General features: G+C 42.5%; 2 protein-coding genes and 3 non-coding genes across 5 annotated transcripts; 1 reads left to right on the top strand and 4 right to left on the bottom strand.

Moving 5' to 3' along the window:
* The first annotated feature begins 14,560 nt into the window (after positions 1–14,560).
* Positions 14,561–36,410, top strand: CTR9 (CTR9 homolog, Paf1/RNA polymerase II complex component). The gene is made up of 25 exons (XM_070425296.1): positions 14,561–14,780; positions 15,921–16,019; positions 17,979–18,218; positions 18,764–18,881; positions 19,352–19,441; positions 20,390–20,538; positions 22,044–22,151; positions 23,452–23,559; positions 23,668–23,904; positions 24,342–24,431; positions 24,545–24,673; positions 24,784–24,967; positions 26,122–26,210; positions 26,719–26,904; positions 26,993–27,080; positions 27,256–27,404; positions 28,296–28,412; positions 28,539–28,684; positions 29,614–29,685; positions 30,186–30,321; positions 30,471–30,617; positions 31,020–31,174; positions 32,261–32,357; positions 32,561–32,673; positions 35,362–36,410. Exons 1-25 carry the CDS (start codon positions 14,736–14,738, stop codon positions 35,774–35,776), a joined length of 3,507 nt encoding a protein of 1,168 aa, XP_070281397.1. The 5' UTR covers positions 14,561–14,735; the 3' UTR covers positions 35,777–36,410.
* Positions 36,411–40,191: 3,781 nt separating this feature from the next.
* On the bottom strand, positions 40,192–40,350 carry LOC139019184 (U1 spliceosomal RNA). The gene has a single exon (XR_011473063.1). It is a non-coding gene; the product is annotated as a U1 spliceosomal RNA (small nuclear RNA).
* A 1,170-nt stretch (positions 40,351–41,520) lies between these two features.
* LOC139019090 (U6 spliceosomal RNA) lies at positions 41,521–41,622 on the bottom strand. Its single transcript, XR_011472991.1, has one exon. It is a non-coding gene; the product is annotated as a U6 spliceosomal RNA (small nuclear RNA).
* A 13,885-nt stretch (positions 41,623–55,507) lies between these two features.
* On the bottom strand, positions 55,508–70,314 carry EIF4G2 (eukaryotic translation initiation factor 4 gamma 2). The gene is made up of 23 exons (XM_070426993.1): positions 70,306–70,314; positions 66,449–66,580; positions 65,058–65,122; positions 64,661–64,726; positions 64,032–64,172; positions 63,476–63,578; positions 62,522–62,653; positions 62,366–62,432; positions 62,124–62,275; positions 61,712–61,822; positions 61,434–61,517; positions 61,243–61,341; positions 60,886–61,027; positions 60,633–60,793; positions 60,154–60,267; positions 59,468–59,593; positions 59,234–59,338; positions 58,913–59,128; positions 58,570–58,828; positions 58,094–58,298; positions 57,771–57,982; positions 57,563–57,684; positions 55,508–56,335 (listed from the first exon to the last, which is right to left on the bottom strand). Exons 1-23 carry the CDS (start codon positions 70,312–70,314, stop codon positions 56,270–56,272), a joined length of 2,889 nt encoding a protein of 962 aa, XP_070283094.1. The 3' UTR covers positions 55,508–56,269.
* Positions 59,964–60,104, bottom strand: LOC139019172 (small nucleolar RNA SNORD97). The gene has a single exon (XR_011473057.1). It is a non-coding gene; the product is annotated as a small nucleolar RNA SNORD97 (small nucleolar RNA).
* Positions 70,315–70,977: the final 663 nt, after the last annotated feature.

Raw genomic sequence — 70,977 nt, 5'->3', positions numbered from 1 at the left:
TTGAAGGCTGGCTGTGGTCCCATCTGGTGAGCCTGTAAGCTCATATTTGAGATCCAAGACCCTTGGGGAAGTAATGGTGGCCGGCTGATAGCGGCTGAGAGACACTCAGGAAGTGTCTGGGCACATCTGCTAGGTCCATTGAGGTGCTATCTGGTAGGAAGTCGGGATCTGGAGTCAGAAGAGAAATGAGGAAGGCCTGTTCTGCCTAGAGCTGTTAAAGGCCTCTCATGACCTTCAACGGCATGGGTCTAAAGTAAGTTAGTGATGCATTTCAAGTGTTCAACATGAGGGCAGGGACACCCAAGTCAACAACAGCTGGCATTTCAGGCAGCTAACCCAGAGCCAGGAGTTCTGTTACGAATCCTGACTGTTGTGCAGTTTTGACTGGACAGTTTCTCCATTCTGCTCCATGCTCGGGCCTGTTGGTCAAATCAAGTCAAGTTCTGAGCTGGCTTATTTTCCACATGTGCCCTTATTCAGGTGCTAGAGTCCAAGAACTGTGAACTCCATCTTCCAGCCTAGCTCCTGTAGCGAGTTTCTTTCCCAACACCTCCCATATTTTCCAAGACCCAGGCTTCAGTTGCAAGAGATATTTGAAAGTACCAACAGGTTCTGTGCTCTCTGGGGTCTTTGGTTATCTCTAGAAATGCTTCTTGGGTCTCTTCTAACAATTCTGTTGTTCTTCCCATGAAATAGCAGGAATGGGAATGGTGAGCAGATTGGGACAAACTCAGCAGACCCCTTGTTATATCCCAGATACAAGGTATAGGCTGATGGTTCACTTCCAGTTGACCAGGCCAGAGCAAGTGGACAATGACCAACCTCCTTCTCCCAGAGCCAGTGGCGGTTGGGCCCTTAGCTAAAGTATGTACAAAAATCCTCTTTCCCTTAAGCACGTATGATAGGTTGGAAATTTTAAAAGCAACCTGACTGGCAAAAGGAGAACAGAAATTATACCAATGCAGAGTGTAAGAAACATACAAATGTATGTTTGGCAATCTACGTCGCTGAGCCAATCATAACCTCCTATTTTCCCCAAAATGCTATCTTGCCTTTGGGCCTCCTGCCCAGCTCCTGCCTGGCTTTAACTGACCAACACCACCTTATTCCCTGTTTTGCAGAATAGTCTCCAAGAGACTTGTCCCTTGTCGCCGTTTCGCCTCGGCCTTCCCTTCTCCCCATCACTGTTCCGGGAGATTCTTTTAGCCCTTTCCAACAAGAGACTCACAGTAAAACGGATTCATTATACTCTGTGTGATAAGAATCAGTACAATCTAAACACGAACAGAAAGGCGACCTCACGCCTTCCATCAACGCATTTCAGACTCCTACAAAGGACTAGACAGAAGGTCGCCTTCTCCCCAAACTTTAATCTAGTGCTGGTTCTAGCTGCCAGGCCTGCTTGCTGCCCAGCCCCTCCCATCATCTCCCTCCTCTGCCACCACACACGCCCAATCTGTCCTGTGCAGCCCTTTGCTGCCCTCTGCTGGGGCCTTCCTTAAACAGCCCTGGAGTTCACCAGCAACTAGGGAAGGGAGGTGGAGTGTGCTCTCTTCCCTAAGTCTTGCAGAGTTCCCCTTCAGACTGGCCGCTGGAACAATATTTTAACCCATTACTCCGGCACTTCAACATAAAATAAAAAAATTTTAAATGTGGGTGAAGGAATTTAAAACTCACTTCAAGGTGAAGATTAAAAGGGCTTATTCATTCATGAATCAAATGTTTATTGCATGCCTACTGTTTGCTAGACACCTGTACAAAAAGGAATGTTAAAAAACCATCCCATATAAGAATAATAAGATGCTGGGACAGACTATAACAAAGGAAGCTACTTGGATGAGGAGGAAGTAAAACTTGAGCAGAACAGGAGTCCCACTGAGAATGGGATAAGGAATCTGGGTCTGAGTCTTCCAAGCAGAGAGGCAAAAAGACCATTATGAAGGCCCAAAAGATGGAGGTTGGGAGTAGCTAGGGCTAATGGGGTTGGAGGGGGGCAGTAAACACTGGCCAGAATACTAGCCAGAATGGGCAGAGCCTCAGACAAGGTAAAAGACTTCACTCTCAGTGCAGTGGAACCACAGAAAGGTTAGGAGGTGGGTTTCTGATATCTCGCCCTCCCCCTTCTTCCTGCATACACTGCCTGCTCCCTAATCTCTTGCTGGCCATTTCACCGCCCATCTCTAAAAGCTGGTGTTCCTTGCAACTCAGTCCTGGGCTCTCTTTTCTTCTCTTCCCCCTCCATCATATCATCCAGTCCCATGACTCTAAGTAGCATGCATATGTGGGTGTGTGTCTCCACCTGCAGCTCTCCTTCTAGCCCCAGATGCATGTTTGTATCAAGCTGCCCACTTGCTACCTACTTTTGGACTTTGCCAACGTCTCAAACTTAACATCTCAGCCCTGCACTCCTACACTCTTGATATAATCCCAGCCCACTCCCCTTCACTTCTAAACCTATTTCTCCTCTAAGTCTTCCCCATCTCAGCAAATGGAACCACTTGCTGAGACTATGTTGTAAATATGACAGAATATATTTTTAACATTTCTTAACTGTCCCCCAACCATTGCCACTTTTTCATTTAAAAATATGTACATTCATAAGATGAGTAAATTTAAATGGCCCAGGAAGGTACAAAATGAAAAGAAGGTCCCTGGGATTCAGCCATGAATCCTTTCTATTACTCACCTTACATCCAAGCTATCAACAAATCTTATCAATTCTATTTCCAGAATGTGTCTCAAATTTGTCCATTTCTCCCCAACCATACTGCCCATGTTATAGCCTGTCCACGACCACCTCTGGCCTGGAACACTGCAGCAACCTACTAGCTAGCTTCTTCTTGGAAACCTTTGCTCTCTGCCCACCATTCTGCACAAAACAGCCAGAGTGATGGATGACGCTATAGTCCAGGAAATTGGAGCTGTCACCTCTCTACTGTTTTCCTTTGAGCTTAACATGAAACCAAGCTCTTCCAGCAAAATCTGGCCTATTGTTCCAACTCCATCTCACTTCCATCTCTCCCGTGTTTTCTTAGTTCCTTCAAATAACATCAAGCTGTCTTCTGCCTCCCAACCTTTGGATATATAGCTCTCTCTACCTGGGATGTTCCTGCCTCCATCTCAATGAAGTAGGTTACTTCTCATTCTTCAAATGACAGCTTAAATGTCACCTGTCAACAAGCTTTCTGTCTACCCAACCCACAGCATGTCCACTTCTACATTTATCTGATATCAAAGCATATTTGGAACCTTCAGTCAATAAAGCAGTTTGATATAAAAGAAGAAATTAATGGAACCAAAGAAAAATCAGAAATCAGACTCTAATGCACAAGGGAATTTAGTATATTGTAAAAGTGCAAAGGTGAGATTTCAAATCACTGGAGGAAAGAGAGATTAGTAAATAAATAGTGATGGCACAACTAGTCAGTGCCTACGGAGATAAGAACAAAACTGGGGTTCCATCTCACTCCTTAAACCAAATCAATCCCAGTTAGATCAAAAGTTTAATGTAAAAATAAATCATAAAGTATCTAAAAATGTGAGTTAGTTTCATACTAATACAAGAAAGATAAGGCTATTATATCTCTACTAGAGGCCCGGTGCATGAATTCATGCACAGGTGGGGTCCCTCGGCCTGGCCGGCAATCGGAGCTGATCAGGGCTGGCCTGCTCAGGGGAGGGACTGTAGGAGGTTGGCTGTGGGAGCACACTGACCACCAGAGGGCAGCTCCTACATTGAGCATCTGCCCCCTGGTGGTCAGTGTGCATCATCGCTACCATCCAGTCATCTGGTCGTTTGGTCATAATGGTCACTTAGGCTTTTACATATATATATATATTTCTGAAAAACTATAAAGTCCAGAAGCCATAAAGGGAAAAGTTAATCAATTCATCTAAGTAGTAATGTAACTTTGATATGACAAAAGAAAGGGAAAAAACACAACTAAAACTTAAATCAAAAGACTAAGTTTCAGCCCAGCCAGCATGGCTCAGTGGTTGAGCGTCGGCCTATGAACCAGGATGTCACTGGTTCAATTCCCGGTCAGGGTACATACCTGGGTTGTGGGCTCTATACCCAGTGTGGGGCATACAGGAGGCAGCCTATCAGTGATTATCTCTCATCATTGATGTTTCTATCTCTCTCTCCCTCTTCCTTCCTCTCTCAAATCAATAAAAAAAATTTTTTTTAAAAGACTAAGTTCCAATCAAAGAAAACATATTTAAAACATTTGTCAAAGAATTCTCTTCCTTAACTTAAATCAGTGATTCTCAACCTTCTGGCCCTTTAAATACAGTTCCTCATGTTGTGACCCAACCATAAAATTATTTTCGTTGCTACTTCATAACTGTAATGTTGCTACTGTTATGAATCGTAATGTAAATATCTGATATGCAGGATGGTCTTAGGTGACCCCTGTGAAAGGGTTGTTCGACGGCCAAAGGGGCCTCGAACCACAGATTGAGAACCACTGCATTAGAGGAAGTAAGGATCAATACAAAAGATTAAGTAACTTGCCCAGGATATCACACACTTAAGGATAGTTCTTATGCTAATATCTTGCCTTGGGAATTCCCAGAACAAGTGGGTAATGTCAAGCACTAACCTTACCTGAGATACAGCTCCTGGTTGCAGTTGCTCAAGAAAGACATTTGCCTTGCCTGGGGGAAGACAGTTGGTCGAAGTCTGCCTTCATCACCACTACCACCCCCCTCCGCAGCTTTTATAAACAGAGGCCAGACAGTAATATGTATTGGTGGATTTTTTCTTTAGTCCCACTCACTTTTTCTTAGAATGTAGTCTTTTCAGGCTTCCAGGGTGGGTCCAAAGCCAATAATTCTGTCTCTGCATGAGCTTTAAAATTCAAGTCCCTGAAGTAGTGGAAAACAACGTTCTGCTTGGACCCAGCACTATCTGGGTAGTCTTAGCATAGGCTTAAATTGCTGTCCAGACTATTAGATCTCTCAGCTATGCATTTACAAGGACATTTACTATGTTGCTCTTGTGGTTTTTAACCTAGCGTATCTAGGTGTTTATAGCAGGAGAATTTTTTGATTACTCTAATTTGCCAGAACAAAGATTCCAATCACAATTTTTTAAAAAATATTTTTTATTGATTTTTTACAGAGAGGAAAGGAGAGGGACAGAGAGCCAGAAACATCAATGAGAGAGAAACATTGATCAGCTGCCTCCTGCACGCCCCCCACTGGGGATGTGCTCGCAACCAAGGCACATGCCCTTGACCGGAATCAAACCCGGGACCCTTGAGTCCACAGGCCAACGCTCTATCCACTGAGCCAAACCGGTTCTGGCAATCACAATTTTTTTATTGACAATCAAATTAGACCTTTTAACCTCTACCTTCTCAGTTCTTACCTTAGGGAGCATTTTATGCAGTTTTAAATTCCTGAAAATAGGCTCATGTTTTTGAGATGAGTTTTTATTGAAAACCTAGAACAAACTATGGCATAAATTCTAAAACAGCTGCCCAGACAACTGTAACACCAAATTATAAGCCTAAAATGTTTTACTAATGATCATATGTCCTAATTTCAGAAACAAGCCTTATTTTAATAATTGACAGAGAAAGCACAATTTTAAAAAAACAGCTGCAAAAACTTATTGTATTGATAGACACTGTTAGGGCTGAATTATGTCCTCCCAAAATGTATATGTTGTAGTCCTAACCCCCCAGTACCTCTGAATGAAACTGTATTTGGAGATAGAGTCTTAAAGAACCAATTAAGTTAAAATGAGATCATTAGGGTGGGGCCTACCCAAATATGAATGGTATCCTTATAAGAAAAAGAAATTAGGACATAGACACACAAGGGAAGACCATGTGAAGATGGCCATGTAAAAGCCAAGGAGAGAGGTGTCAGAAGAAATCAACTTTCTGCACACCTTGATCTCAAACTCCCAGCCTCCATAAATGTGAGAAAACGAATTTCTGCTGTTTGAACCTCCCAGTCTGTGTTACTTTATATGGCAGCCCTAGAAAATGAATACAGCTTCCTATTATTTCTTTTTTTTAAAATATATTTTATTGAATTTCCACAGAGAGGAAGGGAGAGAGACAGAGAGCCAGGAACATCGATGAGAGAGAAACATCGATCAGCTGCCTCCTGCACACTCCCCACTGGGGATGTGCCCGAAACAAAGATACATGCCCTTGACTGGAATCGAACCCGGGACCCTTGAGTTCACAGGCCGATGCTCTATCCACTGAGCCAAACCAGTCAGGGCCCTATTATTTCTTAATAATGTATACAAACTATTTAAAACACTTCCCATTGTGTCCTGCTATTTGAAAGTTATCTAATTTAAGATCTCAAATATTCTTTGTTAAGATTAAATATTCCTTATACATTTTAATAATTATCATATTTAACAACATATAAAATAGCTCAGCCTTTGAACTGGCTAAATGTTATTTATCAATAACACAGTATCAACAACAGAAAAATAAAGAATCTTAGCTATTTTATTTTTTATTTTTGTGGGTTTTTGTTAATCCTCACCAGAGGATATTTTTCCCATTGCTTTTCAGAGATTGGAGGGGGGGGGGGGGGGGTGCGGAGTCGGGGGCAAGAGGAGAAAGAGAAACATCAATGTGAAAGGGTTAGTCAACGGGTTGCCATCCACATGTGCCAGGACCAGGGTGGGGCATGAACCCAAAGCCCAGGTACATGGCACCCTTGACCTGGAATCAAACCCCATGACCCTTCGTGGGGATGGGGAAAAGTGACACATCACCCAAGGGCTTAGCTATTTTGAATACTACTCAACTAAACCCACACTGACTAAATACACTAATTGCTTTACCTTGATCTGGTGCACTCAGGCCCATCATAGAGCTTAGCAGTTTATGAACAGGCATTGTCCAACCATAGCAGCTGAAATAAAATCTTTGTACTCATTCCAAACTGTGATCTACAGCTTAAAAATGTCTAATTTAATCAGTCTTTGCTAAAGTTAGGGAAAAACAAAAAGCTGACCTCTGGGCCCTGGGCAGCATCTGGGCCCTGCCCCCCCGCCCCCCGCCGCCGCGCCCCCCCCCCCCCCCCCGGGCCCCCATTTGCCTGAGTCACCGTGCCCGAGTCCCCATGCAGAGATGCGGTGAGTGTGGCCCAGATGCTGTGGGCTGGGGCACAGCATGGGTCTCTGGGCCACCCAGCAGCACCTCCCAGAAGCCGGGCGGGCAGCGTGCTCTCTCCCCGGCCTTGCAGACCTGCTCCTGCAAGTCCTGAGGTCCGGTCCTGGCAGCTGTGGCCCAGCTCACCCAGAAGTGGCTATGCGGGGTGGGCTCCTTTCAGGTGCCTGGCACCTGAGGGGGGGAGGGGGGCGCTTCCCCAGCACGTGAGCCCTGACGTCGTCCCTGGGGGAGGGTACCAGGGGGAGTGGGAGCAAGCTGGGTGGACACCCTGCATTCTCACCCCACCTCCATCCCCATCACCCCCACCCCCAGGTAGCTGGTGAGAGATCACAGTGTGCCACCCCCTGGTGGTCAGTGCATGTCATAGTGAGCGGTCAAACTCCCAGTCTCCTGGTTGAACTCTCGGTCAAACGACTACCCAAGGGGACAATTTGCATATTAGGCTTTTATTATATAGGATATATATATATATGTATTTAACAAAGTTTCCACTTAAAGGCTTTGAGGGAGAAGGGAGGAAAAACAAACATCAAACTGGTATTTTTTAAAGATAAGTGTTTAACATGATGAAGCTGGACTGGAGTTTGAGGGCAGGGTGGATGAAGTATTGGTAAAACAGGCTATTGCAGTAATACAGGTAGGAAAGCAAGGATAATCCTTTGGGCTAGAATGGAGGTGGTGATGAAGAGAAGATACATCTGAAAGACACTTTGGGAGGTAAAAGTGTACTGTTTATAAATTTATTTAATCATATTCTTCTCTGGGAAGTAAGGCTGGAGATTAAAAATGGTGGCAGAGTAAATGGATGCTGCACAGACATGCTCCCAAGAACAAACTGGAATTACAACTAAAATACAGAAAGATTTCCTGAATAATCAACAGAAGACTTGCAGGAGAGAACCCTGATACCTGAGGACCAAAAGTGGAGACCACATAGAGGCTGGTAGGGGGGTAGAGGCAAGAAAGGGCTGGCCAGACACCTACAGACAGCAACTGAAGTTCCTGAGAGATATCTCAGCTGTGGGCGGTTGCCACTGATAACTCTGGGATCTAATCCCCAAGCTGGGCCTCCAGCAGAGAGCACCAGAACTGAGAAGGGTACCCACATAACATCTGGCTGTGAAAAGCAGCAGGGTTGCTGTCTGTCAGGGAGAGACAGCTGGAAATTCAGGCATCCTCTTAAAGGGCCAATGCACAAAATTCCCTGTGGAGTCACCCACCTTGTGCTCTGGTAGAGGGAGGGCAGAGTGGACTAGAGCTGTGTGAGCAGAAGCCAGGACTGGGGACTCGAGGGATAGAGCTCAGAAGGCAGACACCCCCAGTTTCCTGTGCTGAGTCATTCCCTCATGCAGAGGTGGACATCTTTCCCACATAGACATTTGCCTTACCTGGGGGAAGACAGTTGACCCACCCTATTGGGAAACACCTTGCCCTGAGGCCACCTAAGAGAATAAAAATAGCAATTAGCCTCCAGACAAAAGAAAACTGCTCCATCCTGTTGAAAAAAATCTTTCACCACACCTGAGGATGATTGCCTGGGGCCATTCAAGTGGGAATCCTATCAGTCTGTAGGCAGAGGCAGTTTCTGGAAGCTTTGAGTCTTTGCCTGATCTGATTAGTCAGAAACAGTGTTTGACACTGTCCTGCACTAGAGATTGAGAGGCACAGAGGATCGACCTAATACATAGTCACAAACCCAAACAGACAGCCAAACTGAGGAGACAAAGAAATAACCCCCAAGATTCTTCCCTGCTTTAATCAAAACATTGAGTACTAACTAATGTAATTATATCTGTAATTTATTTTTTAAAATTTTTAAATATATATATATTTCTTTATTGACTTCAGAGAGGAAGGGAGAGATAGAGAGATAGAAACATCAATGAAGAGAGAGAATCATTGATCAGATGTCTCCTGCATGCCCCACACTGGGGATCGAGCCCACAACCCGGGCCTGTGCCCTTGGCCAGAATCAAACCTGAGAGCCTTCAGTCTGCAGGCCGACGCTCTTATATCTGTAATTTAATTAAAACGGAAATCAAAACATATTTGATCAAATTTATAAGTTAGTCAAAACTTTGATTACAGCTTTAATCAAATTCTTCAACAATTTTATCAAAGTCACAAATCTATTCTCACTAGTAGCCTGGTGCACGAAATTCATGCACATTAAAAGGGAATTAATTGCCCTAACCGGTTTGGCTCAGTGGATAGAGCATTGGCCTGCAGACTCAAGGGTCCCAGGTTCGATTCCAGTCAAGGGCATGTACCTTGGTTGCGGGCACATCCCCAGTGGGGAGTGTGCAGGAGGCAGCTGATCGATGTTTCTCTCTCATCAATGTTTCTAACTCTCTATCCCTCTCCCTTCCTCTCTGTAAAAAAATCAATAAAATATATTTTTAAAAAGGGAATTAATTGGCAGAGATATTTTAATATTACTATTTGCCTTTTCTCTATAATAGAAGTGTGAGATGAAAGGAAATTAGTAAAATGTATATGAAAATAATATATAAATTTATTAGTAAATAAACAGTAACAAAAGGATATAACAACAGAGGCATGATATAAAAACGACAAAAACATGATATGAAAAAAAGAGAAACATGATATAAAAACAACAGTGATGCAAACAATGGCTAATAAAGTGATTAAACTTATTCTAATATCTCCCTGTACACCACATTAAGAGTGAAAACACTTTCAGAGTGCTTGACTAATTTCCCTTATGATGAAGTACTCAGAAATTTAGCCCTAACATCACATGCTCTTCAAACTCGAGAAAGCAACATATAACTGACCATGTGCAAAAACGGGTTCAGGTAGGAATATGCCTACTCTGTCTAGAGTTTGTCCTTGTGATTTATTTTTTTTAATTAAATCTTTATTGTTCAGATTATTACAGTTGTTCCTCTTTTTTCCCCCCATAGCTCCCCTCCACCTGGTTCCCACCCCACCCTCTGCCCTTACCCCCCCACCACCACTGTCCTCATCCATAGGTGTATGATTTTAGTCCAGTATCTTCTCACCCGCCCCCATACCCCTTCCCCACTGAGAATTGTCAGTCCACTCCCTTTCTATGCCCCTGATTCTATTATATTCACCAGTTTATTCTGTTCATCAGATTATTTATTCACTTGATTTTTAGATTCACTTGTTGATAGATATGTATTTGTTGTTCATAATTTTTATCTTTACCTTTTTCTTCTTCTTCCTCTTCTCAAAGAATACCTTTCAGCATTCCATATAATACTGGTTTGGTGGTGATGAAGTCCTTTAGCTTTTTTTTATCTGTGAAGCTCTTTATCTGACCTTCAATTCTGAATGATAGCTTTGCTGGATAAAGTAATCTTGGTTGTAGGTTCTTGCTATTCATCACTTTGAATATTTCTTGCCACTCTCTTCTGGCCTGCATAGTTTCTATTGAGAAATCAGCTGACAGTAGTATGGGTACTCCCTTGTAGGTAACTAACTGTTTTTCTCTTGCTGCTTTTAAGATTCTCTCTTTGTCTTTTGCTCTTGGCATTTTAATTATGATGTGTCTTGGATTCCTTTTGTGGTCCTCTTTGGATTCCTTTTGTTTGGGTTTCTCTGGGCCTCCTGAACTTGTCAGTCTATTACTTTCACCAGGTAGGGGAAGTTTCCTGTCATTATTTCTTCAAATAGGTTTTCAATATCTTGCTCTCTCTCTTCTTCTGGCCCCCCTATAATCTGGATGTTGGTACACTTGAAGTTGTCCCAGAGGCTCATTACACTATCTTCATATTTTTGGATTCTTTTTTCTTTTTGTTTTTCCGGTTGGGCGTTTTCTGCTTCTTCGTATTTCAAATCTTTGACTTGATTCTTGGGATCCTCTAGTCTTCTGTTGGATCTCTGTATAATATTTTTCATTTCAGTCAGTGTATGCTTAATTTCTAGTTGGTCCTTTTTCATATCCTCGAGGGTCTCACTAGATTTATTTAGGATCTCACTAAATTTATCAGCGGTTTCTAGAAAATTCTTGAAAAACCTTAAAAGTGGTTTTGAACTCTATATCTAGTAGTTTGCTTTCCTCCATTTCTGTCATTTGTGACCTGTTTCTTTTTTTAAAAATATATTTTATTGTTGTTTTTTTTTACAGAGAGGAAGGGAGAGGGATAGAGAGTTAGAAACATTAACGAGAGAGAAACACCGATCAGCTGCCTCCTGCACACCCCCTACCGGGGATGTGCCCACAACCAAGGTACATGCCCTTGACCGGAATCGAACCCAGGGCCCTTGAGTCCGCAGGCCGCTGCTCTATCTACAGAGCCAAATTGGTTAGGGCATGACCTGTTTCTTTGTCTCCGAATTTTGGCTGCTTCCCTGTGTTGGTAGAGTGGCTTTGTGTGCCATGTGTCCTATAGGGCCCAGTGGCTCAACCTCCCCAATTACCTGAGGTAGACACTCTTGGTACACCCCTTTGTGGTCTGTGTGCACAGTCTTGTTGTAGTTAAGCCTTGATTGTTGTAGGTATCACTGGGAGGAATTGACCTCCAGGTCAGTTGGCTGTGAGAATCAGCTGTGTCTACAGTGGGAGAACTTCTGTGCTAGAGACACCCTTCTGGGGCAAGACTTGCTTCAGTGGGGCTTTAGTGTTCACTGAGTCTGCCCCCTGAGTGTGTCCCTTATGGATCTGAGGAGTTGTAATCTGGATGGCCCACTCTGACCACTGGGTACACCGGCTCTTGGATCTCTAAGGAGGTGCTAACTTAGCCTCTGCCTGAGGCTACCCAGCAGGAGCTATGGAGAGATCTGCAGATTTCTCTTCTTTGTTTGGAGTTTGGAGGTGCCCAGATGAGGCCCAGCTGTGAAGCAATGCAAGCTGCTGTGGGGCCTTGGGCCTTCTTTTGGATGTTCTGGGTCTCTCTGACCCAGCTGCAGTTAGTTAGGTAATTTTAGATTGCAAAGGGCCAGGGCATTCATATGCAAAAGCCTCTGCACACAGCGTGTGTGGGGCGGGGTCTCAGGGAGTCAACAGGGCAGAGCAAACAGCTATGGCTGATCCTCAGCCCTGCTCTAAGAGGCCCTGGGTCTCAGTGTCCCATGGCAATCGCTGCAAGCACCTCTGAGAGAAAGCCGCCCTCAAGTTCTGCCCGATGCCAGACAGTCCAGTTTCTCCCCATATGAGTTTGGGTTCCCAGAGACTCACCCAGAACTGGAGTTCAGAGCAGTCAGGAGCTTGTGTCTCCCTCCTGATTGAAAAAGACAGCCTCGTCCTCAGTTGCCAGCTTTTTCCAAGTGTACCTCCGTACCTCTGCAATTTACTTCCACACCTCCTCTGAGTCTCAGTGTACTTTTCTTTTTCCTTCTAGTTGTAGAATTTCCACTCGGCCAGCCTTCCTGTGCTTCTGGATGATGTCTGTTTTATTTTTCAGTTGTATTTTTGAAGTGGTTGTGCGAGGCAGCAATTTTCGGTGTTTACTTATGCCGCCATCTTCGTTTCTCTGTCCTTGTGATTTATTAATAGTCATCACAAATGCTGGCATCACGGGAAACCGTCATTGAATCAATTTAAATGGGAGGCCAGTGTCAGATGGGGACAAATTAATTCTTGGAATTAGAACAGCCTCTCTCTCTGCAGATCCTGTTAATACTTCAGCTTTGATAATGTTAGGTCATAATCTTTTGATAATAAATCTGGTACCATTACAAAGACCCCATTTACTATTGAGATTTCTCAATAGCATGATGATTGCACCCACTTTCAATTTTAATTTATGACACGGCATTCCCGAAGGAGTAATACTATTAAGAAATTCAATGGAAAAATTTTCCTTTTCAGCATCATCTGTGGAATCAATAGAATCATCACTCAAATATGTGTGAAAATCTCCATCAAGTATACCCAAATTTTCTTCATTTAATTTTGTACATGCTCATTTTTTTAGACAAAGAATTTCACCTTTAGATATATGTTTAATATTATCTATTGCAGTGGTTCTCAACCTTGGTTGCACATTAGAATCACCTAGGAATCTTTTTAAAATCCTGATTCCTGGGTCTCATCCTCTGAAAATTGTTTCTTTGTTATGGGGTGGGGCCACAACATTAGTAACAAAGAAACAGAATTAAAACTTTATTGTGGGGAGCCGCTACAAGTGTTTTGGACAGGTTCAAGCCTTGGACTGATGAGAGGGCACAGTCCTCTCATTGCCACATGCAAGTCCCAGCTTGGAGGGCAGGGCCCTCCCAGCACAATTATAGCCAACAGCTGTAGTTGTAAGCTTGAACCTATGGTCCAAACACGTGGCCCCACGTGCCTGAGTGATGTGGGCTTGATAGAGTTCAGGTGCATGTAGTTGAGTAGGATTGAAACCCAGGAGAATGTTGTAAACATCTTGGTCACACCCTTACTTTGCCTGTAGCATCTGCTATAAAATAAAGGCATGGCTGTCGGCGTGGGCTCTGTCTCTCAGAGAAGCAGCGTCCCACTGAGACCCGGCTTTCATTCTCTTGTTTGTCTTTTCTAAGCCTTTCAGCCACCCCCACTCAGGTTCACCGCATGCTGGCGCGGCACACTTTAGAAAGATCTGCCTCTTCTATCCGAGGCTGGGTTCCTGCCTCAAACCCCACCCTTACAGGCAACAGCTCTGGAAAACAGCTTGGGGGAGGGTGCAGTGGTTGCCAAGACAATGCCTGCAGGACTGACTTCCTTCCGCTTGGTCGCGGAGGTTCTTCTGGACGTGATGAATACCACCCATAGTTTTTTTTTGTTTTTTGTTTTTTTATATTTTTTTGATTTTTTACAGAGAAGAAGGGAGAGGGATAGAGAGTTAGACACATCGATGAGAGAAACATTGATCAGCTTCCTCCTGCACACCCCCTACCAGGGATGTGCCCGCAACCAAGGTACATGCCCTTGACCGGAATCCAACCTGGGACCCTTCAGTCCGCAGGCTGAAGCTCTATCCCCTGAGCCAAACCAGTCGGGGCCATAGTTTTTATATAAGTAGAAGATATGCTTCAAAGAACAAAAAAAAAATAATAATCACAAAAAAATACATGAACTATCACAATGATTACAGAATCCATGTAACGTCTATATTAAAATGATCACAAGGTGACTTGTTCATTATAGCTGAGGAAAATAAGATTGGCCACGCCCACTCCACAAAGGCCAGTGCCTGGGGTCATACGTCAGTCAGGGGCAGGCCCCGAACCGGCGCCTCATTGGTCGCTCCGCTGGGCGGGGCGGGGCGGGCGGCACGGCCCTCGGCGTGTATACTCTGGCCCGCGCCCGTGGGTCAATCGGATTCAGAAGCTGCTGGCCAGTGTGAGGGCGCACCGGTGTAGCTTTGGGACCTGTAGTCCAATCCAATAGGCCCGCCTGCCGAGAGTGCTTCCGGGGCAGGGGGCGGGGCTGCCGGAAGTGGCCGGACGCCGTCTGCTGCTCGTTGTTGAAGCGGCTGACGGGAAGGAGAAACCGGAGCTCCGGCGGCGCCGCGGCGCGGCGGTGGGGACGACCAGACCCCGGACGACTGTCAACCTCCGGACGCGGCAGACGCCAGGCGCAGCGGCTGCGGAGCGGCGGGGCCGGGCGCCCGCTCGCCCTTCGGTCTCATCATGTCGCGGGGCTCCATCGAGATTCCCCTCCGGGACACTGACGAGGTGAGTGTCGAGTATGGGGAGGGTTGGGACGGTGAACTCGCCCGTTCCCCTCTTCCCCCGCTCTCTCCGCTTCGTTCCCAAAGCGAGAGCACCCACTCCCTAACCCGGGACCCCGGGTCGGAAACCCCGGCCGCAGCTCGGCGCGCCCCCGTCCCCAGCGCCGGCGCCGTCCCAGCTGGGGGCAGTGCGGTCCTGCAGCCGGGGCCACCGGAGAAGGAGCTCTTGAAAGTTCCCCTCCGGCCGGCTCCTTGGACAGTACTCTGCTATTTTCCTAATCCACGGGCGCAGGGGGCGGGAGTGCTCCCAGATCACAGAGGTGGGTGATGTCACCGTGGTCTCGGCGGCTCAGACCAAGCGTCTTTCCCCGGGAACAGGTGGAGTGTCGTCCTTTCTCCCCTAGAAACTCGAGTCTGTCCCGGTGCACGAAATAGAGACCCCGACATATGGCGGGTGCTGTGTTCCGATAGAATTCACCCCTTCCCTTCCCTTCCCGACGCCTCCGTCACGGGGCCTGCGGCCGGTCCGAGTGTAGCTTTCAGCATTGACGTTCTCTTACTGGGTACCTCATACTCTTACTTTGTTGGTTGGTTGAAATATAACCCACTTACCGTAAAATCCAGTGTTTTTTAGTAGTATTCACAACGCTGTGTAGCCACCACCACTCTCTAACTCCTGGATGTTTTCCTGCTACAGTGGTGGTGCCCACATTCAGGTGTGCCTGTGGCACAGGTGTGTCCAGTGGCAGTCAGCCTGGCATTGCCCCTGGGATGGTCAGACCTGTGGCATCAGAGTCTCTGGGATGCTGATCTGCACTTTGCCTGCAGTTCTATGTGAAGCAGGGTGTTTTGTTTTGTAGTTTTTGAGTAAACAAAGCTTTTGTAGTATTTTATAGTTGTCGTGACTGGAAGACAACTCACAGGACTTGTTCGCTTCTCTGCATTTTCTTTAATGTTACCGTAGAACCAACCCACCTGTATGCTCCTTAAACATTTCCTGATATGTGCTAGTACACTTGCTCAGCCCTTCGGACAGTGAGCAGAAACTCGACATATATCCGTATTGATGTATATTCAAGGAAAGCGGCAAAGAAATGTGAATGTAAAAAGAAGAAAGGTTAAAAACCTGCATTTTGTGTTTTAGGTCATTGAACTTGACTTCGATCAGTTACCGGAGGGAGATGAAGTTATCAGTATTTTGAAGCAGGAGCACACACAACTGCACATATGGATTGCTTTGGCGGTCAGTATTCATGAAACAAATATTTTTTATATGTTGGCTGGGAAAACTGTTTTCAGATACAGTAATAGCCAGCCTGGGTGCATAAATAGCTTAATTGTACCATGTGTATAGAAATTAACTGTATTGCCATTTATGGAACAAAAAAGTATATATTGGTAAAGGCAAAATTCATTTAAGTTAAATAGTACTCTATATTAAGTATTTGATTATTCAGTGATTGCTCAGTGAAGACTGGCTTAATGTTTAAGGATAAGCTGAGAAAAGACAAGGTGTCAGGATGTAAACGTTGCTACTTACCATTATTTCCCATAAAATAAAACATTTCCCATAAAATACTCTAGAAGGTGATTAGTTTCCATACTAACTCATAAAAACCCTTATGGATGAAGATTATCTTGGGCTTAAGGTTTTTATCCTGTTTGGTCATCAGTACTACTGGAAATTCTCAGGAAAATCACCTCAGAGATCCTAAAATTCTACCACCCTCCACCCCGCCAGCACCAGCTGCATAATGATGTTTCCTTTTTTGTGGGAACGTTATAGTAAATGATTATCGTAATAGAGTAAACACTGTAATCATTATTCCTGAGCAAGTGTGCCACAGGCCACTTTTATGGAAAGATACATAGTCTCCTAATACTGTTGTTTTGAAGGGTCAGAGAAGTAGGTCTGGAATTGGACTTGTGCCCAGTGCTCAAGCCTCACTCTTAGAGTTTCTTACGTATGGATGTACTGAGAAGTGCTTTCGGTGACAAGCAGTGCTTGACATGCTAAGTTTTCTAGTCTATGCAGAACAAAGCATTAATGCTTGCCACACATTTTTTGAAACCAGAAAGTAATTTCAATTTTTTTTAGTACAAATGTTTCCTTTAACAGCACTTATACAAAAATTGGAGTATTGAAGAGTTAGCATGGCAGCTGTGGTAAAATAAATTGGTGAAACATTGTGGGCTATAACTTGTTACTTAGAAAAGAGTGTGGGCTTTGGGATTTTAGAGTCCTATGTTCAAATTCCAACATGGCTGCTAACTAGCTGTGATCCTAGACAAGTAATCTACCTCTGAGCCTGTTTCCTCATCTAAAATATGGGGATGTTAGTATTCACTTTAAGGGTGGAGAATATACATTATATCTAATCGTATATGAAGCTGCTGGCATAGTATGTGGCCTGTAGTAGGTAGTTAATGAATGATTGATATTCCTTTTATTATAAATTAACCAAACATGCCTAGGGAAGTTATTCAACAAGCCCCAAGTCATAGATAATTTTTGATAGATCTGTAGAGCCAGAACCCAAGTTTTCTGTTTGGAGTTCTATATATCTCTCATTATTGCTTTCTCTCTCGGGCTCTGATTTAGTTTGAAATCAACTATTGGTAGGTAAGAAGTAAATTGGAAACATTTGTAGTAAGTTATAATTTTGATAGCTGTAGTAGATATAATTCACCTGTAATAAACTGCATATATTTCTTGGGTACCATTTGAGAAGTTTTATCATATATAAACACTTGTGAAATCATCACCACAATGGAGGTAATGAATATATATCCATCGCCCCACACCCCCTAAAACTTTCCTCCTAATTCTCCCCTGCCCCCTACAGTGCCCAAGTAATACCTGATCTGCTTTTTGTTGCTAAAGATTAGTTTGCATTTTCTAGAGTTTTATATAAATGGAATCATATAATATGTATTCCTTTTTGTCTGGTTTCTTTCACTCAAAATAATTATTTTTAGATTTATTTACGTTATAGTATGTATCAACAATTCTTCCTTTTTACTGCGGAACAGGAGCCATTGTGCATATGAACCACAGCTTGTTTCTCCTTCACCTGTTGATCAACAACTGGGTTGTTTTCAGTTTTTGACTATTACAAATAAAACTGCTATAAAGATTTATGTGCAGCTTTTTGTATGGACACATGCATTAGTAATTCTGATTTGATTCTTTACCTCATAGCTGGAATACTACAAGCAAGGAAAAACAGAAGAGTTTGTAAAGTTGTTGGAAGCAGCACGTATAGATGGCAATTTGGACTATAGAGACCATGAAAAAGACCAGATGACTTGCTTGGATACATTGGCAGCCTACTATGTACAACAGGCTCGGAAGGAAAAGAATAAGGACAATAAGAAAGATCTTATTACACAGGCAACCCTGTTGTATACAATGGCTGATAAAATTATTATGTATGATCAGGTAAAATAAGTCATATTTCTTTGAATTTGTGAAAGGAAAAAATATTACATGAAAAAATGTGTATGATAGGCAATAGATTTTTTTGAGAGAATTTTTCTTAAAATATCATGGTTAATATAAACAGTCAAAATGAAGAGGGGTTCCTTGATTTTTGTTTTTTATTTTATTTGTGTGTGTTTTTTTCCCTTGTTAAAATTGGAATTTCTTTGGTCCTTGTACTGTGAAGTAATTTAGCATACAAAACTTATCCACATGTTTAGTCAATAATTCCAACATCTCCAGGTGAATTTCAAGCATAATTTTAAAAGTTTGAACTTTTCTTTATGTCATTGTTCCTAGCACAGGAGACTTGTTGCATTTCAGAATAATTTCTGTTTGTTATTAAGAATTGCTCATTACTAGTTTAAACACTTTACGGTGATAGAGGAATTTGGGTGATGCTGCACCTTCTTTCTACATGGTTTTCATCTTAGTGCTACACATTCATGTTAAATTGTGGTTAGTCCTGATAAAGAGAAATCAAACATGATGCATTGCTTTTTCAGAACCATTTATTGGGAAGAGCCTGCTTCTGCCTACTTGAAGGTGACAAAATGGATCAGGCTGATGCACAGTTTCATTTTGTACTCAACCAGTCTCCAAATAATATTCCAGCCCTCCTTGGTAAGTTATTTTCGGCAAACATCTTACAAATCTATCTTTTAGCATATGCCTGAATATATATCTCTTCATAATAGCTCCTTAGTAATGGGGTAGACACCAAAGTAGAAGAGCTTTACCTTATTAAAAATAGAACTATCTGTAATAGATCATTGTTTCTGTTGAAGTTACAGAACTAAAATATACACCAATTAGAACCATTTTGTTATCCACTTCTAAAGAGTCAATAAACAATCTCTGTTTGGACAACTCTAAGCTATTTTAATTATTGTTAACATTCAATATAAAGACAGGACTGTTTTATTTATAGGCATAAATTAATATACCCTTATGGAAAACAAGTTTTGATATGAAATCACTTTCACTGTTTTCAAGTATTTCTTACTGAGGTGTATTTGATTTAGGTGAGTGTAGAGCATGTGAGACTTGTGTTCTTTAATTAGTGCATGTTTATTTTTTAAAAACCATTACAGGTAAAGCTTGCATTTCCTTCAACAAGAAGGATTACAGGGGAGCTCTTGCTTACTATAAGAAAGCATTGCGTACTAACCCAGGATGTCCAGGTAAGAGAAAAACCTTATTTTAAGTCTAAGCTGTGTTTGATCCAACCTAAAATACTAAGGATTTGGCAGTTGCTTATAAAATTAGTTTTGAAAAGATACTGTAGGTTTGTTGAAATGACAGAATTGAGACTTTTACAAACATATTATGTTTGATTCAAAACTGAGTAGTAGATGATATTATAATCTTCTTGCCCTATACTACTTTTATTTCTAAAATCTCATTATTTTAGATCTCAAGTTTTGCTGTTAAGGGAAGAATAGGAATGGGTTGACAAAAGAAAAGGGAAATGGAATCAAGAAGATTTTTTTTAAGATGGGAGAATGTCTGTAGATAAGAATGATCTAGTAGAGAAGGAAAATTGGATGATACAGGAAAAATATCCTTACGTAGATGTGAAGGTTAGGATCTTGTGACCAGTGGAGAGGTTCTTTAGTTAGGAACATGGTTGTGTTTTGGCATGGCGTGAAATCAGGCAGTGTGTATAAGGATAGCTGTGAACGGAGAGATAGTTTGTGCATGTAGTCAGTCACAATATTTAAGGTCTTAATGAAGCTTTTTGTTATCTTTTAAAATTACTCTTCAAAAATTAGATACTGTAGATAGTGTAGCCAGGGAAGTAATCACTTTGGGAAGTAATCAGATCATGAGGGTGGAGCTCTTATGAACAGGAAAATAACAATGTTATAGGTGTTCTGTTCTATAGTGAGAAAGGTATCTATGGTGAAGGGGTCAGGGTAGAGGGGACAGGGAGAGAGTAGTATGATCTAACCTTCAGTGAAATAAAGTTTGTAATATACCACAAAATTTAACAGTGTAGTTATACTGAGGTTAATTTTAGGTTTTTGTGGGGGTTTTTGCAACTCATAAATAGACAATGTGTAAGCATTTTAAAAATTTAAACCCTAAAATGCTCTAGCTTGACAGATTGAATGACTTTATTTTTTTAGCGGAAGTTCGTTTAGGAATGGGCCATTGCTTTGTGAAACTTAACAAACTGGAGAAAGCTCGTCTCGCATTCAGCAGAGCCCTGGAACTTAATTCCAAATGTGTGGGAGCATTGGTTGGACTGGCTGTTCTAGAGCTCAACAATAAAGAGGTATGTGAGTGGAAAAATCCTGGCTGATAGGCCCGCAGTCCCTTATCTAAAATTCCTGAGGCCAGAGTGTTTTAGAAATCAAGATTTCAGGTTATAGAAATGTAACATGGTACCTGCACTGCATAATGTAGAAAATCCGGTTATTAGGACTCAAGCCCAAATGTAAACTCACATTTCTATGGCAAAAGGAGTGGCTATTCACACCAATAGGATAGCCTCACACTTCAGGTAAAGTCTGCCACCAAATGAGCTTGCTCCAAAATAATAATAAAACTTTTTTAGAGGCTTTGGATTTCAGAATCTCAGTTATGAGATTATAGACTGTCTATCAGTTTGGAGTACTTTCAACTGCATGTAACAAACAAAAGGCACACACAAGTGACTTAAACATAAGGCTTTAAAAAAAAAAAAAAAAACCAAGGCTTTTCATTGTGTACTAAACCAGCTAGACTTGGATTTGGTACCTCATTATCATCAAACCCAGGGTTTTATATCTTTCTGTCCTCCCTTACATGTGGCCCTCCTCCTCATGTCTCACCTCATAGTTGTAAAATAGCTGCTACATCTCCAGGCATCTCATTATTATATCTGTATAAGGAAGGAGGAAAGGGAAAGCATAAAAGGCTTTCTCTTAGAGAAGTTCTACCCTGCTTTTCGGCTGGAACCACCATCTTCCAATAAGTCACCAAAATGACTAACACAAAGGGAAAGAGGAGAGGCACCCGCTGTACGTTCTCTAGGCCTTTTAGAAAACATGGAGTTGTTCCTTTGGCCACATACATGCGAATCTATAAGAAGGTGATATTGTAGACATCGAGGGAATGGGCACTCTTCCAAAAGGAAGAACGCCACCACAAATGTTGCCAGGGCAAAACTGGAAGAGTCTGCAGTGTCACCAGCATGCAGTGGACATGGCTGTGAACAAGCAAGTTAAGGCCAAGATTCTTGCCAAGAGAATGAATGTGCGTAGTTAGCACATTAAGCGCTCTAACAGCCGAGATAATTTCCTGAAATGTGTAAAGGAAAATGACCAGAAAAAGAAGCCAAAGAGAAAGGTACATGGGTTTAATTGAAGTGTCAGCCTGCTCCACCCAGAGAAACACATTTTGTGAGAACCAATGGAAAGGAGCCTGAGCTGCTGGAACCCTTCCCTATGAATTCCTAGCATGATAAATGGAAAATAATAAAATACCTCCGTACTGGTTTTGTAATGTTCTATCCTGTATTGAGAAGGAAGCTCCCATCATACTTCCCTGTATAATTGCCTAGACAGGGCTTTCAGTGGAGGTGCTTCTGCAATTAATTATAAGAAAACTAAATTTTTACAGTTTAACTCACTGCTTGAAGTGTTTTATCTCTGGTGAAGGTCAACTAACACAAGAGCTATATTTTGGCATCGGAACTTAGATTTATGTAACCTTATTTCTTCAGACTATAAGGAAAACTGGAAAGTGCTAGTTAAGTAATGTTTTCACTCAGCCCTGTCATCATTGTTTTTCTTTCAGGCTGATTCCATCAAAAATGGTGTCCAGCTTCTTTCCAGAGCTTATACCATCGATCCTAGCAACCCTATGGTATTGAACCACTTGGCAAATCACTTTTTCTTCAAAAAGGTAGGAGAAGTCATTTCTTAAAGTTCTTTGCTTTTAAAAAATAATTTTTTTTAAACTCATAGAGACAATAGAATAGTGGTTTCCAAAGAGAAAGGGCAGGGAGGGGATAATAAAGGGTAAACGGGGTCAAATATATGGTGACAGAAGGAGATTTGACATTAGGTGATAAACATGCAATGTAATATACAAGTGATGACTATAGAATTATACTCTTGGAACCTATATGATTTCGGTAATCCAAGTGAAAAATCAGGTCTGTCGTGAAGGTCATGACCCATGCATTCAAATGGAGCTGAATTCAGTCTGGCAGTTGCTATTCTCGGGTGATACAACATTTCCCTGGAGTATAAAACACCTGAATTCAGCCCAACCGGTGTGGTTCAGTGGTTGCTCATCAACCCACGAACCAGGAGTTCGCTAGTTCGCCCAGTCCTGGGCTTGATCCCCAGTGTGGGGCATGCAGGAGGCAGCTGATCAATGATACTCTCTCATCATTGATGTTTCTATCTCTCTCTCCCTCTCCCTTCCTCTCTGAAATCAATAAAAATATATTTTAAACAAACAAACACCTGAATTCAGAGTCTAATTTTTCCACTTTCAACAACACGATTTATTTATTTATTTTTTAAATATATTTTATTGATTTTTTACAGAGAGAGGAAGGGAGAGAGATAGAGAGTTAGAAACATCGATGAGAGAGAAACATCGATCAGCTGCCTCCTGCACATCTCCTACTGGGGATGTGCCCGCAACCCAGGTACATGCCCTTGACCGGAATCGAACCCGGGACCCTTCAGTCCGCAGGCCGACGCTCTATCCACTGAGCCAAACCGGTTTCGGCAACACGCTTTATTTATCTCTTTAAGCCTTCACTTCCCCATCAGTAAAATGGTAATAATGACACTTTTGGCAGGATTTTGACTAAACTCGGAACTAATGTAAGTATCCCTAGCATAGTGTTTGGTACGTAGTAGTTCTCAATAAATTGTAACTGCTCCCATCACTGTTAATAAGGGACTTAATCTCTCTTAGATTTTTCTCATCACAAAAATAGGGCTGATTACTGCAAAGGATTGTTGTAGGGATTAAGAAAGTAATAGATATAATGGGCAAATGTTAAATACCGGGTAAATGTTAGTTCTCATTTCCCCTAAATTTATCAAGCAAGGGAAATGAGAAAAATGATAAGTGATCTGTATACAGTGCTGTTGGTTCCGTTAACATTTTAAAAGAAGTCTTTTAAAGTTGAGAGTGATAGAGATTGAATTCACTCTGTTGGTTTCGGATCTTCATTGTTCAGGATTACAGTAAAGTCCAGCACTTGGCCCTCCATGCATTCCATAACACAGAAGTGGAGGCTATGCAAGCAGAAAGTTGCTACCAGCTGGCTAGATCATTCCATGTTCAGGTAAGATCATTTTCAGCCTTCTCTAAATATGAAATCCTTTTTCTAATTTTTCACGTCTTTGAAAAACTTTGTACATATTGTTGGTCCTGCTTTACTTTCATTTTTTAGGAAGATTATGACCAAGCTTTCCAGTACTACTATCAAGCCACACAGTTTGCCTCATCCTCTTTTGTGCTGCCGTTTTTTGGTTTGGGACAAATGTATATTTATCGAGGTGACAAAGAAAATGCATCTCAGTGCTTTGAGAAAGTTTTGAAAGCTTATCCTAATAATTACGAAACTATGAAAATTCTTGGCTCTCTGTATGCTGCATCAGAAGATCAAGAAAAACGAGACATTGCCAAGGTACATGTTTTTAAAATCTTAGCTATTTTCTGTTATCTATTTCTCCCTAGCCGTTTGAGTCCCAAATCTCGCGCTGCTGAGATTTTATGTTGAGAAAACATACGATTTGTTTGAGTCCCAGGGGGTATTGAAAAAACACTGTCGAAGAATCCCAAACAGCGCAACCGCGCTTTCTCTAAATGAGTACGAAAAGACCCAAACAGCGTGATAGCGCTTGTTTTATTTTATGTCGAGAAATACCAAGCAGCGCGATTGCGCTGCTTGGGACTCAAACGGCTACACTCATTCCTTATTTCTTGTCATTGCTGGTAGAGATATGATGAAAGCAGTTTGTTAGCTGAGCTAGCTCCAATTGAAAGAACAGTTGTAGAGTAGCCACCACTTTCTACTTTGACAGCTTGTAGTTGGAATGCTTTAGCTTAAACTCTTTTCCCCAGGGCCATTTGAAGAAGGTCACAGAGCAGTATCCTGATGATGTTGAAGCTTGGATTGAACTGGCACAAATCTTAGAACAGACTGATATCCAGGTATTTTAGCAATGCTTTTCATCTCCTACCTGAAGTGCTTTTTGTAAGCCTGGCAGAGTATATGTCTCACTCACTTTCACTTACACCTTATTCTGCTCACCTTGAAAATACAGGGTGCCCTCTCAGCCTATGGAACAGCAACACGGATCCTTCAGGAAAAAGTACAGGCCGATGTCCCCCCAGAGATTCTAAATAATGTGGGTGCCCTCCATTTTAGACTTGGAAATCTAGGGGAGGCAAAGGTAAGAAAATAGATATTCCCTTCTTCTATGCTATCAAATTGAATGCATACTTTTCTAGCTGTACCCTCTAAGTTTTTTAACAAAAGATTCTTTTCTTTTTTTTTTTATAGAAATATTTTTTGGCATCACTGGATCGTGCAAAGGCTGAAGCTGAGCATGATGAACATTATTATAATGCCATTTCTGTCACAACATCCTACAATTTAGCTAGGCTGTATGAGGCGATGTGTGAATTCCATGAAGCAGAAAAACTATATAAGAACATCTTACGGGAACATCCTAACTATGTTGATTGTAAGAATTTTAAACTCATTTTAATGTATTAAAATTCCCACAGTGGCAACAGAAATTTAGCCTGAAAATAAAAAATCTTTCTTAAAACCAGTAGTAAGAAATTTTGAAGGTTACAATGTCCCCTTTTCTTTAAGGCAAATTTGTGGCCTTAAAATGCTGCTTCTCTTAAATTTATCCTAGCAACTGACACAACTAAAAATCAATTTTACCTATATCATGGGTAAGGCTATCACAGTGAGTCAGCTACCTTTATTAGACTTAACAACTCCTTGGTGTTGGATTTACCTTTATATTGGTCCTGCTTTTCATTTCCTAGAAAAATTTTTGCAATGTTTGTAATAGTGAGAACGAGCAGTGTTTTTCCTTGAAATAATCATTACTAAAAATGTTCTACCTTGAATTTTTACAACCTAAACATTGTAAAATTTGGAAAGTTTTTAATTGAATATAATTTACATACTGTACTTCCTTAAAAGAACCTAAAGCTATGGTGTTTTGACTGGTCAAATCAGGAGCTATTAACTTGGCTTCTGACATGCTATTATTGATGCAATAATCAATAAGAGTTTAGTGGAATGCCAGACTGAATCTGAATTGATTTGATAGGCAGTAGTCAGCCATGGTTGGTTTCTTGAGGAAAATGACGTTTTCTAGAGAAAATAACGTACAGTTGGGTGGCACCTTTATTAATATTACTTAAGTGAAAGAGTCACAGTTAGAGTACAGGTTTTCTAACAAGTAACCCCTAGTCGACCATGCTTTCACTGTTTTGCTGTATGATGAGCAGCTTTGTAAGAAAAAGTAACTTGACAGTGCTGTGCATCAGAGAGAAAGTGGATACGGAACAGCTCTAAACATTGAAAAGAATTTAGCTTGAGATAAGGACTTGGAACAGGGTGCTAGCATTGGAAATGGAGTGGGAGAGGTAAATCTGAGATTTCGAACAGTAAGACTTGATAGTAGCTGAGTTGCTTTAACTTGTTAGATTATTAATTAGTTATATTGATGCTTGATATTTTTTCACCTGTGGGACTTTTTCTGTTCATCATATGAATGTGTAAACAAAAAAACCAATTGTTTCAAATGTATGCCTTTAAAATTATGACCTTAATAGCTAATATTTTAAGCAAAAAGTTTTAAATGTTCATTTTCAGGCTATCTGCGCCTGGGAGCCATGGCTCGTGATAAAGGAAACTTTTATGAGGCTTCAGATTGGTTTAAGGAAGCACTTCAGATTAATCAGGTTGGTAATATTAACACTTAGGTTTGAAAAATAATTATTTCATCTTTTTGCCCCAGTAAATCAGTTTTTCCTTCTAATGGCTATTATATTTCTAGTATCTTGGCATCTCTCTGGGTTTGTTTGTTTTTTGGTTGTTGTTTTTTCCATTTACTTGTTAAAGATATTAAAGAGTATAGAATTTATCTTAACTTTTTTATATGGCCCACAGTAAGAAATAGATTTCGCATCTTAGCTTAGTACACACATGTATACAAACAGCTGAAATGAACATTTTGTTAGTCATTATGTGCTCTTGCCATGTGGATGACACTGATATCTTTACTGTATTATTCCATTCTACTGCACTTCTTTTGCTGATAATTACACACTTAATTGATTTAACAACTCTCAGTTTGAAAACACTGTTGTAAATGTAGCTTATAAACCTCTTCAGTAATCAGCTGTGTGGAAAGATAATTGATCTCTGAATCCAAATTACAGATTTCACTTATTTTTATATGTGTCTCAGGACCATCCAGATGCTTGGTCTTTGATTGGTAATCTTCATTTGGCGAAACAAGAATGGGGTCCAGGCCAGAAGAAATTTGAGAGGATATTAAAACAACCGTCTACACAGAGTGACACGTACTCTATGCTGGCCCTGGGCAACGTCTGGCTCCAAACTTTGCATCAGCCCACCCGAGATAGAGAAAAAGTAATTTTTTTTTGTCTCTTTAAAACAAAACTGATACTTGTTTCCTTCTTGTTTGAATTTTTGTATTTCATCTGGGTGTTTTTTATAGGAAAAGCGGCATCAAGATCGTGCTCTGGCCATCTACAAGCAAGTACTCAGAAATGATGCAAAGAATCTGTATGCGGCTAATGGAATAGGTGATTATGAGACTAGGACCTCCATAATTTGTGAAATGAGTGCTTTTGGAGGAATGTTTGTAGATCAGAATTTTCTCCTAAGTGTAATGAAGTTAGTTGTTTTAAAATGGACTTTTACTTGTTTTTCCCACCACAAATAGAAAATTCTGAACCATGAACCTTTTTCTAACTTTAGGAGCTGTTTTGGCCCACAAAGGATATTTCCGTGAAGCTCGTGATGTATTTGCCCAAGTAAGAGAAGCAACAGCAGATATCAGTGATGTGTGGCTGAACCTAGCACACATCTATGTGGAACAGAAGCAATATATCAGTGCTGTCCAGATGGTAACGTCTTATCTTTCAAGATATTTTTATTTTGTGTCTATTGTTGAGCAGATGTTTCCTGAACCATTCTGACCCTATCATGGAGTTGCATGCTCTCTTGTGATACTGTGTCAATTCAGAGATTTATAATTGTATAATGTGAAGGCCTGTCTTTGGTGGCCTAAGAAGGGTGGGTGTTACTACTGTATTCAGAATATCAGAACGGCACTAGTCACAAGGACTTACAGAAGCCAGATTGCATGTGTAGTGTCAGAAGTTAGGTTTTTGGAGGTGCACCTTCCTGATCTGCAGAATGATAATGTCGCCTTTTAAAATGCCAGTTGATTACTAGGGATAATCAGGGGAAACTGTCTAACCATCTTTTATGAAAAAGATCTTACCTGTGACAAGATGTGTTCCATGATCAACAAATGACATGCTCATGGCAAAAGTAATACCAGTATTGTTATATTACTGGTTTTCCAAAATACTAACAGCCAAAAATATGAGCCTTCTCATGCCCATTGCCAATAGGTTCCACCAATCCTAAAGAAAGGTGGTAGAGAGTATAACCCAAAGGAGCAAGGTATATGACTTCTAATAAGTTGTCAATAGCTGATTCTAAATAGTATTGCTAAAGATGAAAACAGCCTTCCAATCTGCTTATCCTTTCTATGTTGGTCCAAATTTCAAATGGAAAAGCTATTTCTAATAGTTTTTCTTTTGATCAGATTTTTTATGTTGTAAAAATGTATCCTGGTGAAAGTCAAAAATCATTCTCAGATTCTTTGGAATTAACTATTCAAAGGATTAAGTCCGTTTTTATATAGCTTTAAGACTGTTTGAAATGTTATTACAAAATAATAGTATAATTTAATCCTTGTTGAGTTTTAACTTCCTCTTTTATTGTAGTATGAAAACTGCCTCAGAAAGTTCTATAAGCACCAGAACACTGAAGTTGTGCTCTATTTGGCCCGGGCCCTCTTCAAGTGTGGCAAGTTGCAGGAATGCAAACAGACTTTGCTGAAGGTAAAAATAACTCATATTCATTTTATTCTGTTTTATGCATGTTCACATACCTGACACTATTTGACTAAAATCCTTTTTTGTGTCATTAGATTATGTGCAATATTTACTTTGTTTTTTTACTTATAGGCTAGACATGTGGCACCCAGTGATACAGTTCTTATGTTTAATGTGGCCTTGGTCCTACAGAGGTTAGCTACCTCTGTCCTGAAAGACGAGAAGAGTAATCTAAAGGAAGTACTTAATGCTGTGAAAGAACTGGAGCTTGCACATAGGTAAAGAGTTTGCAGAAACGCTTTATTTCTTTAGACCTATGTGTCTCAAAAGGTGCTGAAAATCACTTCTCTCCAGAATCTCTTAGAAAAAGGGAATCCATTCAAATAATTCCAGCAATTTTTAAACCAAAGCAGATAGCTGCCACCAGGTGGTGCCAAACTGTAGCTGGGATCCTGCCAGGTTTGGATCACAGAGCCAGACCCCGGAACTGGCTGGCTAGCTAGCTTTGCAAGCTTTTCATTTTTAGATTTTTCATTAACCTGACAGTGATACGACCCCGCATTTTACACACTGAAACTTTTAGATTCCACTTATGTTGGTTTCGTTATGCCAGTGTGTCTTTTCATGGGATATTAATTTTCATTGAGTTAAGATTAAGGCCTTCCCTCTTAAATAATGAATATGTTTATTCAGCTTAAAATGTGTGTAACTTGATAGTATTTATTTGTAATTCAGTGTATGGTAAAATTAAAACCTGACATCTTTTCAGGTTTTGTCCAACCTTTTTTGAATTCTTGTTTAAGCATTTCTTCCTTTGCTTGGTAGATTGTGTTTTCGTGGCCTCAGAATCCTAACCTCCATGCTGACATTTTTAATAAATTTAGTGTTTAGTAAATACTCATTGCTTAAACTGATTTTTGGTTATTTGTTAATTTATTGATGACATTAAGTATAACTTGGCTTTTCTTAATAAACTTGGTTTTTTATTGAAAAAATTGAGTGACATATTGATGAGAGTCCTTTTTTTAAGTGGGTTGCATATATAATTTTCCTATTGAGATGCTAGCCCTTCATGTATTAAATACATGCATGTAAGTCAGTTGATGTATAGATCTTTGCTCAGACTATTGTTGTACAACAGAAAAAATTTAAAGGGCCTATTTTATTAAAATTATTTTTAAGTATTTTATTTTCTCATTTTGTTTAGATACTTCAGTTACTTGAGTAAAGTGGGAGATAAAATGAGATTCGATTTGGCCCTTGCTGCCACAGAAGCCAGGTAACTACTGTTTGTGAATGGTGACTTCGGGAGAAGTGGTGATGGCGAGGGGGGCGGGGAGAGTGATGCAGTGAGCAGGGTTCTGCTCTGCCAGGGGTCAGTCTTTCACACTCCTCTCTGGGACCCCCAGCCTGGACCAAGGCTTTCTTCTGGGGCTTCTTTCAGGGAATGTGGCAACATTTGTTTAGTGCTTACATTGGCTGCGAAACTACATCAGCTTTGTCACCAGAATCAAGATATGATTCCTGATTCTTTGAGTCACGTGAAGATAATATTGAAGACCTTTTGGGCAGATGTTTAAAATTTGGAAACTTAACATAGTTGACAGTATAGGTTTATGGGAAATGAAGTTAATTTTGCTAATTAACACTTCCCATAGATAAGAGCTAATGATCATGCTTCAGACTTCTTAATTTGTGTAAGGAAAACAGATGCTTTGAGTTTTTGAACAAAAAGTACACTGGCTGCACTCATGTTTCCCTAACTCTGAAATGTTCTAGGCAGTGCTCTGACTTACTGAGCCAGGCCCAATACCATGTAGCCCGGGCACGCAAACAAGACGAAGAAGAGAGGGAATTGCGGGCCAAACAAGAGCAAGAAAAAGAACTGTTAAGGCAGAAACTTCTTAAAGAACAGGTATTTATTGTGACTTATACTAGAATTAAAGAATTATGTGCACACATATACTTTGTATGGTAAAAAGAAGTCCTTTTGATGGTAGCTACGATTTATTTCACCGTAAGAGCATTTTGATGAGGTTTTTTTCTACCCTTTATTTCTCATAGGAAGAGAAACGTCTGAGAGAGAAGGAAGAGCAAAAGAAACTTTTAGAACAGCGGGCCCAGTATGTTGAGAAGACCAAAAACATCCTTATGTTTACTGGAGAGACTGAAGCAGCAAAAGAAAAGAAAAGAGGCAGTGGTGGTGGACGGGTAAGATGTGCCTCCCACTAACACTGCTGGCCCCAGTCCCTGCCTTGACTTCCAGAAATGAAGATAAAAATGATTGCATTCCCTCTGTACTTAGTCCTCAGCTAAAGACAGTCTTCCCAGACAGAGTGCTTTTACTTAGAAATGCATTCCAGTGTTAGCTGAGTACATTCTACCTTGTAGTGACCTACCTAAGTCATTGACAATTTTTGCCATTTGAGGCATTTATCCTAATTAGAAGTCTTTAAAATATGGGCCTCACCAGGCACCTCTTCCATGTGATTCGGAACAAAATCCTTCATTTGTCACATGACTGAGAGGATATGGCCTCTTTCTATACCTTAGAATTCCAGCCACATTCCATCATCCAGGAAAGAGCTGATTATAATCTTATTTGCATTTCAGCGTTCTAAGAAGGGAGAGTTTGATGAATTTGTCAATGATGACACCGATGAAGACCTGCCAGTATCCAAAAAGAAGAAGAGAAGAAAGGGCAGTGGTAGTGAGCAAGAAGGCGAAGAGGAGGAGGGTGGAGAGAGAAAGAAGAAAAAGAGGAGAAGGTATTATCAATGTGTTATAAATAACCTTATGAAGGTGGCAAAAGACCTCTCATTTTCTGAATCAGTCTTAAGTATAGAATTTGCAAACACCCGGAAATCACTTGATCTTCCAGGTAGTAAAGCCTCTTGATATCCCACTTCCTTTTAATCCTTCAAGAGATCACTAAAGTCCCTTCAGTACTGGAATCACCTCACATCTTCACAGCTTCCCTTCTGAGAGCCACAAGTTAGAACTAATTGCCTTTCTTTTATCTTTAAAGTTGTAATATTTATTGGAGGATGTATGCAATTTAGAATGAGAAAACCTTGTGTGTCCATACTGCCTGTCCTTGTGTAGTCACTGTGCCTTAGTTTCCTCCCTGTAAAATGGTAATAGTGATGCCCACTTCATGGTTTTGATGGGTATTTTAAAAAGTGAATTCATGTGAAAGAAAGATCTTTTAATCGGCCCAGTGCCATCCACTTTGAGATAAGTGGTGCCCTGCCCATCTCTCACCTGGAGGTGCCTCTAAAGCAGTAGTTCTCAACCTTCTGGCCCTTTAAATACAGTTTCTCATGTTGTGACCAACCATAAAATTATTTTCATTGCTACTTCATAACTGTAATGTTGCTACTGTTATGAATCGTAATGTAAATATCTGATATGCAGGATGGTCTTGGGCGATTCCTGTGAAAGTGTCGTTCAACCGCCAAAGGGGTTGCGACCCACAGGTTGAGAACCACCGCTCTAAAGTGTCCCGTTCCTCTCCCCTGGCCTGTTCTTCCCAACCCTTGGATGACTATATTTGGGAAAGAATCTGATTAATTCATTCACACAGACCCATAGAATTGAAGCTGTAATGGGATATCAGCTGGCCTTAGAATGAGTATTTAGGAAGGAGGAAAGGACAGGGAGATGTTGAAGTCTGGAAACTGGGTCTTGTCTCACATCCTCTGTCGCCACCAAATGCAAGGTTCAGACTTATTTTAGATAATAAGAGGGCCCAAGAGTGACTTAACTGGCAAACGTGAATGTTTTGATGGCAAGTAGACTTTATAGGCATGCATGAATCTTGACAGACTTTTTCTTGGTGTTCACTACTTAAGACCTACAAAGGGAGAAGAAGGATCTGATGATGAAGAGACAGAAAATGGCCCCAAACCGAAAAAGCGCCGCCCACCAAGAGCAGAGAAGAAGAAGGCGGTGAGTTTATAATACTGTGGTTCTCCATAAAAGGTTTAGTGCACTAAAATACATTCTTTCCCTGCAGTTTCTTCAAGCACTGACTCTTGATTTTGGAATTTACTGGTTGCTGTTTGAATGTATCATTATAGTACAAACCCAACTAAACAAGATGTCCTGACGTGAGAGTCTTGACTGATCTGTTATGTTTGATCTTTCTTTAGCCCAAGCCAGAACGTCTGCCTCCTTCAATGAAAGGAAAAATAAAATCCAAAGCCATAATATCATCAAGTGATGATTCTTCGGATGAGGATAAACTGAAGATTGCTGATGAAGGGTAGGCATATTCTTCCAATGAAAGATAACTGAGCTCTTCCAGGGACGGTCTCTATATGCAGTCAGAATGGTCCAGCGTTTGACATACCACTTTAGGCTGCCCTGCAATACAGCCTCTAACAAAACTAGTCTGGCCCAAATCCCTGGTAATAGAGTTGTTTACCTTTACACCAAAAAGGGGGGGGAAGTGCCAATATCCATATGGGGTGTGTGCCTAAGCACTCTTTGTGGAGTTAGTGTGTGAGACCTAAAGTTGTAATGAGGTTGTCTAAAATGAAGAAAACATGTCAGTAGAGCCTAGGGTGGGCCCCTGTGTGTAAATTGTGCTGTGACAAGATCAGGCGTGCTTTTCGTATTGAGGAGCAGAAAATCATTGTGAAAGTGTTAAAGACACAAGCACAGAGTCAAAAAGGAAAATTTAAAAAATGAAGCTTGTTTGAGTAATAAAAACAAAAGACAAAAAAAGAAAGAAAGGAGGGAGGAAAGGAAGGAAGGAAAGAAATAGAATGGTCACTGCCAAAATGTCTTCTCTTCCAACTTCTTAGAATCTTATAGTTGGAAGAAACCTTTGCACCCATCTCTTCTAACCCATCATTTTGTCCCACTATGTGTTTGTCCCTAGAAGAAGAAAACCTATTTTGAAATCTTATTTCTTCATGGATATTAGCTGAAATTTCCTGCATGCCATTCTCCTAAATGTATAATTTTGCTGTACTACCATTGACTGGAGGAGCCTGATCCTGGTCATGTGAAGATAGGGACTGCTTGACCGTTTCCTCCCATGTTGAGGTGACTTGGCTCCACCCGCTTGGTGAGGGCTTATCCTAGACAGCTTATCCAGTACTCTTCCTTACCTCACACCTCACCAGTGAAGTAATATTTGCTTTTACTTGTCCTGAACTTGCCCTTCAAGATTGAGGTGCCCCCTGCTCCCCGATTTGGAATCTTAAGACCAGGACTCATGATACTCTACTACACCATGTTCTTGTGATGGTCATCACATCATTTATTCATTCAATAGACATTTGAACAACATTGTAGGAGATGGTGTGCTAAGTACTGGGATATAGACGAAAAAGATGTAGACCCCGCCCCCAAGGAGTTTATGCTTTAGAAGCAGCGGAGAAGCACAGATAAATAAAACACACTCTAGTAGGTTAAGTGCTATCACTTAGGTTTGCATTTATCGTTTTCCAGGGACAATACCTAATCCGGAGTTGGGAAGCTGTAAGAGAGATTTTTTGTGAAAGAGATGGTTTGAGTTGAGTGTTAGAAAAAGAATGGATCATCCTGGTGGGTTAGAGATTGAGGCAGAGATGAGAGGCTAGCACATTGAGGGCCTGAGTGCTGGTGAGAGGCTGGCCTTGTAGGGGAGGGATCTGAAAGGAGCCATCTGTGAAGATTTGCAATTCCCCTTTTCTCTGAAGACACTGGCTGACACAGATTCGAGCTGCTTTTCTCTGCGGCATTGTTTTGCCCTTGCCCACAGTGTTGCCTTGGCCCATTGATTAGAGGCATGTGTGATCAGAACAATGAAGTGTGTGGTTTTGGATTGAGCACTGTTAAAATGCGTAGCCAGAAAGATCCAGTGTGAGAGCTGCTGCCAAACCTACACCTAAGGCCAAGGCCAGGTTGGTTGGGGCCACTTGCATCAGTTAGACTTTGTCCTAACCACTGTGACGTGCTTGCTTATTTGGCCAGATGAAAAGGAGTGAATTGGATCCCATGGCGCCCAGTGGCCTTTGGTGTCCATACAGAATGAATATTTAGTGTCCTTTTGGCCACTCTTCACATTCTGTCAGAGTGACCCGAGTTACGTAATGTGTGCGCATGTAGGTTTCAGAAGAACGTAATATATTCACCTCCCTCACCTTTCTTAGACTGAACCCTATAGGATTCAGTATTCCTTTCTTGGGATATCTGCAATGGGAGCCAGAACTGAGGAATGTGCCAGAGAAGTATGTCCCCTCTCTAAGGCTCTGGGGGCGGTGAGTGGCTTAAGGAATATTCTTTCCTCCAGAGCCTCCAGGAAGCAGATTCCCTGGTGCCGCCACCACTCCAAGCAGAGGCACAAGCACCCTTCCCCTAACCTCACAGCTGATAAGTAGAGTACACAAGCTGCAGAATTCCTAGAGCCCAGCTTCCCAGCTTGAGTAGGTGTCTGGCTGGAGGGCACCAGTGCAGTAGCAGATCCAGGGGGAGAGAAGGTGACTGCTCAGTGCTGACGGCAGGTCAGGTCGTCACAGGACAGGAAATGTCCCAGTCATCCAGCCTGAGGCCAGGGTTAACCTCCAGTTTCTACAGCCAAGTGAGATCCTGGGCTTTTCCTGGGCTGCTATGAATTTGCTTATAAAAATAAACTATCCTTTTTCTATAATTTTATATATGAAATGTAATGCTTTGTTCTAATGAGAGGTGCGTAAAGCCAGTGAGGACCATCCTTCACTGTTTATATTGCTTATAGATAAAGTGCCTTATTTTTTCCTTTTTAATCCTTTTTTATTATGAAATATGTCACATTTATTTAAAAGTACCCAAAACATATCACAAATGAACATCTGTATAAACACCGTTCAAGTCAAGAAATAGAACATTAAATGCCCTTATGTGTTAAAAGCACCTGCTCTACTTGTCAAGTTCTTGGTTGGCCAGAATCCTGGTGTCTGACCAGTGTTTGTCTTTTTGCCAGACATCCCCGCAACAGCAACAGCGACTCTGACGAGGGTGAGCCTCGGAAGGACCGAGCCTCTTCCGAGAGCGATTCAGATGAGAACCAGAACAGGTCTGGTAGTGAGGCGGGCAGTCCCCGAGGGCCCCGAAGACAGCGGTCGGATGAGGATTCAGACAGCGACCAGCCGTCCAGGAAGAGGAGGCCCTCGGGGTCCGAACAGTCGGACAATGAGTCTCTGCAGTCTGGGAGGAGCCCCGGCTCAGAGGTGGACTCTCGGCCTGCTTCCCCGAGTGCTGAGTCAGAGCGAGATTCGGAGAGAGGATCTGATAATGAGGGTTCTGGCCGAGGTTCCGGAAACGAGTCAGAACCAGAGGGATCCAACAATGAGGCCTCGGACCGGGGCTCAGAACATGGGTCAGATGATAGCGACTAGGTTTTATTTCATAAATAAGCATCTCTGGAGGAAACTTTTTTAATATATGAAGCTGTGATAAAAGTGTTTCAAATGTTTAAACAGTTGTGAAATTTTTCCTAAGGCAATATTTTTTATCCGTTTGTATATTGCTAAGCCCAAGCGACATTTCCTGTGTTAGAGCCCAATATTTGACTCTCTTGTGCAAGTGAAGAATGTGACTATTCTTCATGATGGTACAGTCCCACCTATCATATGTGAAAACTGCAGTAAAGATAAACCCGATGCTAAACCATTCCTACAAGGTTTGACTGAAACTGGCAGTCTCATGCTCTTTGTGTTAAGCAGCATCCAGTTTTGACTTTTGCCATCTTTTACCAAGTTGTGCAAGAAACTTGGCATTAATGTCTTTGTTCCATTTTAATCTTAGATTAAGAATATTTTTATTTTCTGGAGGAAGAGGTACCTACTGTATAATTGCACCAAAGTACAAATGAAAGGAAGGTTTTCTTCAGTAGTGTAATACTGTAGTGATGTAGATAAAAATCATAAACTTATATATAATTTGTTAGGTTGAGTAAGATGTGGAAAATGTTTTTTTGTTAGTAGAATGCAGAGCTACCTAAGCTGCATAATAAAATTCTTTACAAACTTTTATGGGCAACTTTGTGTCTTTTTTTATATGTGAAAATTTAGCATAAATAGACTAGACCAGTGGTCAGCAAACCGCGGCTCTCGAGCCACATGCGGCTCTTTGGCCCCTTGAGTGTGGCTCTTCCACAAAATACCACGTGCGGGCGCACATGCAATTGAAACTTCGTGGCCCATGCGCAGAAGTCAGTTTTCTGCCTAGGCGAGTCTATTTTGAAGTGGCGTTAGAAGAAGTGGGGGGTGGACATATAGAGAGGATGAATGAAAGGAGATAGACAAAACAAGTATACAAGACAAGTGTGAATGGGAGAGTTGGAAGGGGTCCACCTCAGCGAACGTACCTCAATCAGATTGAGGACGTTTTTAGCAAAGGCCAGCTTAGGAGTGCCCTAATTAAGTTAATAACAATGTACCTACCTGTATAGTTTAACTTTAAAAAATTTGGCTCTCAAAAGAAATTTCAATCGTTGTACTGTTGATATTTGGCTCTGTTGACTAATGAGTTTGCCAACCACTGGCCTAGACAGATATTTGGAAGAACCTGAACTAAGTCAAGTGTTTATTCAAAACTTGTAATTCTTTGTAGATTTGTGGAGGTGTTTTTTTTTTTTTTTGGAGTTGCAAGTAAACTAAGGTACTATGAGTTTTACTTTCAATAAGTTAATCTAAGAGCAGAATTTTTATTTAGCTCAGTACAGTTTGTAAAAGCTATAATTAATATATTCAATAAGTGTTAGGTTTTGAGAATGGAGAGATTTAAAAAAAGAAGTCTTTTCTGTCCTAAAAAATGTAGTGGTGAAAGTTCATTGTCCCTATGGTATGAAAAATGGGGTAATGTTGGACAGGCTGTGAGAGCAAAGGGAGGATGGAGGCTAGGCCAAGTTTCCTGATGGACGGGACACCTGAGATGACTCAGTTGGAGAATTAAGGGCGGGTGTTACAGGCCGTGGCAGGAACCAGAATAAGAGGCGAGGCTTTGAAAGGTGAAGAGCCTGAGATTCAGAAGTTCATGCAGCTCTTGAAGGTGAGGTTCAAATTGCCTGCTTTTTCCAATGTCACATAACTGAGGTGAATTAGTTAATCCTCAAATGACAAAAGTCCACCTCAGAAAAGCATTTCCCAGCTGATAACTCTGAACTTCAAGCAGTATCAAACCAAAGTTCCCTGGCAGGTGGTCCCTTGGAGTGCTGGTTACGTAGGGATTTAACCTAGTGCTGATGGCAATTTCACTACCTGCTCCAGGTTTTGGCTACCAAGGTGCTTTTGAGTACATTCCTGCACCCTTGGAGGCGGATCCGCCTACTATGGCTAGTTCTCCCAGGTGAGCCCTCAGATGAACAGAACAGCAATATTCTCCCCCAGTCGCGCTGCCCACTTTGGCCGAGTCAGAAGCCACCGTTTCTTCAGGTGCAGCTCCCCTTGGAACCTGGAGGTGACAGAAATGACAGACGTGGGGAATGCCCCACAGAAGGAGAAGGCCCCTCCTGTGACAAAGGAAACCCGACTGACCTGCTGTCTGCTGCCACTGCCCTCGGGTCCCCAAGCAGCTTCAGAGCAGCTTCATTGTCCTGGAGCCTGCTTGTCAGGATTAGCCTTCCTTTTTTTGTTTTGTTTTTCAAGTATATAACATTAGTTTCAGGTGTGCAACATTAGTGACTTGATATTTGTTTATATTGCATTAAGTCTAGTTAATATCTGTCACCATCCATAGTTATAAAAATAGGAAACAGTATGTAGGCTCCTCAATAAATTAAAAATAGAACTATTATATGAGCCAGCAATTCCACTTCCAGGAATTTATCAGATAAAAAGAAAACACTAAAAAGAAAAAAAGTATAACAAAAGAAAACACGCAAAATTGGAAGGCAGCCCTCAGTGCACGGTGATTGTAAGCAAGAGGCCTCTCACAGAGGCCCTGGTCTGTATCTGGCTGTGCCCTGAGAGTGTAGGTCTGAGATTCTGCAGGATGGAGTGAGAGAGGGAAGGCAGAGGTTGCTTGCTCCAGCCTCTGCTCTCAGAGAGCAGCTCCATGGATCCCTCCATGTGCAGCCAAAGCTCCCAGACATACAAATCAGCCTCTTTCATAGAAAGAGGGGGTTGGGGGAGTCACTGCTGTCTGTGCAGTGCCCAGGGGGTGCTGGCCTGCCAAGAACTGTCTCTGATTGTACAGTTCCATGGGACAGAGGAACACAAGCCCCTCTGGCCTCCAGAGCCAGGGACCAAGGGGTGTCCCCTGGGCAGCAACCACAAAAACTGGGTCACAGATGCAAACACCAGGCACTGGCCACACCTAGGAGCTCCCCTCTGAGAGGCACTGGGGCTCTGGAGGGCAGCGGAGGGAGGGCATGGAAGTGGTGAAGGCAGGGGGGGGGGGGGGGCGTGCAAAAAATGTCACCCACCAAAAAAAAAAAAAAGAGTAAAAAGAAAGAAAAAAGAAGATGATGGTGCCTGCTAGCTTCTGCAAGTCAGAGCAGGGAGAGGCACCTGAGCAGAAAGACGGCTTTCGCAAGGCAGAGGGAGTGCACAAGGATGGCACCCATCAGGCCCTGCGCTCCTCCTGGGCTTTACATGGGCAGGTGAGCGTTTTCACCTGGGGGCGTGCTTTCCCCAGGCTGCTGCCGGCTGGGCCCAGGTGAGTGGGTGTGCGCCAGCCCTTTCTCAGTTCACCACAGGCCCCGATGGTTCTCAGCGAGATATTTGGGGGCTCGTCTCCCAGGTGCAGATCTTAGAAGTTGGGTGGCTGATGTAGGGTATAAACTCACTCCTCGGAGAACCCTGGGTGGTGGGTTCCCTCCAGATTGTGGGTGGGATTTAGGTGAGATTGTGTCAGCCTTTCCTACCGCCTTCGAAGTGGTTTTTTCTCATTTACCTGAATTGAAAGAATATTTTACTGGCTCTTAGGGGTGTGTGTGTGTGTGTGTTTTTAGGAGAAACTGACCCATGTGAAGCGGTGGTTTTGGTGCATCCTCCGAGAGGTGAGGTCGGGATCTTCCTATGGCACCATCTTGAAGAGAAGCTCAGCAGCACCTGAGTCGGTGGTTAAGTGCAGACCTGCGGATTCCAGGGGGTCTGCAGTAGTCTGGGACCTTGCTCTGTTGCCATGTGACCTCCGGCAAGTCACTTCCCTGGGTACACCACTTTCCTCATCTAAGCGAGCCATTTCTCCGGCTCTGTAAGTTTATTTTTCCTTCAACTTTATTTTGTATTGGTTTCAGGTGTACAGCATAATGGCTCATCCTCCCTCTCCCCCTCATCCTCTCTTTCTCTCTCTCTCTCCCTCCTGGAACCAAACCTAGGACCCTTCAGTCCGCAGGCCGACGCTCTATCCACTGAGCCAAACCAATCTGCGCTCTTCTCCTGTCTTTTTTTTTTACGGGATAAGGCAGAGGGTTTTGAAGCCGTACCAAAAGGAGGAATAAAGAACTCTACTTCTCTACTTGGACACAGACAGGTCCAAGTAAGACCCCACAGGCTTGAAATAGTGTACAAGTTGGGGAATTATGATATGTTCCAACCATAAAGTGAAAGAAAGGATGGAAGGAGATGAGGTTGGAGAAAGGGGTCCCAGGCTGTCCTCACATGGAAGTCATTACAAAGCCTCTCTTTCCCACACTCCCTCCTCACTCTTTCTCCCTTTCACCAGGTTCATCTATTTGCTTTAAAATAACCACTTAATTGAAAATTGAAAACAATTCAGGAAGGAAGACTTGCAACATAAATGGCATCTGTGAATGCTCTGGAAATTCATCCATTATGTACATCATTCTTTTTTTTTTTTTTTTTTTTTTAGCGCGAACGCAGTCCCCCACTACCACAAATTATGCAGTCGAGTTTCCCACATTTGGGGGAATCGCAGGGGTCAGCACATCCGGAGTGCAATGGATAAGCCTCGCCCTGGGAAAACCACCTTCGTGATCATGGTCTCTCCCCTGCCAGGTAAGTATACAGACATCATTCTTTTTTGAGGTTGTTTTATCTTCCTTCTAAAGAACTCAGAAACTCAATGGCAACTTGAAACAGAACCCAATTTAGCCCTGTCATTAGACCAAGAGGGTTTTATTCTCCCTGGTCCTCTGTCAGATTTTAAATGGATGTGGTTTTATTCCCCTTCTCATATAATACTGGAACATATCTACAGCAAGATCTCACTTTTAAATGATGTTCTTGTATTTCAAGAGACCTTAAAGAGGAAAAATAATAGCACCACTCTAGACAAAGCTCATGGCTGGAAAGTGAGTCTATTTATCTCCAAAGATTCAACAAATTCTTACAGTGTTGGGCCCAAATTCTTGGTGGCTAGAGGAGGAGGTGGGGTTCAGAAGGGAGACATGACTTGCTCAGAGTCACATAGCTAAGTTAAGTGTGTCACCTGTGTACTGTCTTTCTTCTCATAGCTATTGGGTACTTTCCCTCGAAGTGAGACCCAGCCTCTGGTTGGAACAAGAATTCCTGTCCTATGCTCTTCTGAGATATAGCACCCTAGAGAATTACCATGTTCAGCTGTTGCCATTGTCTGGTGTAAATCTCTCTATATTCACCTGTTTCCCTTGGGAGAGAGTGACTCACCGGACCATGGCTGAAAACCCCACATAGTCCAAACCTTGGTGATCAGTTTGGTTTTTTCTCTCAATGGACCTCTTCTCTGTAGCCACACACCCCCTCTGTCCATTCCTTGTACTGTTTATAGTACCTCCCATCACAGGGTCTGTGCATTTATGTATTTCCCACATTCAATCATCCTAGTGGTCGGCAAACTCATTAGTCAACAGAGCCAAATACCAACAGTACAACGATTGAAATTTCTTTTGAGAGCCAAATTTTTTAAACTTAAACTATATAGGTAGGTACATTGTTATTAACTTAATTAGGGTACTCCTAAGGCTTAGGAAGAGCCACCCTCAAGGGGCCAAAGAGCCGCATGTGGCTTGCGAGCCGCATGTGGCTCTCGAGCCGCAGTTTTCGGACCACGGGGACAACGATGTACTTTACATAGCCTTCCCCTCGCTATTTCCAACCGCCCCATATGTAGTTATCACACTATTATTGACTATATTTTCTATGATGTACTTACTTCCCTGTGACTATTTTGCAACTACCAATTTGCGCTTCTTACTAAAAATATGGAACACAACGGATTTGCTTGTCAGCCTTGCACAGGAGCCATGCTAATCTCAGCACCGTTCCAGTCTTAGCCCGTGTGCTGCTGAAGTGAGCACCACACTGCAAGCTTGGAAAGCCTCAGCCGGATCTGTCACAGTGAGAGAATGTGAATGGCATTGGCTCTGATGTCAATTCAGAGCTAGACCAAGTACCACAACCATAATTAGAGCTACTTAATTGTAAAGTAAATTTTGCCTAAATTTAGGCAGGAAAAACCACATGGTTATTCTGACTCTGTAACTAAATCACTTCCTCCGCCAACAGTACTATTTTTATGCCATGAGGTTTCCTAAGTGAGCAACTATTCCATTATAGCAGAAGACTACGCCTAATTCATGAGGTTGTTGCAAGAATCATGCAGGCAGGTTCAGGGGTGAGCACCTGGTGAATTCCCAGAGGAGCCCCCCCAGGAGCGGATCGGTTCTGAACGCCCAGCAGGCATCCAGCTCACTGAGCCCTGTTCAGGCCCCCTGGGGACTGGTCAGTTACTCTTTTTCATAGGTCCTTCCTTTAAAGAATTCTTGCTCCTTCCTAGTTCTCCTTGAGAAAAAAAAATATTTACTCTCCAGGCAATACGACTTTCCTGGAGCTTTCAAAGTATCCCTTGTTTTGATTCCACTAATGAGCAGTTTCTTCCCTGGGAGAGTAAGTAGCCAATAGGAGCAGGAAAGATCTTTTCAAGGAGACTAGTCTCAGCTCTGAAAACTAGAACTAGAATTTGGAGCCTAAGCCAGTGCAGATTTTCCCTAAAGGCGGTTTCTGGCGCCCTGGTTTTCCGGGTGTGTGGGAGCAGGACGGGTCCGTCGCGATGCTTGCTTGCCGTGTACATCAGCTGCACAGGGCAGAAGGGTGTGCTACAGGTCAGTCAAGTTCATCGACATCTGTGTGTCCTTGATTTGAGTGGAGCAGTCAACAGCCTGCAGGCTGTCCTCAGTCTCCGTTTGCATCAGGCCCTGACAATAGGAAGGCTGCCCTGGCCGCCAGCCCAACTCTGACGCTGACATTGATGTGACAAACCGCTTCACGTCTCAGCCTCAGCATCCCCACCTATAAAGGAAGGTTGTTTGAGGCTCCTTTTAAGTTATACACTCCAGGGCCATTGCACAGTTTTATTTTTACTTTATTATTTATTTATTCGGAGTAAAAAAAGGTTTCTTGATCAAGAAGGCACCAACGGAGAAGATCGTGCCTCAAATCCACCGTGCTTGCTTACCCCTAGGTTAAGGGTTTCTGAGGGCTCGGGACAGTGGTTCTCAACCTTGGCTGCACATTAGAATCACCTGGGAATCTTTTTAAAATCCTGATTTCTGGGCCTCATCCTCCAGAAATTCTGTTTTTCTTTGTTACTAATGTTGTGGCCCCACCCCATAACAAAGAAACAGAATTTTTGGAGGATGAGGCCCAGAAACAGGATTTTAAAAAGATTCCCAGGTGATTCTAATGTGCAGCCAAGGTTGAGAACCACTGGCTTAGGAGACTCGGTCACGGGGAAGGCTGGTTGGACAGGTTTCTCCTGCAGGGCCCTGGGACTTAGCCAGGGGTGGTAAGGGGTTCAGCCAGATCTTCCTGGGCAACAGACCCTTCACTTCTGAAAGGGTCCTGGGCTTCAGGTTTCGTCCACATCCCAGTCCTTTGGTCCCATGGGGGGCGTGGCGTGGGCGGGGGTGGGGGTTGGGGGGGGTCTTTGGTTCCAGGTGCAGCCGGAGGTCATTCTCTCCTCTGCACGTGCCTCCACTGCAGGGCCCGTGGTTTGGGTCTGTTGTCTCCATTGCAGAGAATTTGAAACAGACTGTAATCAGCCTCCACTGCACTAGTAACTTGAGGTCTTTCTGTTTTAAGTAACTGAAAACCATGTCTGCTGTTTCGAGCTTAATATTTCCAAAGGTACAGATAAGTTACATTTTTTTTTGTTTATGAAATACATGTATTTACTGCTTATGAAATACATGTATTTACTGCTGCTTTTTGCTTTTCTTTATTCTGCTTACTACAGCAAAAATGTTTTGGTAATATTTTTCATTTTGAAAATATTGAGTTTCGAAAAATATATCAACTTTCTATGTATTTCCCTTGTCGTAGCTGAGTGACTGTAGATTGCCATTATTGCAGCATTCTGGGGGCAAATCTGTATTTGTTTGTGGGGTCCACGGCTCCACGGCTGTGTAGTGAAGAGAACACGAAGGGGCAAGACATCTGGGCTGGATGTGCAAGTCTCTTATCCAGAAGTCACTGCACTTTGAATTCTTGTCAGTTCTGCCTCCTGACTAGATCGCCAATCCATGTGTCCCCCAGAATGTTTTCTATGAGACACCAGTCCCAGAAGATACTCCTTAAGAAAGAACGGGGTAGCTAGGCAAATAAGTTAGGAAAACGCTGTACTCTATAGCCCGATTGCAATGAGGATGCTTTGGGTGACAAATCACAGCAAACAGTTTCAAACTGAGTTAACAATCAGGAAAGGTCCTATCCTGGGCATTGGGGGATTGGGGAAAAGAAGGTACAGTTAAATCAGAAGACTCAGTATTGTCGGACTCAGCTCATTCCTTCTTTTTGTCATGCACACAGAAGAATATGTAATGTAGTAAAATGTGAAGATAATGCAATGCCTACACCCCTAGAATCTTCCTGTGTACCCTTTCTCAGTTGCACCCCTCTCCATTCCCAGATATGATACTTCTGAGTGAGATATTTAATCCTCTTGATGGTTCAGGGTCATAATTTGGACATCGGTTATTGTTGTGTGCTCCCATAGAAAGGAGGTGTGTGCCCAGCTGGCGTGGCTCGGAGGTTGAGCGTCGACCTATGAACCAGGTTACAGTTCAATTCCCAGTCAGGACACGTGCCCCGGTTGCAGGTTTGATCCCCAGTGTGGAGTGTGCAGAAGCAGCCCATCGATGATTCTCTCTCATCATTGACATTTCTGTCTCTCTCCCCCTCTCCCTTCCTCTCTGAAATCAATAAAAAATACATTTTTTTAAAAAAAGAAAGGAGATGTGTTAGGCTTCTCACCTCTGTCCTAAATGACCCCAGATTATTGATTGAAATGATCTATTCATATGTCCCCACCAGACAGTGAGCTCAAGGACATGGATTATATCTTTTTCATCTATTTTCCAAGGGCCAAGCATAAGACTTGGCAAGAAGTGGGTGCTAACTGATATTTTGTTCTTAAAAATCAAATTTCTTATCTAAAAATAGAGGTTGCGGGAAAGGATTGGACTCTCTCCACTGCGGTCTCTGGTAGCTCCGTCCTCTCCTGCAATGTGTTTTAGCAAATTCACTTTGTTGGCGTGATGTTTCCACTTGGACTGTCAAAGGCAGCCATCTGCTCTGCGGCCAGGGCACCTGCGCTCAGGCGTGAGTCGCAGACACAGTGACCCTCCGATGAGCTGCCAGACCCTCCACGCGGCTGTGAACGGTCAGGTTGCTGTTTCTTAGAAACCGTTTACATTGCTCACCAGATTTCGTTCTGATTCTGACAACTGTGGAGGCACTGAGTGCGGGTCAAACGACCAGAGGATCACTACACTTGAGCACGATCCTAATAAACAAACTTGTAAGTGGTCTTAGTCCCGAGCAGGCTGGATTCATCCGAGTGGGGTGGAGTGTCTGCGATAGCATCTTCTCCAGAGAGGGATCAAGGCCAAAACCTTTGTTCTCTCCTGGACGGTTCTGTGATTTGAAACAATGCTGCTTTGATTTCTCCAATGGGAGCCGGTGCTTCCATTTCCTTCGCTGGAAAGAAGCGGAGACTTCACTTCCTGCCTCAGCCTGCTGCTGCATTGTCCGGGCCGCATGTGCGTTCCCCTGCCGGGGTGCAGACACACTCCTCGCTTCTCTCTCCTCCTGCTGCTTGGAGTGGCAGCTGACGCAATGCCAGGGACCACGCTTGGGCCAAGGAGTTAGGAGAAGGGAGCGCCACTGTAGTCCTTGGCCTTGAGCAATTATGTGAGGGCCAGAAGTTCAATGGATGGTAACGCCTTGCTTCAAGCAACCTGCAGCTCTCTTGCTGGTCTTGTCTGAACTTTCTGGCGTAGGAACCAGACATTCTTCTTTTCCATGGTTCACAGAAATCAGGTTTCCACTTTTCTGATCATCCAAGAGGACTCAGGGAGTCCTCTTGCTGGAATCTCACATTGCAAACAGCTGATCTTCACAGCCCCTATTCAAGGCAACCTTGAAGCTCTCCGTTTTCACGTGAGCTGGCTGTGTGCTCACAATGACCATCATGCTCTGGCCAGTGGCCCCTTGTTCCCTTCAGTGGGGATGGCACGCGCCTTACAGTTTTTTGGCCCCAGGGAATGGGGTCTGAGAATGGGGAGAGGGTTTGGCCTTTGGAAAGAACTAAAACCTTTCATTCATAGAAAAAAGGAGGGAAGTCACGCGTCGGGGCAATTGCTGGCCAGTTGGCAGTTTCCATGGTAGGAAGAAATGAAGGGGATACAATTGATTCTCAGTGAGGTAGAAGCTGAGTCCCAGGACACTGTGGCTGGGGACGCAGTACAATTCTTGCTGGTCAGCAAGGGGCCTGCATTAGGTTGTGTATTAGAGCTCATCACACTTGAACGGGCTAACAAAGAACCTAGGGATTCTGATCCAGTGGGACTGGAGTGAGACCAGATATTTTGCGTTTCCTACAAACTCCCAGGTGGTACTAGCCCAAAGACTACACTTTGAGTAGCAGGTTGTATATCATTGTAAATGCATCCTTGCTGGTGGAACACCCACAGTTTTTTGTTGTTGTTCCCCCCCCCCCCCCCAATATAGCTGAAAGGCCTGACAAGGTAATTTCATAAGATAGGAGGGAAGAATCAAAGAAAGTTAGGGAAAGAGGAGCACACCAGGGAAGCAGTGAAGTCTGGTGGTGAGAACTTCAAAGGATCTGAGTCCTTGGTGGAAAAGAGGGCAGAGTGGTTGGAAAGCACTAGTGGGAAGCAAGGTGAACACTGGCCGCACCAAGGCCATTGGTGTGAGAGGAAATACAGCAAGGGAAGCATTGGCATTGTGTGTGTGTTGGGAGGGCGGGGGGCGGGGGGGCGGGCATGGACCAGCAGGTTTCCTTCAGAGCAAGAAGGTGACAGGAATGTTCAGAGAGTCATTGAGGATACAGGGATGTTTGCTGGTGATAGACTGTGGGACACAGAGGGTGTGGAGGAAGGATTCAAGAGAGAAGGGATAGGGGATTGGGACAGATTCGTAGATGCAGAGAAGTTATGGGTAAGGACCCAGGGTGGATGACCGGGGGCCTCACCTTGGGCTCTGGTGAGCTGAGGTGGGAGGAAGGCATGATGAGAAGATGGGTAATAAGTTCAGGTTGTACAGGGGGCTGTGGGTGAGTACTGTCTCCTGCAGCTCCAGTAATGCACGCATCTTGTCTCGGGCAAGGGGCGGGGCACAAGAATGACAGGGGCGATGTCACTCCTGGAGCAGGAAGCTGGGGCGTCCCTTCTCTAGAGCCCTGTTGCACTGTGGCCCTGGAGCATGAGGCATATGGACATGACCTTGTTTCTCCGTGGCATGTTGCTATTGACGTTGCTTTTGTAACTTTTTTATTGATTGATTTTAGAGAGAGAGGGAGGGAAGAAGAGAGAAACATCAATGTGTTGTTCCCCTTATTTATGCATTCATTGGTTGATTCTTGTATGTGCCCTGACCATGAGTCGAACCGGCAGCCATGTCGTATCAGGACAACACTCTAACCAACTAAGCTACCCAGCCAGAGCTGATGTTGTTTTTTTAAAGCAACATAATTAAACAATGCAGTGTCTACATTACACTGGTGACTTAGTATTCCCTACTCAGCATTTCTAAAGACAAAGTGATAATTGTGTTTTGAGGTCTAAATATCATATATGCTCCAATATATGGTGGCCTGAATATAATGTAATCAAAACCCCATTCTTGTCCTGGCTGGTTTGGCTCAATGGATAGAGTGTCAGCCTGGGAATGAAGGGTCCTGGGTTTGATTCTGGTCGGGGGCACATGCCCGGGTTGTGAGCTCCATCCCTACTGGGGGGCATGCAGGAGGCAGCCGATCAATGATTTTCTCTCATCATTGATGTTTCTATCTCCCTCTCCCTTCTTCTCTGAAATCAATAAAAATATATTTTTAAAAAAGAACTTCATTTACATTTCATAAAATAATGTGAAATTATATAAAATAATTAAATAACTTTAAATTCATGATGAAATCTTTGACCAGGGTCTTGATCTTGAACCGCTTTCCAAATATCTAACATGGCTTTCGAGAGAACATTTCCTTCCCTTCCATGGCATTGCTTGAGATCCAGGCCTGAGAATCTGACCGTGCTCAGCTGGAAACACTACGCCTAGTTAGTTACAAGTGCTCATCTGGATCACATCGGGACATTAGGCCTTTTATTTGTCCAGTAGGTAGGTATTTTCAATCTCAATTGAGTGTATGATTTTTTAAAGCAATCCTTAAAATGCTTGTTTATAACTGTTGTTAACTCTTTAGATTGTGTGATCATGTCTCCAGGAATACAGTGGGGCCTTGACTTACGAGTGTCTTGACTAACGAGTTTTTTGAGATACCAGCTGTCTCTCGGCCGATTTTTTGCATTGAGTTGATAGAGTAATTTGAGTTAACGAGCTCCTTAACGAGCTCGTTCTCGGAACAAATTAAACTCGTAAGTCAAGGCCCCACTGTCATTGTTAAAGCTGTGTTAAACTTCTTTGTGCTTTTTTTGGTTTGGTTTGGTTTGGTTTGGTTTTGTACCAAGCCCATCAGGGGGCCTCCATAAACATTGAAAACTAGCCATGATTGGGCCATGTCAGGTTAATGTGTGTCAACCGATGGTCGTTGGCATCAATTCATTGCCAACAGGAATCCCTAATTTGAGTCAGTGAAGAAGAAAACTATATTCAGTGTAAAACGGCTCAATGGTGATACAGCACAGCTGCGAAAGCAGCACAGCTGTGAGGTGGCCCCATAGCCAGGCCCCTCTCGGCGACACAGCTCTGCGCCTTGATGGTCTGCTCTGCTCCATGCCAATCTGCTTGATGCTGTGCTGATCTGCTCTGCTCTGGCGAGACTTCTTCCGTGTTTCAGCTCAGCCCAAAGAGACACAGTTCTGAATAGAAAAGCAAAGTGCACTCCCTGAGCCAGAGGGAACTGGCTTATATGGACAGAAGTCCCTGTCCATCCTCATGTAAATGAGGACTCCAAGTCCTGGAAGTTTGATTGGCCCAAAAGGTGCTGTCCTGATTGGTCAGAATAGAGCCTGATTGGCTGGAGCTATGCAGTTCCTGTTGGATGGGGAAAACTTCAGTCCCATTGGTTGAAATAGGATTCCAGAACTCCTATAACACGTTAAGTGCCCAGCCTGTTTTGTCTTCCAGACGGAAAGTATAGTGTCAGTCACCGGTGACTGACAGGGCTGGCTCAGATGGCAGGAACAGTGCAGGCAGTCTGGTGCCAGCTTCTGCTGGGCCAGAGCCCTGGCTTTCCTTGGACACTCCTTGGAAGGCTGTCTCTAAATCTGGTGAGATAAGTGGGAAAGAATAAGTCCCTGTCCTCCTGGCCCCACTACACAGCTGGTATCGGAAGCTGCTCTGCACAGCCACCTCCAACAGAAGGTGAAGGATGTCCCTCATTCAGACTCTGGTCTTTCCGTTATAGAGGAGAAGGGAGATGGAGCTCTGTGGGACCAGGAGAAAGCACAGTTGGGTCCCTGGCTCCTACAAAACTCTTCCTTGAATGATTGCTGGGAAAGTGACTTCCTTGAAGTCTCAGTTGCCCCAGGATGTTTCCTCTTCTCAGCGCAGGTGACACCTTACTCACATCTGAGTGTCCCCATGATCTGCTCCTGGCTGTCTCCCCTGCTGACCAGCGGACTCCTTTGGAGGAGAGACACTGCCTTAGCCATGCTGTGTCCCAGCCCCTGGCACAAGACTGGCAGTGATGAGGCACTCACTTTTGAATGCACAAGTGAATAAATTAACATAATGTAGGAAACTGGGGGCTTTGTAATGGAATTGGAAGCACTGGGAAATGGGAAGGCCGGGGTAGCCACAAATGAAAAATCTTAAGTCACTGCAACAAGCACCTACTGATAACTACCCTGTTTTCAGTTTCCATCTAGAGCACTGGCGCAGGTAGGTACAAACATTTTTATAATGTAGTGTATCGACTATGGTCAGTCTTTCACAGTTACCATGAGATCAGTAAAGTTTCAAGGCCATCCTCTTACACTGGACTCTTTCTGGATCCTAAACCTAATTCTTTAAGAGCCACACCTTCTCCCCACAATTGTATCAAATTCAGGTTCCACAAAACCTGGACTTACTGTTGCATTCAATAGCTATTTATTGCATGGGGAGGGGTTGATTGGGGAAAAGGAGACATATGTAATACTTTAAACAATAAAAAAAAGAAAGAAAACGAAACATAAATGATGGCTGCATTATAACACTAAATAAATAATTTTAAGCAAAAAAATATATATATTTTTTGATCTCTGATATGTGCCCAATACTGTGCTAGGCACTGGGAATAGAACAGCGAATGAGAAAGACACTCCCAATCTTGGCACTCTCTGCTCAGTACAGTGGAAAGACAGGCAGTAAGCTGTGGTCACAGTGCAGTAGTTCTACATGGGGAAGTAAGGTACAGAGTGGACAATTACTATTTTTTTTACTATCCACCCAGATCCCTTACAAAGTTTTTTGTTTTCCCCCATACTGTAAGTCTTGGTGGGAGTCTTGACACAACAGGGGCCCAGAAGGCCAGTCCTTGCTTGCTAAAGAAAACCAAGGCAGCAAGGGGTGGACACATGATCTAAGCTCAATTAACTGCGGACTTCTCCCTGAGACTCTGAACCTGGACCGGATGTCACTGGAGAATTCATTCGCATACTGGCCCGGGAAGCTCCAGGGTTTGATGGGGGTGGTTACACCACTGTCTTAGCCAGGTTCTCTCTGGTTGATTCCAACCAACTTCTCTTAGTCATCATTCATTTCCAAACCTGGTGGATCTCTTAAGTGGAGTTCCAATGAACTCCCCTTCTACTTAGTTTGTCCACAGTGAGTTTCTCTTCTTTGCTACCAAGAACTCCCCCAATTCAACCTTGGCAGAGGAAGGCAGGCTTTCCAAATGTGGGATATCCATGCTAATATCTGGAGGAGAGTAAGACTAAGTTAGATGAAGAGGGGGGAATAGTAGGAAGAGCAATATTCCAGGCAGATAAAATAGCCTTTGCAAAGGCCCAGAGACTAGGAGAGATGAAAAAATAAAATGTAAAAGAGGGGAAACAGCAGATGGCTTGAGGCCTTGTTAAATTAAGGAATTTGAGTTTTATTCTGAGGAAAACCTGGAGCCACGGAAAGGCCAAGGAAAGAGCAGATGCTTATGGAAGACCACTCACTCTGATTGTAATGTGGAGAGTGGACTAGGAGAGCAAGATGAGAGGCAGGAGACCAAGTGGAAGCTTAGTGCATGAGTTATTCAGGTGCTTGGACTAGGGTGGTGCAGTGGAGAGAGAGGGAGAAAAGTGGCTTCAATAGCTATGATGTAAATAAAATGAATAGAATGCAATAATTGGTTGAGAGGGAGGAGGGGTCATGGCTGACTCATGTTCCATTTAAAGTTCTTATGGCACATTCAGATAACGTCCAGGACCTGGCTGGATGTGCAAGTCTGACATTCTGGGAAGACGTTTGATTCAAGATGTAGATGTCATCAGCAGATAGATGGTGATTGGAGTTACAAGAGTAAGTGATAAGAATTGAGGGAAGAAAGCAGAGCATTCATGAGCCAGGCTAGAAAAGAGCCTAAAAAGGAGACCAAAAGGCCTGAGAGGAAGACAAAGCAGTCGACTGTTGTTTTTATTTTATTTTTATTTTTATTGATTTCGGAGAGGGGGGAGAGAGAAACATCAATGATGAGAGAGAATCATTGATCGGCTGCCTCCTGCATGCTCCCCACTGGGCATGTGCCCTTGACTGGAATCGAACCTGTGACACTTCAGTCCACAGGCCGACACTCCACCCACTGAGCCAAACCAGCTAGGACGACTGTTGCTTTTGAGTCAAGTAAGACCGAGCAATGCCCATTAGATCATAGCTGGTGATTGCAAGCTCAGGATGGAAGTTCTTAGGAGAGATGTTTTAGAAAAGCTACTGAGATAATTAAATATTTAAAATAGAAAAAAAAAAAAGCTACTGCGATCAGACATGAATTCACATACAGGGTGGAGCAAATGCAGGTTTAGTTTTGAGTACATGGAACAGTTTATTCTTGTATTGTTAACTGTTGTATTATTTTCCACACAAGAATAAACTGTTTCATGTACTCACGACTAAACCTATTTTTGCCCCACCCTATATATTGAAGGACTACTAGGTGTGGGGCTCTACGCTGACTCACATATTACTTTATTTAGTTCTCCTGGCAATGCTTAACCATTCGCCCTATTATAAAAAATTAAAAGCTCAGAATTGAAATGAACTTGCTTAACATCACACTGCTAATAGGTGGTAGGGATGAATCCTAGATCTATCTATAACTTAAGTCTGAGATATATATATATTTTATTGATTTTTTTACAGAGAGGAAGGGAGAGGGATAGAGTCAGAAACATCAATGAGGAACATCGAAGAGCTGCCTCCCGCACACCCCTCACTGGGGATGTGCCCATAACCAAGGCACACGCCCTTGACCAGAATCGAACCCAGGACTTTTCAGTCAGCAGGCAGACGCTCTATCCACTGAGCCAAACCGGTTAGGGCTTAAGTCAGTTCTTTCCACAACCTCTTCTTTTATGTCCAGTTCCTGCTGTTTAAGATAATTTTATTAATTTGTGATTTGGTTCAACAAATACTTGAGCTTACTATGTGCTAGGCACTATTCTAGGTGTGGGGGATACAGTAGAGAACAAAACAGTCAAAAAGTTCAACCTCTTCACATTCTGTAGGGGGTCAGATATATTCAGTACGTCATATACCAGGTGTACCAGTTAATGCGATTTTGTAATCAAAGAAAACACGATAATTTCAAGAGAAACATCAAAAGTGCTTTATTCAAAGTAATGTCCATCGCTAGCTACACATTTCCCCCATCTTTCAGGTAATTTGTGGATACCGTCCCAATAAAATTTTTCTTGTTTTGAGGCAATCCATTCAGAGACCCAATTTTCCACTTCTTCGTACATTTTGAAGTGCTGCTCAGAAAATGTGTGTGCCATCGATCGGAACAAGTGGTAATCTGAAGGAGCAAGGTCTGGTGAATACAGGGGGTGGGTTAATACTTCCCAGGCAAGATCTTTTAACATGCCTTTAACTGGTTTTGCAGTGTGTGATGGTGCGTCATCATGAAGCAATTACTTTGCTATGTCTTCAGGCACATTCTGCTCATTTCACAATCAAAGTGTGGTTCAAATTGATTAGTTGTTGTCAGTAGCGATCAGTATTAACGGTTTCACTTGGTTTTAGAAGCTCACAATACACCTCACCTTCCTGATCCCACCAAACGCAGAGCATTGTCTTCTTTCCCAAGCAATTTGGCCTTGCAGTCGATGTTGATGGTTGACCTGGATCAACCCATGATTTTGTGCGTTTGCAATTCTCAAAATAAATCCACTTTTCATTGCCAGTCACAATTAGATGCAAAAAAAGTCTTTCATGCCATTGAAACATTTTACTGATGACTTTTTGGTTTTCCATTTGTCTTTTGTTCAGTTGATGTGGCACCCATTTTCCTTCCTTTAAAATCGTTCCCATTGCTTGTAAACGATCTGAAATTGTTTGCTGAGCAACGTTTAATCTTTCTGCAAGTTGTTGTTTGACATGCATCTTCATCCAATAGTGCTTGTAATTGTTGGTCTTCAAACTTTTTCGGTTGACCTGGACATCCTTTGTCTTTCATATCGAAATCACCACTTTTAAAGCATTTAAACCAGCGTTCACAAGTATCTTGAGATGGAGCATGTTCACCATAAGCTTCTCGAAATATACAATAACTTTCAGCAGCACTTTTCTTCAAAATAATGAATTAAAACTTCCCACAAATGCATCCTAGCCAGTTCGGCTCAGTGGATAGAGCGTCGGCCTGCAGACTAAAGGGTCCCAGGTTCAATTCTGGCTAAGGGCACATTAAAAACTTGCCGCAAATGCTTTTTTGGGCATGAAATTCGACCTTTTTTAAACATAAAAATATCCATGTTTACATCTTCAGAAAATATGACGAAGTTTTGAAGCTTGCTGTCAATACAAAATAACATGTATCAAATCGCATATATATCAACATATGTGTACTCCATCTATTGAAAAAAATCCCATTAACCGGTACACCTGATAATGGTAGGCATGGAGTTACCTACAGCAGGAAAGAAGACTATGTGTGCAGGGTTACATTTTAAAGAGGTGGACAGTAGGGACCTTACTAATAAATGTGACACTTGAGCTAAGACCTGATGAAGCTGAGGTAGCCAGTCATCCAGTTATCCAATACCTGGCGTGTCCCAGGAACCAAATGGAGGCCAGGCTAGAGAATCCAGTTAAAGGCTACTGGGGCATATAGGATAGAAATGAATGGAGAGGTAAGCTGTCCAATTCCTGTTTTGAAGGACAGCAAGGAGTTGATTAGATGTTGGGTTTGACAGTTAAGCAGCTGAGGTGTTTCCCACCAGAGACTGAGAAGGAACAGCCAACAAACAAGGTAGAAATGAAGTTTGTTGACTGAAAAGAAATCCCAGGGAATGATTTACTTTCCAATTCTGCCTACAGAATGAAAACTACTGAACATAGCCCTGGTTATTGATCTTGAGAAAGCTCCGGTGTATTTGAGCGCAGCCTGTTTGAGAATGGAAAAGGAACTGGCAAAATGAAGACAACTCTCTCAAAGGGGTAGTAAAAGATGTGGAATCTTATTTTTAAGGTAAGTCACTGCATAACTGTGTGCTGATACTAAAGGCATTATTCATACAAGGTGCATGCTGAATACATCCAAATGTTCCATAGTATGGTAGGTTATACAATACTGTTTGGATTAAGATGGATTATTCAAGGGATCATCAGTATGAGTTTTTTTTTTTTTGTTTAAAGTATTACATGTCCCCTCCCCCACCACCATTGTCCTCTCCCAGCCTGCCCCCACACTTCCCAGACCCACCCCCAACTCATTCTGTTGAGTTGTTCTTGAAGCATGGGAGTGGTATGTGAAAGCCCGACTTCTATAACCAATGACAACTACACATTAGGCCTAAGACTTCCTTTGGTCCAGTTCCCTAGCTGAATTAGAGGAATTCTGGCTGTAAACTGAAGCAAAGACCTACTATACACATTTACCAGGCTAACTCCAATGTCCCCATTTAAGGGGAAGGTTGGGCAGAAGGCCAGGAATAATGCAATTTATAGCTCATTAATTCCACAGCCCAGCAGTCAGCTTCCTAAGTTCTCTTTATCTAAAGTGGTCTGCAGGGAGGTCAGTTCCATTCCTGGTTGGGGCACATGCCCTGGTTATGAACTCAATCCCTAAGTAAGGGGCTTGCAGGAGGCAATGACTCATCATTCACTAATGTTTCTAGAACTCTCCCTCTAAAATCAAAACATTTAAAAAAAATTCATCTGCATGTCTCTACTTAGCCTTAATTTCATTGTACTCAGGATATCCACCAAAAGCTCTAAGTCTATTATGAATGTTAGAATGTCAGTGAAGAGGCCTGCCAAAATAGTAAGGGCAAGCTTCTCTGACTCAAATAGGACACAAACATTGGTTCTACTCACCGCCGAAGTTTGTTGCTATGTACTTATTATGAGACTTATGATCTCAGCACTGCCTTTGGTTACAGGAATTGTTTATATATTATTTCCAATAACCTGACCTGAGAAGTTGTCTCATCATGGAAAGGTAGAGTAGTAAGAATTTAAAGTTCCCAAACTTTGAAGTTGGTGGATGATAACTTAAAGTCACACACAACTATATCAAGTATCACAATGTTTATTGATAGATACAAGTATATAAAATCAGGGCATGAACATGACTTGATAAATTAAGTAGACTTAATTTCAATACTATAATAAGAGGGACCAATTCAAATTCTCACCATTTGTTTCACACCCACAAAAACCACTTCAAGGGCATTAACGATCTCTCAAAACTGATCAGTTTTGTGCAAGTAAACCATGTTTCTTTTTAAAAAGACTTGTGCACTTGCCCAGGCTCAAGGATATTAAAATCTAGCATGTAAAGCCCATTACTAGAGGTAGAAATACAGGCAATATACTATTACGGCAACAACCATCAATTACAGTTAAGAATTTTTCTGTAACAACCAAATGGATAATCAAATATTGCAACAACTCAAGTATTACTGAGCAAAGTGCATTTCTACAGTATTCAGTGTTGCTATTCAGTTTTCTAACTTAAAACAGCCTATGATAACTGGCAGCAAAGAAGATCCTTGCAATAGACTGCCTTCTGCTTGCGAACTTATGATGTAAGTATTGCATGCTGCTAATATACTATCTAAACATTAAAGATACTCCTAAAATATTTGATGGTAGACTATGATTAAGACATTACACTACAAAAAAACCTTATGCAGAAGAAAATCCTAACTGACGTGCTTCTGCTTTAAATAGTGAAAACATTACAGCGGAATGAATTTTCGCAGTGGTTAGGTCAAATGCAGTTACATCATAGCAACAGTATGTTTTGCACAATTTAAGGCTTTGGCTGGTTCTTTAGTCAGCTTCTTCCTCTGATTCTTCTTCTTCAGCAGTTTCTAGCCAGGTTAGCCACTGATTCACCTGTAAATTAATTTGTAACATAAAAAAATAGGTAGTACTGACGGAAAAACTCAAAACAGAAGCTTTGAAGACCGAATTAGCACCCACCCAAGGACAGCAGTTTTATGTTTACCTTTTATAATTGTTTCCAGGACATAAAGCAAATATACTATTTATATATTAACTTTCAAGTTATTTTTTAAAGTATTCATTATTTAGATTTTGGATATCATACAAGCCAGCAGTCCCAAATGGTGGTCAGCAGACCACTGGTGTCCATGAGGTTTGAAAAGTTGGTGACCACCGATATAAACTATTTATGGTAAGTTAGCTCAGATGTCATTTTTTGACACCACTCGTTATATATTTCAGGATCCTTTTAGGAGACAGGAGACAGATGCTCGTTCCAAACCTACATCTGTTAAAGCTATACTGTGAAGGAGAGGGGGGAAAAGAAGATTCCTAGCCCTGGTTGGTGTAGCTCAGTTGGTGTGTCCTCCTATACACCCAAAGGTTGCAGGTTTGCTTCCAGGCCAGGGCACATGCCTGGGCTATGGGTTCGATGCCCAGCCAGCTTGTGTGTGTGAGGCAACTGACTGATGTTTCTTTCTCCCTTCCCCTCTCTTAAAAAATGTCAGTAAGATTCCTAAATAAATGTCTAGCACCCCAAAATTGCGGGATCAGTCTCTCCAAGGACAGAGCTAAGTGTAAATGCTGCAAGGGTGATTGATCCTCATAGAGCCTTAGGAGTACAGATAAGATACTGTAGACCAGTTTCTCAAGGCCTGGTCCCCTGGAACACTAGTCTAACAATCACCTGGATTGTGTACCACAGACCTATGAAGTCAGAATCTCTGTATCTGGCCTGGAACCTGCTGTCATTTAGAATCCCCTAGAACCAGAATTCTACTCAGTCAGACTGAAAATCAAGCTATGAGAAAAAACAATCTCCTTTTAATGGCATTAAAAGAAGGCTTAAACCCACCTTGCAATCTCACCCAGCCTTTAAGTGGCTTTACTTAAAATAAAATTAGCCACTTCTAACCTAACATTTTACACAAAGGACTGAAGCCTTTTACTTCATAGCTTTACCTCATTTTGCTGAAGCTAACTACCTACTCTACCACAGCATGACAGCGCGGAATGTCATGACTATTTTGCTTGTATTTCAGTTTTAAAGACTTGTCATTACAGTAAGACCAAGTAAACTGGAAAAAGCAGACCAAATTTCTCCAGCATAACATTTACCTGGAACAAAGCCTTGCCTTTCCCCGGAAACTCTTGGGTTATATCTTCTTTCCAAGCCAAGAAAGCTTCTTCTTCAATAATTTCCATGTCATAGAAGTGAACAAAAAAGCGGAGTAACATGCCTAAAAACAAAATGTCATCTCATTATTTAATGTGCTGTTTAAAAGTCGCCCCCTACCGGCCCCTTTTCTGAGGCTGGTCCTCTCACCTTTTGGGAAGTTGCTGTTGTAGCAGTGCACCTGAAGAGCATAGAGGGCACTGACTTGTAGATCAACATGATCGTGAAGGAATTTCTGCATCACTGGCTTGAAAGAAAGCAGCAGTTGTTTTTCCTGCTCTAACTGCTCTTTGGAAGGAGCAGAGGAAGAATCTGTTTCATCACTGGGTGGGTTTACTTCACTAGAAATATACTGTAAGAAGCTACAGAGAAAAAGATCTTATTAGAACCCAAAAGTAAATTTTCTAACTAAAAACAGACAATTCTTAATCCCTTACCCTACAGACGTTTTATAGGCGGAAACATTTTCTTACCTAGTCATTAAGATGTTCACAAATCCTTTATCTACATGAAGTTTTGGGGAGATGTTATCTTTAATCCACTTATATATGGTTTGAGGGGATGGATCCAACTTTATTTGCTTCAATAGTTCCTTCTCCAATTTGAGAAGTGGGAATAAGAAACTCAGTCCCTTTCCTTCCAAAATCTCCAACATGCGATCCTTATTTTGATCAATTTCTGAAAAGACAATTTTCCAAATGTACAAGATTCATGAAAAAGAATAAAGAGCTAACCCAGCAAAGAAAACTCTTGACATGTGAAGCAAATTAAAGTAGTTAAAAATCATGACTTTTTAATAAAGTGAAATCTACTTGTGTGAGGTAATGCTTATTATCTGGGCAGGACAGACACACCATCTGACCTACACAACTCCATTCAAGGTACTAAGGAATCTAGACTTAGCATAAAAAACAAGAACAAAACAAAAAACTCCCCATCATTCTCTTACCTGGGAGCATTTTCTGCATATTGACCTTGCTTTGTTGAAAAAGTTCTGTTAACCACTCTCGATCTTGTAATTTAGCTAGTTGCTGAAGACAAAGTAAGAAGAGAGGAAAATGGGTGCCACTTTCCAGTGGTTGAGCTAGTTCTGAAATGCTCACCAGCTCTGAAATGATGGCACGAGCTGCAAACTGTGCTAAATATGATTTCACCAAGGGGATGTCAACCTCCAGTTTGGGGCACTGGTCCAATACATTCAGGAAAGCCTTAAAAGGAATATGTAACAGTCAGTTTATCCGTTCTTAAATTTGAATGGAAAGAGTCCTCACAGAATCAGAAAAGTATTCTACCTGCATGAAGTTGTCACTTGTGGCTATGCCTTCCTGTTTGAGTAAACTGATCAAAGAACTTGCTTTTTCTTTATCTTCATCACTTCTGTCTAGCGACAGGATGATAACTTTGCTTAACATCTCAGGAAGAAAGTGTTTAGGAGCCCTCATTTCTCTTACACCATTGACAGCTTCATTCGAATTTCCGCTATTCAGATATTCAGTCACAACAGTTTCCTGAAAAGAACACAATCCAAATGTCTTCAGTGCTTTTTCTAAAAAACAAAAAAATCAAACCAAATATACTTCATGATCTAGACTATGAGATTATCTGAAACTTACAGTTAGTTTAAGTAGTTCTTCCTTTGAGGGTGGAGGCTTTTTACTGGTCTTGGCGGGCTTTTCCTGGATAAGTGGTGGATTAGTTTTGAGACCAAGCTGAGGTGTCTAAAAAACAACATAATAGGTGTGAATGTTTTAATAAGAAATTAAAAAATAAACTTGTGAATTTAGAGGGGAATACACTAAGAAAATCTTTAGACATCTTCAGAAAGTATGAAGTAGAAGTTGCTATACCTGTCCCAGAGGTGGTGTTTGAGTGCGTGGTGGTTGTGCACTAGGAGGGATCATAGTTATTTGGGGCTGAAGCTTTGGCACTTGATTTTTATTCATTAGGAACGACTGAGCAGGCCTCAGGCTAATCTAGAATTGAAAACAAATCAAAACAGATACCCAAGTTAACAACATGCAGTTGGTAAGATACCAAATGCAACATTCCAAAATCCTAGGGCAGGAATGCAAATTTCACCAATAACTAAAAAGGTACTCTTTGTTAACAGGTTTAATTTCTGTCTAGAACCCTGAAGATCCAATTCATAGGAGAATCAGATACTATTAATTCTTACACTTATATCAGAATTCTCCTAGGACTGGCATCACTAAAATAACAAGAAAATGTAATTAGAGTTTAGGAAATATCTTGTTTTAATGTTAAGTCATTCTAGTTAGAGGGAAATCACAATCAAAATCTTGACAACCATTTTCCTTGTTCTCACTAAACACTTTAAGAAACTTGCCCTCATATCTCATAATCTTCGCTCATAGGACGCTGGACATATAAAGATAGAAAAAGTAGTACAGAAAAAGGAAGAAAGAAGATGAAGAATTCCAGCATTTAAGTCCTCTAACGCGTCTTTTTGTAATCATCGGGCAATTTCTGAATTGACAAACTGTGGTATATCAAGTAACATAGGCAAATGTACCTCATCTGCATTAAGCTGTCCTTTCTTAGAAAACCGAGGTGGCATATCCTTCGACTGTCCTTGCAGCTGGGATAAGAGTCCCTGACTCTGGTTATGGTAGAGCTGGCTTAGCCCCTATTTCAGAAAGGGAGAAAGAAAGTCTAGATAAAAAGGGGTCCACAAATTATGGTAATAAAGTACCAAAGGGATGAGCCAAGCCATAAGGAAAGCTTAACTGAATTTGCCCAGAGAAAGTAAAAGATGAAACAGGGAAGAATATAAATCTAACCCTAACAGGAAATAAAGTGATGTGATTTTACTAATACTTTACTAATCTTAAGGACAAGTATTTCACCCAGTTTAAAACAACTGCCACAGATGTAAATTTGGTTTAGAAAAACACACATGACCCTAAAGTATTAGCACTTTTTAAAAAGCAAAACTAAATCACATTACAGGGTTTAATACTTTTTGCTTAAACATTCTTAAGTTTTTCTTACCTGGCTTTTCATAAACTTGCCTCCCATCTCTCCAAACTGCGATTGTGTGGGAGGCATGATGTGTCCCCCATGGCCATTGAAGAGCTGGTTTGGGCGATGACGCCCCATGGTGGGTGAAAATCTATCCTGGATAACTCCTGGACCAGTACCAATTCCACTGCCTTGAAATACATACATGGGACATCATTTTACAATTCTATTTTGTTATACTGATTTTTAAATTTAACCAAACCACTCTTTTGTTCAAAATCACCTGGCATTTGTCCAAACATATCAGCAAGTCCTCCAAGTGGGTCCCTATCCATTTTCATCCTGGGTGGCATGAACGGTCCCTCCAGAAAGAAGTCACTTCTCATCCCTTGAGCCATAGGAGCTGGAATAAACACTCCTAGATCCTTTAGAAATAAAGTGAATAGAATACTTGTTTTGGACACTTACATAAAACTAAAATTCTTATTTTGGGGGAAAGCAGAAAAATTATAGACTATCAGGGTACTATTTATAAAAATTTCTGAGCTCCACCAGTAAGATGAGATAGTCTCAAACAAGTTTTAAGAGGGCTCTTTGGTCATAATCTTAAAGCCCACCTGATAAAAGAAAAAAATCTTACCTTTACTGCATCTTGACGGATTTGATTGATCGTCTTTGGTCCATTGTCAAGAAAAGCCTTGCGAGGAACCCAATGGTGTTCTCGCAACTCTACGGTATCCTTTAATTTAAAAATAGTTTTAATAAATTTCATTTTAATATTCTAAACAGAAAAAGTGAGCTCATCAACATAATTAAAGAAACCAGTTTTACCTGCAGCAGGAAACGAATCCTTGCTGGCAATTCCTTACTTAACATCAAGGAGCACATTCGGGCAAAGTACTGATCCATTAAGGACTAATAAAGTAAAATGAAAAAAATCGTTAAAAGAAAGTGTTATGGCAAATGTATACTACTGAAGGCTTTTAAGACTTCCAGATTCTAATCAAGGTTAATGATTAAATATGGCAATCCCCTTTATCATAAAAAGTCATCTGATTTTAATGAAATCAAGATAAACTACTCATATTATTTGTTAGTAACACACATACCTTGGCTCGTTCATGGTCTAATCTAGGTCCCACTGTCCTCATTATCTGACAGAGGCACTCCAAATCCTCTCCCATATCTTTGAGTTGGACTCTCTTCTTCTTTTCCAAAAGCTACCAAAAGAAATGACCGATATGTTGACAAAAATCATGTTTATGTAGTACTTTCCCTTATGTTTGCATTGACTCAGAGTTCCTATCGTATCTAACGATACGATACTGTGAAGGAATCCCATCAGTTTTACCCCTACCTTATTGCACTGCATACTTACTTCCATGTTCAGAACATTCAAGTTTTGCTGGTCATCTAAAATAATTAGTCGACCAACATTCTCAGATGGCAGAAACAATTATAATTGACTCATTTCCCCCAAATAATTGTGATTATCTAAGCCTAATTCTTAATCATACTTACTGTTTTGATGCACTTATGAAGGATAGATTCATGAATAAGATCAAGCTTTCCAAGTTCTCCAATGAATTTGATGTTCCCCAACATCTTGATCTTAGCAATGGCTCTCTGTTCCTCCTCCTCGGGGAGAAGGGGATTTTCACGCTTATCATAGACTGGAAAAAATAAAAAAGAATTCAAGTCAACATTCAGAATTAAGTTGAAAATGTACAGTACACTACTTAATAGCAAATATAAATCCTCACCATCAACATTTCTGGTTCGATTTTCAAATTCATCTTGTAATTTGGAGATTAGGAGGCGTCTGAATGTCTATTAAAAACAAGACATTTGGAAAGTTTTATTAATGAAATCTTTCAAATCAACTTTAAAAAATAGGCAAAGGAAGCACTACCACTTACTGTGCTTTGCTTCTGTCCTGGTTGACCCTCTGCTGCTGGGCCATCAAAGTTTGGTGCATCCTCTGCCAATCGCAGACATAGCTGAGCATACAATGAGCTATACTTTGGCTCTTCTAAGGCTTTGTCCACAATCTACAGGAAATGTCATTTTAAAAATACTAAATATGACAACTTAATCCTTCCTTTATAATGTAATGATTCGTTGCACTCTTAATCTTCTCAAATTTCTTACTGATAAATTCTCCATGCCTCACTTATAATTTAGGAATAAAAAAACCCCCTTTTTGTAAGGTTTACAGTATAAACTGAATTAGACAATGCAAGTAAAGTGCTTAGGAAAACACAAGTATTTAACTGTTAGCTATTATAGTATACACTGAGTGGCCAGATTATTATGACCACCCCATCAGTACAATGAAGTGAATTAGTTACGCAAATAATAATAATAATAAAACCTTGAGAGTATTTGCTTAGGAAGTTTTCAATATTCAGCATTTTTGGAAGTGTCAATGAAGTACTGGTGGGGTGGTCATAATAACCTGGCCACTCAGTGTATTAAAGCCCAGTTATACAGATCTCATACTTGTCACTGCCGCCCCTCCCTCCACCCCCCATGCCTAGTATGCTGAATATCAAAACTGTAAACAGACACTGGAATGTTCTATCACTATCACGCAAATTCACCCAAGATCAAAACTGGCTGAAAAACAAACCAAAAAAACCCCAAATAGGCCTGTTTACAATAAGCCCATTAACTTTCCATGCAACAATAGTATGAACAATTAAAAAACCACTTTTTAAGTTTGATGCCATTAAGTTAGTGGGTTTTAAAAAAATCACCATTATTAAAAAACACATTTACCTAGCTCATTCCTCAGAGTTCTCAGCAATAATACAAGTGTGAAAAAGCCCAAGATTGGTTTAATATTTTCCTTACCCTTTCAGTTAACTTACCAGCAGTATGACCCCTTTAAGGATGAGTTTAGACTCTACACCCACATTGAGGAGCTCAAGGCATAGCTTGTCAAACTTTTCAGGAGTAAGCTTATTTAGTATGCTGGGGAAAAAGGAATCACACTTAAGTGTCAGCTAACACACAAAGAATTACTAACTTGAAAAACAGTTTTTAAATTATGTTCATTTTTTCTTCTATCGTCTCCCTTTAATATCAAGACATTTCTTTGTACCCATCTAACCAAACAGACTTTTAAAAAACCCTGTCACTGTAATTTAGATAATATCTGTACCTGATTGGGGGTCTCCAGCTGTCTGACAGATCTTTCACTCGTCCTCAAAAACCAGAGAACAAGAGCCCCCCTATTATCAAGGCCAGATGCAGGAGCTAAGACCTGTTCTGTGCACTTCACTGGGTTATACACCAGACATGGGCAATGTCAGCACAACAGGCTGAAAGCAACTCTAAGCCCCCAAATACTGATGGTGCTGCTCTTTAAGATAGAACCATCCACACCGGCATTTGTTAAAAGACCAAGTAGACCTATAAACTTACCCTCTTACTTTCCTGAAGATTGCATCATGTCGTTCTTTTTCATTTGCGGAGTTGTTTGCTGCGGAGTTGTCATCTCGTCTAGTGCTTCGTGCAGGAATCCATTTCTGAGCGTTTTGCCCTGGGGTTTTCCCCAGGAACTCGCTGATAAAAATATATTTATAATTGAAATTAAGACAATTTAAAATGTAGCACCCAAACACATATATCAACTGTCATACTGATCACAAATCCTTCTAAATGAAACAAATTTCAGTTTAGGGTTTCTCAATTTCCCTTACAACTAAAAAACTCAATCAGTGGTTCTCAAACAAGTATGCATCTGAATCGCCTTATGGGCTTTTGTTAGAACAGGTTGCTGGGCCCACTCGTTTCTGCTGCAGTGGGTCGGGGCAGGGCCCGAGGTTTACATGTCTAAGAGACTCCCAGGTGCTGCCAATGCTGCCCCACCCTGGGAACCAACATTTTCTAAGTCTCATGACCATGTTACATGTATAATCTAAATTTAGGTTCTTTTGCAGAAATCATTAGGTTGGGATTCCTGATGTCTAATGCTGTAATTATTTTGTTATGCATGACAAAGATTATTAATACAATTTGTTATTTGTAAAACTCATTGTTTTTACGTTTACCTGTTGCCAGCAGTCTTGGGATAGTGCTGAGGTGCACCCCTACTTCCTCCTCCGCCCGAAGAAGCACTAATTAAAAGAAAAACATTTTAAAAAACTAGGCCCCAATTATGCTTCATTCAGAGGGAGAAAGGATCTCTTTAATTATTCTGTATTTTAGAAAATTACACCACAGATGAAGACTGAACTTGCGCCAAATGAAAAGCCAAACGATCGATTACATTTATTTTCACATGGCAATTAACAGAAGATAATGAACATTTAAGGACTTCAAAGAAAAACGAACAAGACACATTATAAATTAAATGTACAGCACATTTATTCAGAATTATTTAGTGCGGCGATTCTTTTGGTTTTGGGACTGGTCTTTAACAACTGCCCAGAATAAAGCTACACACACCTGAAACGAGAAGCACCCCCTTCTGCGATCGCACTCTCCACTTTGGCGGCTTGACAATGAAGAATCTTCAAAAGAATAATATTAATGGATGGGGTGGGGAGGGATGGGGGTGGGAGAAATGAAAAACCTAGAATGAGAAAGAGTACAAAATTAGACGCTGCTCACACACAATCTGCAGCCCGCCTTCAATCATCATTCACTCCGGACCCTGGCCCGCAGTCGATGGAACTTTCCCTGCACTGCAGATCCCAGACTCGAAAATGGGCAGTAAAATTTAGTTGTTTAGCCAACTGGAAATTCCCTTGTGTTCAAGGATGCAAAGAGCCTTCGCATACATATAAAAACATCCCAGCTGTAAGAGACTCTTTGAGAAAAAGCCATTCTCCCTCCTGTAACACTGAGCACTGAGATCAGCAATAGAAAATCTAACCATCAACCGGGCACTTTATGTGGGAAAGGCCCCGAGAGCTGATGCCAACGACCCGCCCAAGCCTGGAGCAGGGACAGCCGACCGCCGGCGGTTCCCTGTCCCCACAGCTCACTCCTCCGCGGGGGGCACCGGGGAGGCGCCCAGAGGGGAGCGCAGCGCGGCTCCAACAGGCGGAGGCCAGGCCGCAACATGGCAGCGGGGCCTCCGCCCGCTCCTCCCTTCCTGGGAACAAAGAGCGCCGGGTCCTCCCCGCCGGCTGGAGGCGGGGAAGCGTTTCCGCCGGGCGCCCGGCGAAGCGGCCGGCGAGGGGAGGCCGGCGGCGCCCGGCTCTTTGTTCTCCGTGGGCAGGCGGCCTCCTTCTCCCCCGCCGCCCCCCACGGGCCCCCACGGCCCGTCAGTCCCCAGGGGCCGACCCCCGCCTCCATTCCCTCCCCAACCGGCAAAGGAGACACCCTCGTTTTCTTCTGTCTCCGGCTCAGGAGGGGCCGCCGGGGACGCCTCGCCTCCCCCCACCCCCCCAAGAAGGACCCCCGGCGCTCCGGGCCGGCCTCGGGGATTTACACACCTCCCCGCCGGGAGGCCGGTCTGCGGGACTCCTGCGCCTCGGCTGGTCCCGCGCCAACGGCTGGGCCCCCCCGTGGCCCGCCTCCTCCCCGCTGCGGCGCGTGCGGCCCCTCCACGCTCTCCCGTCGGAACGCACCCGCGCCGCGGCCCGCCCGGACCTCAGCCCCGCAGCCGCCAGGGCGGCGCGGGCCGCAGGGGTTGCCGTCTTCTACTCGGTCGACAACGCGAAGGGAGAACAAAGGCGAAGAATTCCCAGGGCCTCGAAGCGCGGAGGACACGCTATTCAAGGCCGCCCCGCCCGATGCCCGCGGCCGCCATTTTGTGCCGCTGGAGAAGAAGCGGCCTGGGCGCGGCGGCCATTTTAGAGCGCTCCTCGCGGCGGCGGCGCGGCACTCACCTTCACCCAGAACTCAGCAGCCGCCACTGCAGCTGCCGCCTCAGGATCCGGTCGTCGGGGACGGGGAAGGGGGGGAAGGGGAACGGAAAACAAAAAAGGGGGAGGGAAGGGGGAGGAAGGAGTCGGGACCGGCTAGAAGCGCTCAGCTCAAAGGAGTCTCCGCTACGGCCACCACCCGGGACTCGCGGCCGCCTCCATAGAGCTCCGACTCACCGCTGGCGCCGAGGCGTGTCCGGAGCCCCACTTATCACTCTGGGGCGGCGAACCCGCCGGGGCCGCCCCGAATGGCTCCGGCGCCACCCAATCAGCAGCCGGGCTGCCGCCCGCCGCCAATCCGCGCAGGACGCGGGAGGAGCCGCCGGCAAGCTCGGTTGCGGCGCAGCCCGCCGCAGTGCGCAAAGCCGTATTCGCGAAGGCTGCGCGCCCGCCGGCGGCGTAGGGCTGCGGGCACGGCCGGCGTGCGTCAAGTCGGGGCGCCCTCGGCGTCGGCGTCGGCGTGGCCGGCTCCTCTGCCTCGTCTTTGTTCCCGGCCCCACGCTGCGGTGCCACCGCCCTCCTCCCCTCTCCTCTCGTCCCCCCGGAGTGTGTGTGGCGGGGGAAGCTCGCCCTTCTGCCCGCCCCGACTCCTGCCCGGAGCTGTCGGAGCCTGGTTTTCTCGGCGCCTCCACGGAGCCGGGAGTGCCCCTCGAGCCGGCTTCCCGGACGGGCCCGTAGGACGAGGCCTAGCGCCCGGACTCGCTAGGTCTCCGGGGCTCCGCTCCGGCTGCCTTAGGGCGGGGGAGCGGGAAGTGGGGTTCAGGCGCCGGACGGTGCACCCCAGCGCGTCAAGAAAGCTTATTCCGCGCCCTAATTATCCACCCCCCGCAGAGTGAACGAGAAAGGGTGGTGGTGGTGGTGGTGCGGGGGACGAGGGGGGTTATTGTCTGCCTTAACGCCTCACACAAAAACAGCGTTCCCCAAGGAATGTGCGGCCGGTGGCCCTGGGCAGCACCCAGCACATGCAGGCCAATTTGGGAGAAGTGTTTGCGGAGTGCAGGCGCCGAGGGTTTTAATTGCTAGCGCTTGGGGTTTTTTGTTGGTTTTCGGTTTTGTTTGTTTGTTTGTTTTTAAAGCATGTTGAAGATTGCATTTCCATTTTATGTAAGGTCCACCCTAACAAATAGGATTAGGCTTTTCAAAGCCGACAGGGTGAACTGTTTCTACTTCTCAGGTAGTATTTTCCAGGAGAGGTGCAGTAAAATGAAGTTACCTCGTTTGCGACATTTCGGCTATCCAAAAAAGGGAGTCATGTTTTCAAATACTAAACAACCAACAGAACTTTCCCCATCTGCATTTTGGATGTACAGTTCTTGATAAATGTGTAATCAAAAGAAAGTGTGTGTGTGTGAACACGCATGCCTTTTAAAGAGAGCGTTCGATAAAGGGCGGGATTGTCAAACACCCAGACTTATATTTGACTGTCAAACAGCTCTTGGGGTTGAAAGCACCTAATCCTTAATAGTTTCAAGAGAGTTGCACTTTTTCCTGGGACTTTTTTTTTTTTTTTTTTTTTTTTTTTTTTTTAAATATTTTATTGATTTTTTACAGAGAAGAAAGGAGAGGGATAGAGAGTCAGAAACATCAACGAGAGAGATTGATCAGCTGCCTCCTGCACGCCCCCCACTGGGGATGTGCCCGCAACCAGGGTACATGCCCTTGACCGGAATCGAACCCGGGACCCTTGAGTCCGCAGGCCTACGCTCTATCCACTGAGCCAAACCGGTTTGGCTTCCTGGGACTTTTAAACCTGATCACAGGACTCCTACCTCGGCTGCGGTGTAATTCTGAAAGTTTGAAACACAATTCCATTATCTTTAGATCTTTGCCATGTACTAAACTGATCATTCCCCCTCATTATATTACCACAATTATTGCTATTAAGTCAACGTCACTGAACTTTATCTTCAACAACTGGAAAAGATTCTCACTCTTGGAGTTACATGTAAAAAAAAAGGCTTTTTTGAGGAAAAGGCGTAAGTTGTGTTTCAAATACAAAAGGTTTCACTTTATAACTTCAGGACCCTTCTAGCTTCAAAATAACAATATTTATAATTTTTGTAGGGTTTTACATATACTTTCATATATGTAATCTTTATTTTTGCATAGCTCCTTTACATTATTCATGACTAATAATAAATTAATCTGATAAAATAGTGTTCAAAAACACTATTCTAGTCTAGACTTCAAAGAGATACCTAGGGGCCTGAAATTCCTATGGATATTTAAGTTTAGCTGAGCAGCAACGGCCTCATCTATGTGTGTTTTCCTTATTTCATTATCGTTAAACCTCACTTAGCTCTTCTATGTTACCAAGCCCTATAACTTGGATGGTCTTTTAATAGAGGAACTTGAAACAATTTTGATATATTTCCATCACATCATGGATATATGAAAATTCAAGTCATTGTCTGGAGTTTAGATTTTAGTGTCTAGAAAATAGAATTTGAAATACACCCACTTCAATCTGCTAGGTTTAACACTTCCATTTTATGTCGTTTTTTCTAAGATTGAAAACCTCTTAGAGTCCTGACTTGTTAGCTGTCATATTTTTGTATTATTTTAACTAATCATGTTAAATGCTAGTTAATATATATATATAGCTCCTGGAGCATCTGCTATCCTCTCTGAACTTAAGGATTCCCTAATCATACATCTCCAGCCCAGATCTCTCACTAACTTCAATTCTGAATTTCCAATAGCCTATTCTTGATCTGAGATGCAAACTTGCAGCCTTATTTACTTTGGGCCACACAGTAATTTTAAACATTTGAATTAGTTGACATTCAAATTTTAGGAGATTTTACATACAAATCCAGATTTCCATCTTTCATGAACAATCTTAAAATATGGCAATAAGGGGCTTGAAATTCCAATGGATATTCAAGTATAGCTGAGTAGCAACGGCCTTATCTAGATGTTTTTCCTTATTCCACTATAACAGTGGTTCTCAACCTTCTGGCCCTTTAAATACAGTTCCTCATGTTGTGACCCAACCATAAAATTATTTTCGTTGCTACTTCATAACTGTAATGTTTGCTACTGTTATGAATCATAATGTAAATATCTGATATGCAGGATGGTCTTAGGCGACCCCTGTGAAAGGGTCGTTTGACCGCCAAAGGGGTCTCGACCCACAGGTTGAGAACCGCTGCACTATAGTTAAATCTCACTTGGCTCACTCATTTATGTTCCAGTCTGACCTCTATAGCCATTTCACTCTTTTGAATTATTTGTTCAAATTCAAAAGATTCAGTATGTAACTGATCATCTTCCTATTATAAGGAAAAGGAGTCAGACTAGTTAAATATCTTCTCTACCACTTACTATGTAGCTTTTATGTAATTGCTCTCTTCTTAGTTCCTGGATCTGTAAAATAGGAATAACTGTTTATAGAGTTGTTATAAGCATTAAATGAGATAATGTATGTAACGCACATAGCACAGTCCCTGACATAGTAATTACATGTCAATTACTATATTATCAATAATATTGATTAATTACCTATTTCACAATTACTTTAGTTTTGCTAAGTATCCCACTACTCTTCTGTACTAGAAACTTGACTCTACATTTTCTGTTTCTTTTGATCAGGTTTAATATTCAATAAGTTACTGAGTTCTGATATTTCCCTCTAAATAAACTTCTTCCTACATTCATCTGTCCCACAACATTATTGCATACATACTAATCTAGACCTTAGTATAAAATGTTCTCCTGGATTATTGAAAAATTCCAGTTAAGTCTCCTATAGTCTTTTCCCTCTACTCTGGATACTCATATTAGTCTTCCTTAAAACACTTCCCCCAACCCCAACATACCATTGCCATGTTTAAGATCTTAGTGCTTCATTATTTTCTACTATTTTCAAGATTGGGTTTATCTCAATCTTGGCTACACAGTAAAATCACCTGGGGACCTTTTAAAATTCTCAGTGCTCAGGCTGCATCCAAGACCAAGTAAATTTGAATCTCTGAGAGTGGGATCCAGACATCAACAGCTTTTAAAGCTTGTGATTCCAATGTGCAGTCAAGGTTTGAGAACCACTATAGCTGGTCAGAATATTGTAGAAAATGATAACATTTACAGCTGGGGGGGGGGGGGGGGACCTAGGAAAAGGAAACTGGGTTCTAGAAAAGGAACTTTCTCCAAGTAGGTTAACAGGCATTCGAACCCAGGGATCCCAGTTCATATGCTTTTGTCTGGCTCTCAAGCCCTTCATATCCTGGCCCTACCTTACCTCTTCTGTTGGTCTTATTTTTCACCACTCCCAGACACCCAGGCTTCTCTCAGAGAGCCAGTTAGGCTGGTATTGCTGCCTCAAAGAATTCACTCCCACTAATGTGCTATTGCTTGTAATTTTGAGGCCATCCTCATTTCTCCCCTCTACCTATTTATTCCTGAGGCACAGATATGAATATATAAATGCCCTGCTCAAAAATGTCAGTAGATTTCCCCTAACAGAATAATATCAGAACACCTTAGTTTGGCCC

Source organism: Myotis yumanensis, unplaced genomic scaffold (genome assembly GCF_028538775.1).
Source record: "Myotis yumanensis isolate MYYU_CA2020_CCGP unplaced genomic scaffold, mMyoYum1.0.hap1 SCAF_10, whole genome shotgun sequence".
Lineage (NCBI taxonomy): Eukaryota > Metazoa > Chordata > Mammalia > Chiroptera > Vespertilionidae > Myotis > Myotis yumanensis.
The sequence above is the reverse complement of the archived record's forward strand: the minus strand, read 5'-3'. Positions and strand labels throughout refer to the sequence as shown.

Coding starts and splice junctions, on each gene's coding strand:
- CTR9 (XM_070425296.1), top strand. CDS start 14,736: ATGTCGCGGGGCTCCATCGAGATTCCCCTCCGGGACACTGACGAG. Junction 14,781..15,920: donor CCCTCCGGGACACTGACGAG/GTGAGTGTCGAG, acceptor TTTGTGTTTTAG/GTCATTGAACTTGACTTCGA. Junction 24,432..24,544: donor TAGAACAGACTGATATCCAG/GTATTTTAGCAA, acceptor TTGAAAATACAG/GGTGCCCTCTCAGCCTATGG.
- EIF4G2 (XM_070426993.1), bottom strand. Junction 64,727..65,057: donor GGGGGTGCTTCTCGTTTCAG/GTGTGTGTAGCT, acceptor TCTTTTAATTAG/TGCTTCTTCGGGCGGAGGAG. Junction 60,268..60,632: donor GCAAGTTTATGAAAAGCCAG/GTAAGAAAAACT, acceptor TTTCTGAAATAG/GGGCTAAGCCAGCTCTACCA.